The sequence below is a fragment of the Nicotiana tomentosiformis genome, chromosome 1, assembly GCF_000390325.3.
Source record: "Nicotiana tomentosiformis chromosome 1, ASM39032v3, whole genome shotgun sequence".
NCBI classification, from domain to species: Eukaryota; Viridiplantae; Streptophyta; class Magnoliopsida; order Solanales; family Solanaceae; genus Nicotiana; species Nicotiana tomentosiformis.
This window is the reverse complement of record NC_090812.1, coordinates 119832116-119904204: the sequence shown is the minus strand read 5'-3', so window position 1 is coordinate 119904204 and position 72089 is coordinate 119832116. Positions and strand designations below refer to the sequence as shown.

The following is a 72089-nucleotide window of genomic DNA, read 5'->3' as shown; positions in this document are numbered from 1 at the left end:
TTTTGCCTTTTCTGTATATGATGCCATCTTTTAGCCAATATATAGGATTGGCTAATGCATTCTGATGAAGCTGAGTTGCTAACTGCTGTAAATGTTGATCTCCTGAGTAAGATGATAGCACTCTTGCAAGAAAGTCTGAGGACACATTAGAGATAGTTAATAGTTGAATGATGTTCATAGGGAACCTTGACAGAGCATCTGCTGCTATATTCTCCTTTTCTTTCTTGTACATGATGTTGTAGTCATACCCCATAAGTTTAGCAACCCATTTCTATTGGCTGAGAGTAGATACTCTCTGTTCTAAAAGATACTTGAGGCTCTGGTGGTCTGTCTTAATAAGAAAGTGCCTACCAATGAGGTATGGTCTCCATTTATCCACTGCAGTCACAATAGCCATCATATCCTTTTCATATACTGAGAGGTGCTGGTGTTTATCATGCAAAGCCTTGCTCAAATAAGCTAGAGGATGATCCCTTTGCATAAATACAGCCCTTATTCCATGCCCACATGCATCAGTTTCAATAATGAATTCCTGGGAAAAATTTGGGAGTGCCAACACTGGTGTTGTACTCATAGCCATCTTGAGAGCTTCAAATGCTTTAGTTGCTGCCTCATACCACTCAAACTTGTCTTTTTTTAGGAGATCATTCAGGGGTGTAGCTATCACACCATACCCCTTTACAAACCTCCTATAATACCCTGTTAAACCCAGAAATCCCCTGAGTTCCTTCACAGTTTTGGGCACAGTCCACTCCACCATTACATTCACCTTCCCTGGGTCAGCGGCTACCCCTTGTTGAGTGATAATATGGCCCAAGTACTCTACCTCTGTCTAACCAAATGTACACTTGCTAAGCTTGACAAACAGATTGTTATCCTCTAAGATTTTGAAAGCTTGTTTTAAGTGTACTAAGTGTGATGACCAAGAAGAGTTGTATATTAAAATGTCATCAAAGAACACAAGTATGAACTTTCTGAGGAAGGGTTGGAATATATGGTTCATCAAACTTTGAAAAGTGGAAGGTACATTGGTTAAGCCAAAGGGCATAACCACAAACTCATAGTGTCCATTATGAGATCTAAAAGTTGTATTTTCAATGTCTTGGTCAACCATCCTAATCTGGTGATAACCAGACATTAAGTCTAGTTTTGAGAAAACTTTGCCCCTCCTAATTCATCTAGCAGTTCCTCTATCACAGGAATTGGAAATTTGTCCTTAACAGTGCAGCTATTTAATTATCTATAATCTATACAAAGTCTCTAAGTGTCATCTTTCTTTTTGACCATGACAATAGGTGAGGAATAGGGACTTACACTAGGCTTGATAACACCAGAATCCAGCATCTCTTTGATCATTCTTTCTATCTCATCCTTTTGGTTAGCAACATATCTGTAAGGTCTGACATTGATAGGTGAGGTTCCTTCTTTGAGTATAATCCTATGATCATGACTTCTGTGAGGAGGTAAAGCTCTAGGTGCTTCAAAGAGACCAGTGTGTTTGCTCAGTAACTTCTGCAAGTCATCAGAACCCTACACTTGCTGGGAATTCAGAGTAGCAAGTTCACCCTTGATTGGTTGAACATAGGTTGTGATCATCATGCTCAACTCCCCATATTTGTGTAGTAACCTTTGCATCTTGTGATTGTATAACAACTTAGGAGCACCTGGCTAGCTACCTCTGAGTGACACCTTTTTTCCCCCAATCTGGAACTCCATCTTCAACTGCCTGAAGTTTCATTTTATATCCCCCTAGAGTGACTAACCACTATATTCCCAAAACAATATCTGCCCCTCCTAGAGGCATGACTAACATGCCAGCTCTGAATTCCACTCCTTGCATCTTTCATGTAATTCCCTTGCTCATGTACCTACTGTGAATCTTGCTGCCATTGGCAACTGCCACAGAAAATGGAGGAATAGTCTCCAGCTTGCACCCCAATCTCTTAGCTACATCCAGGTCCATGAAGTTATGGGTGGATCATGTGTCTATCAAAACATGTATCATCTTCCCTTTTACACCACCTTTTACTCTCATTGTTCTGTAATCCACTATTCCATCGAGTGCATGAACAGACATCTGAGGACTTAGAGCTAATTCCTCTTTATTCTCCTCCTCACTAAACTTTTCAGCAACATCCCAGTCTTCCTCCTCCTCTTCTATTTCTAGCAGGTACATTTGCTTCCTTCCCCTGCAATTATGACCAGGGACAAACTTCTCATCGCACCAAAAACACAACCCCTGGGCTCTCCTTTCATCCATTTTAGCTGTGGATAGCTTCCTAGATCCCCTCACTACAAACTTCCCATTTGAACCAAGGAATCTGTTCCCTTCTACACTTATGCTACTCCCAGCTCCCTGAATCTCTAGGTTTCCTCTGGGGTTTGAATTCCCAAAAGAAGTTGGAGTTGGTAATAAAGGTCTAAAATTCCTCTGATTCCTTTGCAAGTTCAGTGAATGTTCAGCTAACTTGGCTAAGTTGTAGGCCTTTGTTAAAGTTCGTGGAGATAACATCCTCACTTGTTCCTCTATTTCTGGTTTTAGCCCCTTTAAAAATCAGTTGATAGAGTATTCCTCAGATAACTCGACTTGGTTTAATAGCCCATCAAAAGAATCCAAAAAATCCTGCACATTCCCCGTTTGTTTCAAGCTAATTAGCTCTGCCATAGGATCCTCATGTAAGGTATGGCCAAATCTGTAGTATAACCCCCTAAGGTAGTCATTCCAATTGGTTAATCCCCTTCCCACTCGGCCCTTCATCATTGCTCGATGCCATTGCAATGCCCTACCTTCTAGGTTAATAGCTGCTATTCTAACCTTCTTCTCCTCACTCGTTCCCTCATATTCAAAGAATTGTTCACAGCGATAAATTCACCCCTCTAAGTCATTCCCATTGAACTTAGGAAATTCTACTCGAGAGTATTTGTAATTAGGGTTACCTCTGTCAAGATACTCCCCATCGTTCTCGTGAGCTGCAGCTGGAGGGACCGCCACTGGTGGTGCCAGAGCTTGGTGACTCGCCGCCATTGCCGCTATTAGCTGTCCAATTTCCCCAATCACATCATCATGTTTTTCCCCTAACGCCTTAACTTGTTCTCTGATTTCTTCAATTTCTCGACATATCTCGCCGTTTCTCGTCACTTCCGGCATGTTTTCCGGCCAAGGATGTTGAGGCTCTGATACCAAATAAAATGTGCCTAATTGATTGAGTAGGAATTCTGTAAATCTAAGGAGCCAAAACGCAAGAAAAGCTCCTGAACAATTTACAAAGAATGAACTTTAGATTGTGAAAGAGAAAGAGAGTAGTATTATTTCTTCTTCAATGTCTTTACAATCGGAAGTATTCTTCTTTAAGTAGTTGTAATCCTTCTCTAATACCGAACTATTGTAACTACTTCTAACAGATTCTAACAACCTCTAACTACCAACTAATGATAATTGCTAAGATACTCCCTTAACTTCTATTAATTCTCTTTTCGTCCTGTCTACATTATTATCACATAACACATTAGTATATGCTCCAATCTAAATTTTTGTGATGCATCAAAATATCAAACACTATCGATTACTGAAAATATTTTATTTTATTCAATTAATAATCAATTCAAGTATTTAACTTCCATTTGCTTTTATCGCTCCTTAAGAGCTTCGCACACTTTGCTTCCTTGGTAACTCGAATTCACAATCGTTGGAATGAAAATGGAGGGTGTTACCACTTGAGGAACCCTCTCTTGTCGTATTTAACTTCCATTAACTATATAAATTTCACATTTTATTGTTTAAATAAATTTTCAACTAGTGCATTACCAATCCCAGACAGAATAGGAAATACTTCTTCCGTTTAAAGTGGTGGTGACACTGCTATTACCAAAATAAATATATGTTTTTACTAGTTTCAAATACTTTTTAAAATTGCAATTTGTTTTAGATATCGTAAACTTTGCTTTTCAAAAATAATATTTAGACGCATATAAAAATATACATGTGATGAATTATTTCAATTCACACCATCCACAAAACTGGATTTGTCACTATACTATTTATGAGGTGTCAATAACAATTCTGTGACTTGTGAGCACGTGAAGCTTTTAGCTATAGACAAATAGACAACGTATATACAAGGTGCATTTGCCGCGTACCTATTCCTTCATCACTTAATCCTATCGTAGGCGTAAAATAATGTACAACATTCTAATTTAAAATATTCTCTACATCCCATAACGAAAGATATATTAGATTGCCTAATTATAAGAATTTGTTAATATTATGCATTTATTTCTAATATCTCACTTCATAAACTCTAAACTTCCTAATTGGAAAAACAAATGTAAACCAAGATAAAAGGCGAAATACATCAACGGCCACTTTAAGTTGTCCAGAACGATCAAACAGCCACCTCAATTGACCCATTTATCATTTAGACGCTTCAAGTAAACGAGTGCAGAAGACCATATGCGTGGGCTATACACTTGCCAATGACGTATCAAATGAGCCAATTAAACAACGACACGTGTAAATTATAATAAAAAATTGACACATATAATTAACAAAAAAGAAAATAGATCTAAAGAAGAAAGAGAAACCCCTTTCCTTTACTTTTATCAAGACCAGTGTAAAAGGTGTAGGCGTAAGGCGAGACGTTTTACATATGCCTCAGCGAGGCGTAAGCCCCGAAGCACGGGGCGTAAGCCATATGAGTATTTAATTTTTAATATTATATAAAATAATATAATTACAGTAAATATTTATAAACAGGTAAAATTATATAAACATTGAAAAAAATTATAAATATGTGAAAAATATATATATAGATGTGCTCCATCCACACAAAAAACTAGTCAAAATAATCGATTATACGCTACTTACAAGCACAAGTAACTTGAGTCGAAAAAAATAAAGTTTTCTACATGGAGGAACAAAAAGGATGACTAACATGCAATTTGAACTTTGAACTTGCTGCTATGAAGGAGAATGGAGTTATCTTTGTATTTATAAAAAAAATTGAATATTCATTGCTTTTGGGAGGTATTAGCATACTAGCAAACCAGATAAAGAATTGGGAAAGACCATAAATTAGGACTTCAATCAATAAAAAGATTTTGACTTTTAAATTTAATACATTTCAGTTCTTTTTTAAAACTTTTGAGTAATTACAAGATGACTTTTGAGAATTTGGGTATTATATGAAGGACGTATTCAACAAATTTTATTTTAATTTGAAAAAGACTTTGGGGCTTACGCCTCACTACAAAAACACACCTCAAACGCCCGGACGTAAGCCCCGAACGTGTCGGACACCCCGGCGTACGCTACGAATTGTTGGGTGTACGCTTCTTGAGACTTTCACCCCACACCATCGCCTCGGGGCATTTTTGGTGCGTCTCGCCCTAAGACTCGCCCCGAAAATGCTTTTTTAAAACATTAATCAAGACCAGCACTACCCCTCCCTTTCATCTTCTTCTTTGCGCCATTCGTGCCCCCCATCCCTTTTTCTTAAATCCAACCAACAAATTAACACTCATACAAATATAAAACAATAGAAATTAGCCAAATAAAGAACCCACTAAGAGATCATTAATGGACCTCGCCGGAAAAGCTCATTATGCGACCTCTATCGTCGAAAAATTATTCTCCAAGCAAAGCTAAAAAATGATTCTACTGGAATCTTCAATCTTCTCTCCATTATTTTCTTGATTATGAATTTGGGCTTATATTATTTTTTTCTCTAATTTGTTGTTTTTGGTGTAAAATTATCCTTCAAATTTCTGCCATGAAAATAAAATTTGGTGGAGAAATTGTGTTCTTATGCTGGAGATGAGAACGGCAAGACTACTGAGAAAAACAATTGGTAGTTTTTCGCAACTCTTGTTGCTACATTTTTATTGCTTCTTTCAGTTGGGTTTGGGACTGATTTTGGGTCAATGGAACTAGGCGGAGCTCCTAAGGTTACGGGCAGTAGAGTTTTGTGGTGAAAGGTGACAGTTTCTGGTGGTTTACGGTGACCTAGTTCGAGCTTTAATGGATGGTTTCTTGGCCTCTATGGTGGTTTCATGGTGGGTTGAGGTGGTTTAGTTAAGAAGAAATGAAGAAGAGAGGCTAAGTTTGTGCCTGCTTCAGCTAGCTACTATGATGCTCTAATGTTTCTTGATTTTTGTTCAAAGAAAAAAAAATTAGGCTGAAAAAATGACTTCACGCGCCCAAGACTTTGCTAGCAAACACGCATATGCCACATCAGAACCATGTGTTTACTTGATATACTTAATAACCACTTGAACTGTCGAAATGGTAAATGGGTCAATTGAGGTGTTTGTTTGATCGTTAATGATAACTTAAAGAGGTTGTTTATGTATGTTTTGTCAGCCTAGAGTTTAGAAAAAATTAAGGCTTCTGAAACATGTGATATGAATATATATATTAATATTTATTTAGCTATAAAATCTTATTATTAAAAATAAAATAAAAAATTTATATTAAAACATTTTTAAATTTAGGAAAAAATCATTTTTCTCGGAACAAATTAAAAAGATAAGACCACATAAAGCGAAGTAGCTAGAGTAAATGATAAATTATAGTTATTCAGAAATAATTTTAATTTGTCAAAGTTATCTGGAAGTAGAAGAAAATGATGACACTATTTTGCTTTGAACTTTTTTATTTAGTAATTTCCGTATCTCGCTATCATCTGGTATAGCTAATCGCAAATGTCCAAAACTCAAAGCGCAAATTAGCAAATCACTTTTGCAATCTTCTAGTTGGCCAAGTCCTCAACTTATCAAACAGCCATCACATCAAATGAGGATATCGATAGTGCCACGCCAACCCCATCAATATCTGCTTTATGGGGGCTATATTTAAAGCGTACAGTAGAATAATGTACTCTCTCCGTTTATCCTCAAGTGATATTTAACTTTACACGAAAGAAGAAAGAAAGAGTAAGAAAAACTGAAACGAAATTTAAAATAATAATTCATATATTCTAACGAGGGTGGCATGTGAGTCGGGCTCGGGCCTAAGTGGTTCCGGACTTTACGGACTTTTTGTTGGAACTGGTCCGAGATCACGAACTAAGGGTCCCGGGTTAAGTGGGCCGGTCCCGGGCCTAAGTGGACCCAATGGATACTTTCTATTTTTTAAATTTTTTTTATAAAAGTTAGAGAAAAAAAATGATAATAACAATATCTAAGGCAATTTCTCGTAAATTATATTATAGAATTGTGACCTAAATTTTTTTAATTCAAATTTAAAGACAAAAATATTTTAAAGAGATATTCAAAGCAATGCGTTATAATTTTATTATAACATTAAAAAAATATGGCAATATCTTTCTTAGTCTTCCTCCCCCCTATGGAATGAGCACAACAAGGTGCTAATACCACCATTGACAAGAAAAAGAAACTAATCAAGATGTGTCAAAATACAAGTTACATATTAATTTTTGTTCATATAAGTTACATGGTATCTCTTACAAATTTCATAAATCCTTCAAGGTCCGGAGGAATTTTCGTTGGTGGTGGCGAAAAAGAAGCTTGGTCATCACCGCTTCCGGGCGAAGCAGCTTCCTCCGCAAGTTCAGCTAGTATTTCTTCGTAAGCTTCGTCTACCTCCGGTTGTGATTCAGCAAGTCCAAAATTTTTTCTTTCCGAACGGATCCAATCTCTGAATAGTACTGATTTTTTCAAGCTCTCCCTCATAGACGCTCTATAATCACCGAGTTGAAATCTTGCTTGACTGAAAGCGCTCTCTGATGCCACTGTTGAAGCTTGAATAGTTAAAATATCCCGGGCCATCCTTGAAAGAATCGGAAAGTATTTTTCTTTGTCCTTCCACCATTCCAAAATATTAAAAGAGCCGTCGGGATTCACTTCCTCAATTCTCTGTGATAAATAAACTTCAAACTCATTTAGTTGTGAAAAATCACTAGTACTAGAACCTTGAGAACCCCTGAACCCTACCCAAGTACTAAGTACTCTTACTCCTGCAGTTCTTTTAGATGATTGAGAACTAGAAGAAGAAGGAGTTGGAACATTTGTTCTAGCATGATCTAATGCAACTTGATAAACATTATAAATAGTTAGAACATTTATTTTAATTGAGGCTATTGCGTCCAGAAGTTTAGACAACTCCTCATTTTCAAGTGCTAAACCATTATAAACAGTTTCATACCAAAATTAAGGACCTCTTAACTTCATAGTAGGATTTAACAATGCAGCAACACTATAAATAGGGGAAATAGGGAAAAAATATTTTTTAAACTTTTTTCTCATAGAATCAATAGCAAGTTGATAAATTTTCCCACTCTCTGAAAAATGATCAAACAAATTTGCAAGTTCTGCAATATAAACTAAACAATTAGAAATAGTAGGATAATATTGCCCAGAAAATTCATTTGTAGCAATATAAAATTTTTCTAAAAAATCTACAAGCATTTAACATTAGCCCAATCCGCATTTGTAAGGTGCTCATCATCATCACTTACATGAGCATTAAACGTTGAGTTTATGGGGTTTCTATATTCATATGCAATAACTAAACTTTCATACATGTAATTTCATCTAGTTGGACAAGGTTTAGGAATCTTTCTTTCTCTTAGGCCAAATTCATCGCATCTTCTAAAATATTCTCTAAGTCTACTTCTACGGTTTGAATAAAAAAGCCAATTAAGAGTCATTTTAACCTTTTCAATTTCAACATTTAAAATTCGCATACCATCACCCATAATTAAATGATAAATATGACAAATACATCTAACATGAAAAATGTTACTAAATGCAAGACTTAGAGTAGTGGTAAGCAAGGCTACAACATTTGTGTTACTAGTAGCATTATCCATTGAAACTAACATTATTTTATCACTAATATAAAAATATCTACAAATATCCGTAACTGTGCTAGAAATAAACTGCCGACGTGAATTAATTATTCTATAAGCAATAATGCGCTTTTGCATTATCCAATCCTCATCAATCCAATGACTGGTAACAGTAAGGTAATCACAGTCATTACCACTTCTATCAATATCAGTTGTAATAGCAATACGATAATTTATATGAGTAAATAAATAGCGCAAATATTGTTCATATTAATGTTTATATTTATAAATATCGCGCTTTACGGTTGTGCGAGGAAAACCTTTATAAGTAGGATGATAAACTTTTCTAATATAATGCACAAAGTGAGGGTTATAAGAAAAACTATAGGGTAAGCACATAACAATAACCATTTTTACCAATTCTTCCCGATCTTTTTTTGGATCATAATATAAAATACCACCGGCAACAGTGTTAATTCCCGGTTGAAATTGATTTGACCCGGTACTAAGGTCAGCCTGACTAGGTGCACTTGTCCCCTCGGCCAACGCTTTCATACGAAAATATCTAGCTTTATCTTGAGGGTGTAGTAATATGTGTCTAGTCAAACTTCCCTCCCCCCGTCTTTCAACATATTTAAAAACTAACTCTTTGCTACATATTTTACACTTAGCCCTATTTTTTTTTTATCTTAGTTGAGTAAAAAATGGCCAAACAACAGATGTTTCTGCCCGTTTAGAAGGTTGTCTAGAAAAAGTATGGACAGTAACAGGAGGGTCAAACGGGGCATCATTTGAATTATTATTCGTTGGGTTAACTTCAGGAGCATGACTAGTGGGTGTATCGTCATCCGGGTGCGTTTCATCAAAATCTATTTCTTCATTATCATTTTCATCAATAGTTGGATTACCATAGAGAGCATTCATATATTCATGGTTTAATTGTTCACCGGGTGTAATATTATAGCAAAATTGACTCTCGGTAAATTGTAATAAACTATTATCGCTATCAAGAATAGGAGGTGTAGGACGGATAACAGGTTTGGGTCGGGGAGCCGGGGAAAGTGGAGGAGGAACAAATTGGCCACTAGATTCACCACTCTTGGATTTTTCCTTATTTTTACTAAATATTTTTTTAAGGAATAAGCCATCTTAATTAATCAAGCAATACAAAGTAAATAAAATAAACAAAACTATAATATTAAAACTTAAGAGTTGGAACGAGTTCGAATTGACGAACAACTTGTTAGAAATTAATTATCGTTGAAAACTTGAAAACTTCAATTCACCAACTTCACAATTTTGTACAAATTATAACAATAAAGTAAGCAATTATAGAAGAAAATTAGAGAGAAATTGAGAGAGATTGATGATTTTATGAGAAAAATAAAAGAATGATGGGGTATTTATAGTTGAAAATAGGGAAAAAATATAATTATAAAAAGTTTGGGGTTAAAATAAAGTTGGGGAGAGGGTTAAATGGCTATTTTATAAATAGCCAACGGCTATTTTGGTAGGTAAAACAGCCATATTTTAAATGCCATAACGGCTATAATGTGGCAGATTTTTTTTTAAAAAAATTTAGCCGTTGGGCCTGGATAGGCCCGTTTAGGACCGTTTGAACTGGCCCACTTACCAGCCGGTCCCGGTCTCGCGGGCCTCGCTTATGGGACCGGCCCACTACCCAGCCCACCTCCCCACGATTTCGGTCCTATCCGGTTAGGACCGTTTAGGCCCACTGCCCATTTGGGCTTGAGGACAGACCGGACCCGTTCCTAACCGGCCCACATGCCACACTTATATTCTAACATTTATAGATACAAATATAATTAACTTTCTAAATTAATAAAATTATTAACAATATTAATAGGAACAATTCACCATGTATTTTTGAGAAGTAACCACATAAAACTAGAGCATCCTCTTAAATTGAAACTGCACATGCTACAATGTATATATGGTATCAACAATAATATTGGGACCATTGGATTGACATATCAAAATTCCTAAGGTTCTCCAAAATTGGGCTATTAGTACGTGAAGCTTTAGTTAGAAGATGAATGTATATATGGTATCAACAATAATATTGGGACCATTGGATTGACATATCAAAATTCCTAAGGTTCTCAAAAATTGGGCTATTAGCACGCGAAGCTTTAGTTAGAAGATGTCGACACAAATGTGCGTTTTCCGCATACCTAATGTGGATAATATCGCTCTTACCATATTTATCCTTTTCATGGTCACAAAAGGACAATTTTCATCAAATTGCTAATAAACAAAACTATTTTATCATAAAACTATTGATTAGTAATTTCCACATGTCGCTATCATCTTGTACGGGTTGCCGCGGGAAAGAGTAAACGGCCGTTAACGGCGACAGCGCTAAACCCAACGGACCGGCACTTAGCGACGTTAGTCTGCTTCGACGGCGACAACAACGCCGATGAGTTTGCCGACGGGAGAACGTTGGTTGTCCGTTTGTAAGCACCTAACCACTTATTCTGCATGAACCGGTGTTTTCTCCACGGAGGAATACTGAGGTCTTTGCTTTTCAGCGAACGCCTACCGGCGTCGCTCATTACCTTCAACATCTTCTTTAACTCTTCGCTTTTACCTACGAAAACCCTCGGCAACGATTGCGATAAACGCTCGTAGTGATTCGTAGGCCTTGCTATCTCGAACTCCGCCGCAAAATCGAGGTCGATAAAGTAACGAGTGATCCGGTTACCGGAATCCGATCGGATCACATCAAGGAACTCGTAGTTTCCGGCCTTAAGTCCACCGGAACTCTCCCATTTCGTCTTGCATATAGCGGCATTATAACCAAAATCCCTAAGATAGGTCATTACATTTCGCCTCAGGATTGGCTTATTCGATTTCGAAAAGGAAAACATTTCCAGTGCCTTAGTAATCTTAGTCGCCAGCGAATTACGAAACAAATCCAGATCGCTATAAAACACTGGCTTTGGCAAATCTTCAATCACGTCCGTCGACTCGTACATTGACACATCTCCGTCGTCGGAGTCTGAATCATTCTCCGACGACATATTTTCGGCCGCCACATCATCAGGCAAACCAAATATGAGAGTAGAAAAGCTACAGGAAGCATCATCATCGGCGTGGGCGCTGTGTTCGCTTCCGCTGCTGAGGTAACCGAGTTCCTGCTGGTCACGCCCAATGATCCGAGCCTTCACTTTGTCGTCAAGCGGGTCAGTTACTCTCTTCATTCTACCATAAGCTTGCATTTTTTTCTTCAAAATTTCTAAGTGCAAAAAACTTTATTTAGAGAGAGAATCTGTATTTTGAGAGAGATGATGGAGGTTTGGTTTATAAAGGGTTGTGAAAGAACTAGAAGGTGCGAATATTATAGGTTTGGAGAAATAATAATAAAAGGTATAATACCGAGGAACTAAAAAGCGAATATTCGAATGGTAGCAGAGAAAAAGAATGTGAGTTATTTTTTAACTAGTTAAAAAGCAAAAAGATTGGACTGCCCCTTTAGCTTTTCATGTGTTTTTAAAGGGACTGAGTCCTGGGGGCGTATCGCAGAAGACAGTGAGGGCATATCCAAGAGCACCACAAGATTATTCTTTGTCGCATATGGCTAGTTATGCGTACTGGTGTGATTGCGCCACGTAATTTACGAGTGTGTGAAGAATACTTTAGCACGAGAATGGAACGTGGAAGTAAAATTAATTGGAAGGCTCATCGTATGTTTGGTTTGGTTTAGAGCCTGTTTGGATATATGGATTTTTTTATTTTTTTTCGAAATCTGTGTTTGGTTATAAAATTTTTAATTTTCACTTGAGCATGAATTTTGAAAATTTTTAAAAATTTAAAAAATTCAAAAAAGTTATTTTTTAAAATTTTCGCTCAAATCACTCATAAAAATTCAAAAATAATCTAAAATTATATATATATCCAAACACATCTCTAATTTTTAAAATTTTAAAATTTTACAATTCTTATGTCCAAACGCCCACTTAGTGTGTGTGTGTGTGTGAGAGTTGGGATGTTGCCTCTTCGAAATTCGAAAGGTCCAGACATAGAAAGAAAGAGTTTGGTAAGATTAAAGAACGATCAAATGCTTGGATTTGGATTTGGGGAATGGATACTTTTGGATTGATATTGAAAACGTGTACTCTTTTAGAGGACTGACAGATCAGATTGAACCAGAATATTGGAGAAGGGCAATGGTTGGATTTGTTATTATGACTTGGGTTTCAAGAAAATATGGTTTGCTTTAGGCCTTAATGGGTGCAAAATTATTGCATTTCTTTTTCTGTTTCTAAGGGAAGCATCAGTTACAAACTGTACTGAATCCAGTTTTTGCTTGAATTTCGAGACAAAACTTGGCACCCAAGATTGTTCAGCTGCTACAGAAGTATTTGCTGCAGAGTCAAATATGCTCATGTAGAACTCACTGTATAGCAATCTTTCGTTATATTTTCGAACCACTTCCTTTGGCTTTGAGATAATAACAATAAGAATAGGAAAACTTACTCTAATAAATAGTGTATTAGTTTTGTTACTATGATTTTGATTGAATTTTAAAATAGCTTATCCTCCTAATATTGCGTTTTAGTATTATAGCATGTTGTCAAACAACTTTACAATAATAATCACGAGTTCTTGTTATGCGATTTGTTTTTCCTAATCAATGAGATATATAACAGACATAATAAGAGTATATTATTGTATGAGATCGTACTTGTAAGTGGTTCATCCTTAGAAATGACAAAAATGGCTTCTTATGTTTGAGGTACGATTAAGTAGTTTCTTAAATATACTCCTAGGCAGTTTTGTCCATTTAAGTTTTTTAAAACTGAATACTTTTTATTTTTGTTAAATACTTAACAAACTTTAGTTGTTACACTTAACAAGAATTGTGAAGAAAAAATTTAACAGAAACCCAAATCTAAGCTGTAATGTTTGCAGTTTTGTATTTTTGATTTATTTCTAGTATTCGGTGCAGTTCTTTGACGTACAATTTCTGTTATTTTTTGTCGATTTCTAATATCTAAGTATCTAGCATAGTGTTTGTTGCAGATTCTAGGATTTGACAAGACTTCTTTGATATTTTAAATAACGTATTACAGTTCTTATTAATTAAACAGTCAAAATTTATTAAAATTTTACGAACAAAAGTGCTCATGACTTTTGATGATTTAAAGATGAAAATTGCTCAAGATATATTTAAATCATCGTCAAACATAAGGGATTATTTTTGTTATTTTCTTTGCTTTTTTTTTTTTAGTTGATGTATTTGAGCACTTTCTCGATTCTGTCAATAGCAATTGTCTAATGGCTTTTTCATGTTCATGCACTGTCACGACTCAAAACTCTAATCGAAGTCGTAGCGGCACCTAACATTACTCGCTAGTTAAGTCAACAATCAAATAACATCAATAACTCAAATAACATAATTAAATAATCCTAACAACGGAATAATCATAATTAACCGAAGCCAAAAGCAATATTACAACTAAAAACCATCCACGATCTAGCATAAGTAAGTGCATACGCGCTACAGAATCCTAAATAGTTTGATCCAAAATACATAATTGTCTGAAAAAATAGAACAATAATAACATAAACAAAGGAAAAAGGGACTTCAAGGCATGTGAATGGAATCAGCAACTATCTCGAAATCTCCAAGATCTGATACTGGTGCCTCTCGCTAGTAATCACCTCTCTCGGCAATAGTTTGATCTGCACATATAGTGTAAAGTGTGGTATGTACTAAATAAGTAAGAAGTCTAACCTCAGGTTGAAAGAAGTGAGAGCTTGGCAAAGTCCAGTACCCATTTTCAATAACCAATTATAATAATAACAGAGTAATAACAATAAGAAAAGTAGCTCAAGCAAAGCAAATTTAAACTTTTCACAAATAGAAGGAAAATAGGCATGCATTTCAAGAACAACAATTAAGGGTGTGCTTGGTATGAAGAAAAATATTTTCTAAAGCATTTAAGCCAACCAAATATGAGAAAATTAGAAAAATAATTCCCAAAAATATTTTTCTTCACACCAAATACACCATAAGCCATAAATTCTTTCACATATATAGCCTAAACATGATTTTATCAATTTAAAGGTGAATTTCAAGTTCAACACATCAACCATAGACATCAAGTACCAATAATCATGAAGGAGGAAAAACATAACCCGGTACCTGCATGACAAGTATACATACTAGAATCAACTATACCACAATTAAATCCTCAAGTATACCAAATATCAGCACGAATATAGTGCCTGACACAATTGTCCTTCATTCAACTCACACATCAACACTCAGCACTATACGAGTACCTGACAAAAGTCCTCACCAAGCACATATATGACCCATGTGACTATGCACATGGTTATTACCTGACTCTGGAAGGGCGGGTCCTTGCCCAATTGCTGATTAGATTTAAGTCAATAATCAATATCACTTAGCCCAATATGGGGCCTGGTGCATGCGTTACCTTATAGTCGATACCAAATCGACTCTACGGCCCAAGCTCTGTCAACAACCACTTAAGTCACAAATACTTACATTTCATAATACTCTACTCAAACAGTGTCACACATATAAGGGCATCAACAGCAAGTGAGATAACATATAAAGAATGCACAGAGACAAAGATATAATACGTGGATGTAATATCATGACTGAGAATATGACTACAATCAACACTACTAAAAATAGTGTAGATTCCGACCGATTTAATGCAGTCACAATTTCCGACCGATTCGATCGAAAATGTTATTAAAAATACATGTTAATATTTTTAAAAAAATTTGGCTCCAAATTGCGACTCTTTCTGTCATTCAATTATGCGGAAAATACCGCGAATATAGTTTTTAGGGTTTCCGATCGAATCGGTCGCAGAAATTAAAAAAAATATAAATATTTCGATCGATTTGGTCCGAAATTTGCAACAAAAACGAGGTCTGACTGGTCAACGAATTTGCGACCGAATAGATCGCTATTTAAAAATTTTAAATTTTAAACTGCGACCGATTCGGTCGCAAATCTATTTTTATACAGCCATCCACCCAATTTTTCTTCTTTCTTCTTTCTTCTCTAATTTTTTTCCTTCTCCTCCCTTCTCATCTTTTGCCCCCACCCGCTCTATTTCTTCTGTATACAAGGTAATTAAAACAAATTCCCTCTCTCTCACTCTCCCTCTCCTTCTCCCGCTCTCTTTCCCCCGTCCAGCCGACTGATCCACGTCCAATCCGCACTCAATAGTGAGTGAAAACGGTCGTTGGAAGAATAGTACCCAACAAGAGTCGGAGTCGATTTCCACAGGAAGTTTCTATGGGTGTTAGGAGTATACACCTGACGAGAGCGAATGGAGTAACTAAATTATGCTTCCAACAAAAGGTTTTGATTTCTAATTTTAATTTTACTCTTGCTATTACAAGCCAAGAAAAGAAACTAAAAGCGAATGATTATTTTTGGTATTTTTCTAAATATTTAAAAAGCCTAGGGATGTGACCATAACTTAGATGTTCACGTAATGGGTTAAATACATTAACATTTATTTTATTGATTGGGGTGTATTATAGCTCTCAACTCTATATTACCCACTCAATACCTCTCGGTCAAAGAGTAATTTTGCCCAATTTGGCTTTCTCAAGCCCAAATGGATATCAAACTAAATAGTTCATATGAGCTCAAGTTGGGTTCTCACTATCTCTAGTTTGAACCCTTTAATTAGACTAATCAAATCCTGAATTAGCCCAATTCCTTGTTAGTCAAGTTATCCTAGACTAGGTCCCTCTTTCTCAAGTAGAGACCAAGTCAAAAAGGCATGAATTAATATTTGCAACCATTAATTCTAAAATTGAAGCATAAACTAAGTTAAATAATCAACACCCAATTATAAACAAACATTAAATTAAATACCCATAAGGTTTACACACTAGGGTTAGGTCACAACCTTAGTAAGAATCTAGCTACTCATATTGAGAAATGAAGAAAACAAAGAAGAAATGCTAATTAAACTCATAATCTAAGATTAAAATAATAAAATATGATGTTTAAGACCTAAAATAATCACAAACTTCCTAAAATGGAAAAATGTAACAGTTACAACAGCTCAAACTTTGAAACTTGACCTAAAATTATGAAACTCGTCTATTTATAGTGGCCCAAAATTCGCTGACAAAAATGCCCTTCGGGAGGTTTTGTGGCTGCACAATTCCATGTGCGGTCCGTAGATTTCTTCAGCTAGCAGGTATTGAATTCTGCAGTCGCACAATTCTGGATTGCGGTTGTAAAGCATCTTCTACAGCCGCACGATTCTTGCGCGGTCCGCACTTCAACAAGGCTTCAGGTCTTGGTCTTTTGCACACTCTCTGAACTTTGAATCATTTGTCAGTGCAAACCTTGTTCTTCGACCGCATACTTCATGTGCGGTCCGTAGATTAGCTAGAATTCTGTTGGGTTCTTTCACTTGTCCTTTGGCCGTAGATGGAATTCTGCGGTCCGCACTTTCTTCTGCGGACCACACTTCTTAAGTTATGCGCCCCTTCTTTCCTTGTGATTCAGAATACTCCTTTTTGAGTCGGATTTCATCTTTGGAAACCAAACTTCCAACATTCCTGCAATTGGCACTTTTTCATTAGTTTCGAGAATATAAATCAATACTTTCAGACTAAAACAAAAGTAAAAAGGTGTTAATAAGTAGTCCAAATCCCCACTTATCAACCCCTCAAACTTAAGTCTTTGCTTGTCCCCAAGCAAATAAATTAGCTCCCACCTTCTTAGAGTTAAGGGTCATTTCAGCGATTCAAAGGTGAGCTATTCACACATCAGTTGGGACCAACAATTACCCACACTACTCATGCATTATCAACAAGGTGACAAGTCAAATATTCATACACATACAGTTCTAATATGACATTTGAGCTTCAAGAATTGACTTTACTCATCAAGGACTCTTGTTCTATCACGTAGGTCATGATGGACTCCAAACTCTTCCTCCTCTACTTTCCATTTGCCAAGCTCACTTAAGAAATTAACACTCAATCTTAAGATTCATGAAAGGTCCACTCATTTCTCACAAGAGAATGTCACAAGTACGGCTTCAAGTACTATAGGCTTTCCCCCCATGTAGATCGCCACTAATGTAAGCTCACTTGGTTCGAAATCAAGTAGGACTTCTTTCGGGTTATAATGAAGGCTTTTGGATTAGGGTAGGGTACCATATGGGTAAGTGGTTACACCTTTCCTTAAGCACTCCACATTTTCATTTCTTGGCTCAAATTACCAATTCTTAGAGGCATTTTCTTTTCATTGGGGACTAGAGAGACTTAACATCACTCTTTCTTGTTCATTTTATTCTTTTTCTCCCTTTTTGATTCCTCATGATAGGGATCATTACCTCTTTTTGAATCCATCAACCCTTCTACTTATTCACATTTTGTATTTTTCTTTTTGTTCTTTTCTTTTTTTTGCCTTCTCTTTTCATAGAGATCATTTCTTTTCTCTTTTTGTGCCTTGATACCTTTTTCAAATTCCTCATCTCTCCCCCAAACTTATGTTTTAAACCACTTGTTTCACAAGAGTGTTAAGGAAAGTTCGGGTGCCAAGAGATGGTCACGACAAAATGGGTCAAGACTTATAACATGGTCATCAAACGAGAAAGACTAGTGGCTCAAAGGGGTTGACTAGGGATAACGACACTGGTTGGAAATAGAAAGCTCAAACGGGCCAAGGAAAGCCTACAATCACCCCTCAAACCAAGCAAAACTTAGGATTTCGCCTTGAAACATATTCGGGGCAAGTTCTAGACCCTTTGCACGGATACTTGGACTATCAACATATTCATCTCACCCATCACGCAACTAGATCGTAAAAGTGGATAGAGTCGAGAGTCTACAACGACCACATTCAAATTTAAAGATCACTATGGTCCAATCAAACCACTCGATGATTACAAAAGTCAACTCAAGAGTCACAAAGTCACTAACTAGAGCTATTTCTTTCAAAAACCTTATCTCTAACCATAAGCACGTAGTTAAGTGTGTTGGTACCAATTGAATCATGATTAACTCTTCGAGAATGACTTGATTAAGTCTTTTTATTCATTACTACTACTATTATTACCTAAACAGAAAAACATACTCATTCTCTTAAGAAGGTTGTCACGTCTTCTATCGCTGGGATGAGGCACCCGGTTCACACAAAAACTGCCTTTGGAAAGAACCGTGGCGTTAAGAAAATCAAAGGCTTATTATCCACTAAAGGATAAAAAGAAGCTACTTAACAAAACAAGAGCTAATATGGAAAAAATAAAGAAGCTAATAAGACAAACTATGAAAGAGGGATAAATATACATAAGAGAAGAGAGAAATGCTAGATAAATAAAAATAAGAAAATAAAGAGTATTATCAAATTATTATAGACAAAATGTATCAAAGTGTATCAATGTGTCAAATAAACTCCACCCCCCTCCCCGAATAAAAGTAAGCATTGTCCCCAATGCTTAGCAAAATAAGAGTAAAAGAGGCGATGGTGAAGAAAACTCCCTAAGGATCCTTAGATATCTCAGTGTCCCCATCAATGTCATCTCCCTCAGGGTCAGCCAGCTGAATCTCATCATCATCAAATCTAGGCGTGGATGGGTTGTTGAACATCGCACGCACTACCTCAGCAATGTCGGCAGCAAGCTCTGGCTCGTCCGACTGGCCAGCTGGTGCTACCGGTACAGATGGTACTGAAGGATCTGGGGTGGACTGGTGCGGGTCAAGCAACATATCAAAAGGAAGATCTCCGGATATAACAAGTCTAGTCACCTCCCGCCGGAGCTTGTCCACTGATTTCTTGCTGACCTAGGGCTTCCTCATCTTCTTTACTTCCTTTACCAGCTCCTTAATCACTGACCTGTGTTGTATCAAAGTATCCATGATCATCTTCTAGTTCTCCAAAATCTTCTTTAGTGTCTCATCAATGTGAGAAGGAGCATGTGGTGCCTGAGAAGTGGACTGCACTACAACAGTACTAGACAAGTCAGACAACTTAGAAGTAGCTGTCTACATCCAGTTGTTGAGACTCGCCAATGTCTAGGAGACTCGCAAAGCAGATAGGGGAACTGTGGGCACGGACACTGGCTTTAGAGCAACTCTAGGGGCTGTGGTAGGATCTGAAGATAATGGTGGAGGCATAGCAGTGGCACTGGTAGAAGGCTCAGCAGAGGTGGATAGAAGATCAGCTACCTCAAAAGCTACCACTATTGGCTCATCAGACTGTCCTGTGGTGGTAGAAGGCGGGGCTTTATTCTTTGGGTTGCTCACATTCATTAGAGAATACCAATAGAATGGCTTTTTAGGCTTCACCTTGGTGTCAAAATCTCTCGGCTCTACATTTCCATCTGTAAGGTACTCTGTGATAGTGTTGGGATAAGGGTAGGCCGAGCTGTCATGCTGTGCCATCACTGAAATGTTGACCGACATCACGACACCCACATTGATTAAGTAACCGACCATGATGGAAGCCACAAGCATTGCCCGAGAGATTGGAAGGTGAGTCTCATTATGGCATGGATCTAACCTGCTACAAACAAAGGTCTGCCACCCTTTATCCTCAAAGTTCAAAGTACTCCGCTGAATGGGAACCCCAGCAGTAATCTATTATGGTGGTGGCCCTGGTGGTGCTAGAATCTCAGCCAACCAAGTTCAGACTTCCTCCTTCAGTGCGCACTTCTCCAGATACTCCTTCAGCTCAACATCTTCGAAGCTCAAATACGCATTTAGAGTATGCTGATCAAACCTCACCTTGAGGTTGCGTACTTTGGTCACCATCGTCCCTTTCTTTATATGAGCCACATTGGCATAGAATTCAAGGACGGGGTATTCTTTTGAATCCTCCACTCTCTCGGTGAACAACATCCATCCCTTTTGTGCCCTGAACTGTCTCAATATAGCTGGGTTGTATTTCTCCAAATCCTTCAACAGAAACTTTCGCTCAAGAGTTAGCGACCTCACTGGCCACTACATACGGAAACTGGTAAAGGCGGTCAAGCTGAAAAAATGATCCTCCCAAACCTATTTCTTCTTTGATCTTTCAAGCCCTGTAGTTGTAGCATTTCTCCCTCTACCATCATCAGGGACGTCATGTGTAACCTGTGCCTTAGGGACTGGTGTAGCTGATGGCTCAGAAGCCCGACTAGCACTCTCCGATCCCTCAGAGGTGCTGTAAGATGAAGACGACTCATCCCTGAGCTGGTATCTCCCATTCGGCCTCGAGTGAGTGGCCGTCTGCTCTTCCTAAACAGAGTCTGAGTTGCCCTCTGACACCTCCTTAGACGGGACATAGGAGCTAGACTCAGAGAGGTCTACACCTCTCCCTCAGCCAACTGTTGTTTTCTTTCTTATTGTCTTGGGCTGGCCAAGGGGCAAGCACTTTTGCCACGACCCCGAGAAGATTCACCTCTCCCCTTTGAAGTGTCGCCTCGGTCTCTTGATCGAACCATTGTCCGTATCAAACAGAGGAGCTTGTTAGTTGCAATTCATTGTTCAAACACATGCGGGAGACATGTAGGTAAGGGAGAAACAATTGGACACAGTAGGGTTGTGCAGTTGAGTCATGCCTGCAGGATGAGGGATCTGCGGTCCGCACAATTTGACCTGCGTCCGCAGATGGCAACTCGTGGTCCGCACATTTTTGTTGTGCAGCCGCATAAGGGAAGTGCGGTCTGCACATTTGAGATTGCGGCCACACTTATGAGTCCCAAAATTGTAAATTCTCTTATGACAGAGAAATGGTCAATCTGCGACCGCAAGAGGAAATTTGCGGTCCGTACAATTTGACTTGCGGCCGCAGATTCCTTCCTCAAATAAGTGTTAAAAACTCCATATCTATGGACCGCACAATTCAAGTGCGGTCGCAGAATTCAAACAATTACGAACATACAACTTTTTTAGTCTAAGTTTTTTCAATTTCTTGCACAAATAGGCATGGCAACATTGTAAAATTATGAAATTTCACTAACCTAGTCCCAGTAAAGCATGTATCAAGTTAACCCAGTTCAGATCTACCCCACATGGACACACAATGAAACTCTAATAATGGATGGCCTAAAAAGAATGAAAAAAATCTACAAATTAAACTAACATAAAATTAACATGAAATTAAAGCATACCAGATAGAGTGAATGCACTGAGTAAGTAATCTAGGTGGATGTGTGTGTGGACAATTAAAATCTCCAAGAAAGTTTTGTAGGGGAACAATGTTTCGTTCAAAGTGGGAAAAGGGTAAAAGGATCCCTAGTGTTCTATTTATGTCATTCAATTTGAGAAGGGATCAAAGACGTGCGGCAACACATTTTCATGTGCAGTCCACACTCTTTAACATGGGAGCTTCATCACAAAGTTCCATTTGCGGTCCGCACATTTGCTTGTGCGGCCGCAGATTTCGCGTGCGGTCGTAGATTGACCTCCGCACTGACAAGCTTAAACTTCAGAGAGTTGGTATTTTTGACATTTCAAATGTGCTGTCCGCAAGAGAAATGTGTGGCCGCAATGCTCATCTGCTATGGCATACAAAAATATGCGGTCACTCAAATAAAGTGTGGTCCGCACTCTCTTGAACATTTAGCCATATTTTCGTCCACAATTCTTATAAGTCACACTCATCCCTGTAGCACACTTCAAATCAAGTTAGAACATAAATAACACCTAACTATAAAAGAAAAAGAAAAAGAAACACGGGTTGCCTCCCAAGAAGTGCCCGATTTAACGTCGCGGCATGATGCAGAAAACCCTCAAATGAAGTGAAGGACTGCCACCACGTGGCTTTCTCCAAACTTGCCCAAGTAGTGCTTCACCCGCTGACCATTGACTTAGAATACTTCATTGTTTTTGTTCTTCAAGTCTAATGCACTAAAAGGTGTCACACCCACAATTTCAAAAAGACCACTCCACTTGGATTTTAGCTTTCTGGAAAATATCCTTAACCTTGAGTTAAACAACAATACAAGATCGCCCACCTTGAACTCTTTGTTCCAAATGTATTTGTCATTAAGATATTTCATATTTTCTTTGTACAAGGACGAACTGGCATAAGCATGGTACCAGAACTTATCCAATTCATTCAAATGTGAAACCCTCAAGTTAGCGGCTACATCCCAATCAAGGTTTAACTTCTTTATAGCCCACATGGCCTTATGCTCTAGTTCCATCAGAAGATGACAAGCTTTTCCAAACACTAACCGGTATGGCGACATTCCGATAGGTGTTTTGTAAGTCGTCCGATAGGCCCATAATGCATCATCATGCTTCTTGGACCGATCCGTCCGATTAGCATTCACTGTTTTGGACAAGATACTCTTTATCTCCCGGTTGGAGACTTCCACTTGCCCACTAGCTTGTGGGTGATAGGGAGTCGTGACCTTGTGAGTAATAACATACTTGTTAAGTAAAGTTGGAAAGCCTTGTTGCAAAAATATGACCCCCCATCGCTTATAATTGCACGTGGAGTACCAAACCTTGTGAAAATATTCTTCTTCAAAGAAAGCCACCACACTTCTCGCCACATTTGTTGGGTAAAGCAACGGCCTCAACCCATTTGGACACATAATCCACCACGACCAAGATGTAGGTATTTCCACAAGAACTCACAAAAGGGCTCATGAAGTCAATACCCCACACATCAGAAATATCAATCTCCAAAATGGTTGAGAGAGGAATTTCATTTTTCTTTAAGATTCCACCAGCCCGTTGACATTCATCACATCCTTTCACTAGTTAAATAACATCTTTGTAAAGAGTAGGCCAATAGAAACTGCAACCAAGTACTTTGGCCTACGTTCTTGCTCCACCATGATGACCATCATATGACGAAGAATGACAAGCCTCAATAATTTCACCTTGCTCTTCTTCCGGTACACATCTTCTAATCACCCCATCCATGCAAATTTGCTAATAATCTTGACAATAATAATCTTGACAATCCCATTTTACTTCTTCCTTTTGCTTGAAGAGAACTCATCCGGAATAATTCCACACATAAGAAAATTTGCTAAGTTCGCGAACCATAGAACCTCTTTCATTGAAATAGCCAAGTGTTTCTCATCGGGGAAGGAGTCATTGATTTCAAGTCCATCATGCGGCCTCCCCTCCTCCTCCTCCAAACGAGACAAGTGGTCCCCCACTTGGTTTTCACTACCTTTTCTATCTTGGATGTCAATATCAAATTCTTGTAACAAGAGCACCCATCTCATCAACCGAGCTTTGGAGTCCTTTTTGCTCATAAGATAACAAAGCGCCACATGATCCGTGTGGATAATGTGTTTTGCACCCATAAAGTACGGGCGAAACTTCTCAATTGCAAACACAATAGTAAGGAGCTCTTTCTCCATAAAGGTATAGTTGACTTAGGCACTATTCATGATCTTACTAGCATAATAGACTGGACGAAAAATCTTGTTGATGCGTTGCCCCCAAAACGGCCCCAACCGCTACGTCACTTGCATCACACATGAGTTCAAAAGGCACACTCCAATATGGAGCGGTGATGATGGGAGTAGTTGTCAACTTGAGCTTCAACAATTCAAAAGATCTCATGCAATCATCATTGAAATTAAACTTAGCATCCTTCTTAAGAAGTTTGCACAACGGGTTCACCACCTTAGAGAAGTCTTTGATGAAGCGCCGGTAAAAACCCGCATGGCCTAAGAAACACACCCTTTACCGAAGTAGGGGGTGGAAGCTTAGAAATCACCTCAATCTTTGCCTTGCCAACTTCAATTCCATTCCTTGAGATTTTGTAGCCAAGGACAATACCTTCCTCGACCATGAAATGGCATTTCTTCTAATTGAGCACCAAATTTGTTTCTTCACATCTAGACAACACTTTGTCCAAATTTGCAAGACAATCATCAAAATAATCTCCAACCACCGAGAAGTCATCCATGAAAACTTTAAGGTAGTCCTCCACCATGCCCGTGAAAATAGCCATCATACACCTTTGAAAAGTCGCCGGTGTATTGCACAAACCAAATGGCATCCGCTTGAAAGCAAAAGTACCATAGGGACATGTAAAGGTTGTTTTCTCTTGATTTTTCAGAGTAATGAGAATTTTATTGTAGCTCGAGTACCCATCAAGCATGTCCGACCAATCTATCGAGCATTTGATATAAGAAAGGAAGTAGAAAGTGATCCTTCCTTGTGACTTTGTTGAGCTTGCGATAGTCTATACACACCCTCCAACCAGTCACCGTTCTAATAGGAATCAACTCATTCTTGTCATTGGTGACCACCGTCATGCCCCTTGTTTGGGACACACTGAACCGGAGAAGTCCATGAACTATCAGAGATGGGGTAGACAACCCCGAAATCCAACCACTTGATAATCTCCTTCTTGATAACTTCTTACATAGCCTCATTGAGTCTCCTTTGATGTTCAATAGATGGTTTGGCATCATTCTCCAACTTGATCTTATGCATGCAAAAGGCGGGGCTTATCCCTCGAATATCCGCCAAGGTCCACCCAATAGCCTTCTTCTTCTTTTGTAGCACCGCCAATGTGGAATCTACCTGCATGTTAGTCAAACCAGAGGAAAGAATAACCGGTAAAGTAGAACAAGGACCAAGAAATTCATACCGAAGATGTGGAGGCAATGGCTTCAACTCAAAGGTAGTAGGCTCTTCAATAGAAGACTTTGTAGGAGGAGTTGTCCTATCTTCAAGATCCAAGGACAATTTCTGGGGTGCATAGTTGTACGACCCCATTCCTTGCAAAGAGCTCACACATTCGATGAATCCATCCATCTCGTCATCATCAAAGTTGAGCAAGATGACCTCCAACATATCACCAACATTGATTGTAGCACTTGTTTCATCAACAATAACATCGGTCACCAAGTCCACAAAAGAACACACCTCATTGCTATTTGGTTGCCACATAGACTTACACATATGGAATACCACTTTTTCTTCACCAACCCGGAAAGTGAGTTTTATGGTTGCAACATCACAAAGAGCCTTACCCATAATCTAGGATTAAAATAATAAAATATGATGTTTAAGACTTAAAATAATCACAAACTTCCTAAAATGGCAAAATATAACAGTTACAACATTTCAAACTTCGAAACTTGACCTAATAATGTGAAACTCGTCTATTTATAGTGGCCCAAAATTCGTTGACAAAAATGCTTTTCGGGAGGTTCTGCTGCCGCACAATTCCATGTGCGGTCCGCAGATTTCTTTAGCTAGGTCTTGAATTCTGTAGCCGCACGATTCTGGATTGCGTCTCAAAGCATCTTCTGCGGTCGCACAATTCTTGTGTGGTCCGCACTTCAGCAAGGCTTCAGGTCTTGGTCTTTTGAAAACTCTCCGAACTTTGAATCATTTGTCAGTGCAAACCTTTTTCTGCCGCCAAACAATTCATGTGCGGTCCGCACATTAGCTAGATTTTTGTTGGGTTCTTTCACTTGTTTTGCGGCCGCAAATGAAATTCTATGGTCCGTACTTTCTTTTGCGGACCGCACTTCTTAAGTTCTGTGCCCCTTCTTGCCTTGTGATGCAGAATACTCTTTTTGAGTCGGATTTCATCATTGGAGACCAAACTTCCAATATTCCTGTAATTTTCACACTTTCATTAGTTTCAAGAATAAAAATCAATACTTTCGAACTAAAACAAAAGTAAAAAGGTGCAAATAAATAGTCAAAATCTCTACTTATCACCGACTCCCCTCTCCCCCTAATGTTTTCCCCAATTTGTTTAACTCGTTTTAGTTGCAGTGAATCAAACGGCTCTTCTCCCTTTTGGTGGTTGTCCGACAATAACTTCTCACCTCCGGCAGTAGATCCGATAGTCCTTTTTACAGGTAATTTTGTTTTTTGCATTAATTTAGCAATATAATATGTATAAATTAGCTGTATAATTTGCAATATAGTATGGATAAATAGCTATAGTTTTTGCAATATAGTATGTATATAGTGACTTGTTAAAACATTGCTTGTTTAGATTAATTAGCTATTTTTTTTCTTTTTAGTTAGATGTTCTTGTGACAATGGCTAGTATACTCGTATGTATCCAATAGTAATTCAAGAAACAAATTAGAATAATTTGGGTACTTTCTACAATTATGGAATTCTTGTTTATATAAAAAATATCTTAAGTGCTAATACTTCTCTGTTAGAGTTGAACAATAGTTTAAAGAGTTAGAATTTTTATACATTCAAGTTAGGTTAGTTAAGAAACAACTTAGGTGCTAATACTTCTCTGTTTCGGCTTTTCGTTTGGAAATTCTCTATGCCCTATCTATGTGTTAATTATATTATTTATTATTGTAAAAAAATGAAAAAAATGTTGTCAATTAAGTATTAGAGCACTATCATATGCTAATTTGAAATAAATTAGATTAATTTATATGTTTTAGGACTTTTTTTTTGTCTTACAATAGTTTAATATACCTATTAATATTGAAACCACCCAAGTATTACAGTAAAATATATAATTAAACTATTTAGATAACCTTTGGGAGAATATAACTTAGTAATTAGTATAAATAAAACAAATATGTCAACTTCTAGTTTTTTTTTCTTTGTGTAGATGGCATTTGCGCATTGTAGATGGATGTATAATAGGAATCATCCTAATCGTGTGGGGGTTAAGAGGTGATTTTAAAGAATGGGTTGTTGGATTTATTGCTAAGGCAAGGACACTTGATGATTTTCGTAGTGAAGGAACGATTAGGTGCCCTTGTATGAAATGCAAGTGTGCTAAGTTATTGGGAGAAGATATTGTTACATGTCATCTTTTTAAAAAGAGATTTTTGGAAAATTATCATTTGTGGACTGCTCATTGGGAGAATCTTAGCGTAAATGATGTTGAATTTCATAATTCTTTTGGTGGTGAGGAGGGTGGTCTCGTAGTGGAGAATAATGTTGAAAATTCTATATTTAATGTCATGATGAGGGACGCCTTTGAGATGTTCTCGGGGAATCAATCTAAACCAAATGATGAGGCTAAGAAGTTATTCAAAGAGTTAGAGGAAGCTAGTTGTCCGTTATATGAAGGCTCAGTGCATTCCAAATTGTCCGTTGCTGTTCAATTAATTCAGATTAAGTCGGATAGTTCTATTTATCAATCGGGCATGAATTCTATCATTGGGCTTATGAATGAACTTAATCCGAGTAACATTGACCTACCCAAAGATTTCTACATGGCAAAAAAATCAGTTTCCAAGTTGGGAAGATCCCGGTGAAGGCGATGCATTGCTTACCCCTTATACCAAGGTTAAAGGTGTTGTATGTATCAATGAGCTCCGCTCTTCATATGAGATGGCATTATGAGCATAAAAGGCCAGATTATGTTCTATGTCATCCTTCAGATGGAGAAGCATGGAAGCATTTCGATAGGGTGTTTTCGAACTTTTCTAGTGAATCAAGAGACATTAGGTTGGGATTATGCGCTGATGGATTCACTCCATTTGCAGTATCTACTGTACCATATTCATGTTGGCTGGTGTTTGTTACGCTGTATAATCTTCTACCTGAGTTATGTATGACAAGTCCATATTTGTTTCTAACTTGTATTGTTCCAGGTCCACGCAATCCAAAAAAGTTGATTGATGTTTACATGCAGCCTTTGATTGATGAGTTGAAGTTATTGTGGCATCAAGGCGTCGAAACATATGATGTATCAACTAAGCAAAACTTCAGATTGCGTGCTGCTTTGATGTGGACTATAAATGATTTTTCTGCTTATGGAATATTGTCCGGGTGGTCGATTTCCGGAAAGTTAGCTTGCCCGACTTGTATGGAAGATACAAAGGCATTCACTTTGAAATATGGAGGTAAGAACACATGGTTTGACTGCCATCGCCGCTTCTTGCTAATGGATCATGAGTTCAGGAGAATTACTAGTACATTTATGAAGAACAAAACTGATTATGAGGAGCCACCGTCCGTCTTGTCTCCAGAAGAGATTTGGAACAGAGTTAGGGATCTACCTAAGGTAACAGAATATCCCTTGTCTAATAAGATACCTGGTTATGGTGTTACATACAACTGGACTAAACAGAGCATATTCTGGGAGTTACCTTATTGGAAGCACAACCTTCTTCGGCATAATCTTGATGTCATGCATATCGAGAAATCTTTTTTGACAACTTGTTTAATACTGTGATGGATGTAAACAACAAGACAAAGGATAACTTGAAGGCTAGGATGGACTTAAAGGAATATTGTAGGCGAAGTGAGTTGTACCTGACATATTTGAATAACAAGATTCAGAAACCCAAGGCCAGCTTTACATTCACCTTGGAGGAAAGAAGAGAGATTTATGATTGGGTTAATAATTTGAGTATGCCTAATGGGTATGCATCAAACCTGTCTAGGTGTATTGACATGAAAGAAGGAAAGTTGACGTCTATGAAAAGCCACACATTTTCATGGAATCTTTGATGCCTGTTCCATTTAATGCATTACCGATATAATATGGAATCCCATCACAAATGTAATCTTATTTTTCAAGGAGTTGTATTCTAGCACCTTGAGGGTGGAAAACCTAACATATATGGCGAGTAACATTCGCGTAACTTTAAACAAGTTGGCAAAAAATTTTCCTCTTGTTTTTTTTGAGGTGATGGATCATCTTCCAATTCACCTTGCACAAGAGGCATGGCTTGGATGGTCAGTTCAATACAGATAGATGTATCCATTTGAGAGGTAATTAATGAATTTTAATCATTAATCCTTATGTGATTCATTTTAATATTATTCCATCTAAAAATAATGCTAATATACAGGATTATTGGCAAATGTAAGCGGATTGTCAAAAATAGATCTAAGATTGAGGGAACGATTTGTGAGGCATATGTGGCTAGAGAAACTTCTTATTTTTGTTCATATTATTTTTCATATGATGTGCCATGTTTGAGAAGTAGACCTGATCGGCATGGCAATAGAGGCAATGGTCCTTTGTATCCACCATTTTCCATATTCAACAACCAGGTAAAGGTGGTCCAAAACGTTGTACAAAACCACTTTTGAGTGAGATGGAACTAAAGTCAGCTACAACACATGTGCTTTTGAATTGCCCAGAGGTCCAACCTTACTATAAGTAAGTATAAATTTATATTACCAACATATATTAAAGATTTATCATCGTTTTAACTAATGACATTTTTTATTTTGCCGGACAGTTGATTTGTGGGTACATATGGGCAAGAGCTTATTTATCCTAAGTTTTCAGAATGGTTTAAAGAATTTGTAAGTATTACTTAATATTTAACATGGTCTTATTAACGGTAAATTATAATAAGTTATATGTATTTAAATAATTCTAAATTATTTTACCCTTTATAGGTTTATAATCTCGTTAATGACGTAAATGACCAATTCTTTCAAGATATAGCTTGGGGAGATGATCCTAGAGTTAGAAAGATGTCTAACTATTGTATCAATGGGTACAAGTTTCATACAGAAGAATGGTCTAAGGGTAAGAAAATAAATAATAGTGGTGTGAGTGTGAAAGCCGATGGGGATATTGATTATTATGGCGTGCTTCAAGAGATCATAGAACTTGAGTATAAAGTGGGTTGGCCGAAGAAAAAATTGATACTCTTTCGGTGTAAGTGGTATGATCCAACACCAAATAGAGGTACGAAGGTGCATCCTCAGTACAAAATTGTTGAAATAAAGCACACGGGGAAGTATAGACTCTATGACCCATTACTATTGCACAAAATGTGAAACAAGTGAATTATGCACCTTATATTTTGCACAAGAATAAGTCCGCATGGTGGGTAGTGATAAAAACTAAGCCAGTGGGTAGAGTTGAAGTCGAGGATGCATTGGATGTAGCGTACCAAAATATACCAAGAATATACATATCATGTTTCAAACAGATAACCACATCGTCTAGACATGATTTCTAGAATGAATAATAGCTCAAGGAGTCATACAAGTAGAGATAATATGGATATAACGGGGCATAATAGTAACATAAGGCACATAATAGCCTAAGATCTACCCGAATCATGAATAACCCCGCTATACACACATATGCCAATTACTTACCACGTGCGTCACCCCCAGCATATCTCAAATATCATTGTTGATGGGAAAATTATCCTCAAACCAAATTTAAACATGTTACTTACCATAAAGCGCGTGAATCAATACTCCAAAAAGCTCTTCCCATGCGAATCAATCTCCAAATGACTCAAATCTAGTAAACAACTGAATAACATCAAGCACGGCTATAGAAATCGATTCCAAGTAATAAAGCTCGCATCTTTATCAAGTTTCAAAAAATCAACTCGGGCCTACTTCCAGGAACCCGACCAAAGTCACAAATCTCGACTACCCATTCGAATATGAGTCCAAATATACAAATTTCAGCCAAATCCGACTCTGAATTGGGGTTTAAATTTCTATTTTTCACCCTCCAAAACCATAGTCAAAATCCCTAAATTTCACCCTCAAATCCCATAATCTATACTACCTCCATTTCAATTTATGCGAACCTATTCGACTGGCTCGGAGTTTAAGAAAAAGAAAAGATTTTTGAACTTATGGTGTAAAATGAGGCATATATATTTTGTGTGGTTATAAATCATTACATAAAGGTAAATAATTTCCAAATATGCAAAGGGGTCATTCTTTTTGGCACAGACGAAAAAGGAAATAAATTCACATAAATTAAAATGGAATGAGTATGTAATAATCCTTGGGTAAACAAGATATAATGTTGAAATTAAGCAGAAATCACTTACCCTCTTGCCTTGTGTGAAAATCCTCTTAAAAAATCGCCCACTCCAAGTCTAGGACTCAAAATATGATAAAATGAGTTTAAGTCCAGAAATGCTCAGCTAATAACGAGTCGTAGATGTCGCATTTGCGACCCTAGGCACGCAATTGCGAACCTAGTCTGCCCCAGTAGATGTCGCAAATGCGAAACCCACTTTGCAATTGCAAAGTCCCTGCCTGCCAGCCAATACCGCAAATGCAACCATATATCTCGCAATTGTGAGGTCCTCCCTAGACAACCAACCATCATAAATTCGATGAGGAATCCACAGTTACGGACCCTCGCAAATGCGAGGTCTATAGCACCAGCAAACTGAAGCCTCATCAATAAAAGCTCTGAAATCATTCTGAAACTTCTTCGAGCCCCTTGGGCTCCTCACCGAACATCCATACAAGTGCATAAACATCGTACGAACTTGCTCGCAAACTCAAACATCAAAATAACATCTAAAGACACGAATCGACTACTGAAACGCATCATGCAAGCCTTAAAACAAGAAATTCAATATTCACACCCAAGCATCTGATTCCTATCAAACCAATTCAAAATGAGCCCAGATTTTACGCACAAGTTCCAAATGACATATCGAATCTATCCCAACTTCTGGAACAACAATCCAACCTCGATAGTGACAAAAACAACTCCTGGTCAAACCTATGAACTTTCCTAACCTTTAAATGTTTAATTTTTGCCAATTAGAGCCAAATCAGCCTAGGAACCTCAAAATCCAAATCCGGACATATGCCTAGGTCCAAAATTATCATACGGATCTATTGGAACCATCAAAATACTATTCTGGAGTCATTTACATAAAAACCAAACTTTGGTTAACTCTTATAACTTAAGCATCCAACCTTGGTTTGGTTAACTCTTATAACTTAAGCATCCAACCTTGGAACTAAGTGTTCTAATTCACTACAAACCTTCCACGAAACCAAACTAACCATCCTCAAAGTCACAAAATAAGTATATGAAAAGCATCAAATAGGATAACATGGCTAAAATATATAAAACGATCGTCCGGATCGTTACATGCACCGTATAATTTTTTAAAATAGTGTTAAAATTCTCGATTAGATGATAAGACAATAGTAAAGTTATCTCCGTGTGACCTATATGTCACTGGTTTGAATCGTGAAATTATCCACTGATGTGTGTATTAGGGTCGACTGCCTACATCACACTCCCTATGTGAATGCGGGATGCTTCATGCACTAGGCTGTCCTTTTTTATCTTTAGGAAATCCATTGTTCGAATAAATTTGAAAAAGAAAAATATATTGTCCTTGTAGGATTAGAAAAACTTTTCTCTTGTAGGTTTAGGAATACATGGGATCTATATATAGTGGTTATAATGTCTATTCTTCTTATTCATAGTGAAAAACTCTCTTTGCTTCTGCCCATGGATTTGACTTAGCCAAACTTTATTAAATTCTTGTGTTATTTTTTCCTTCTCTATTTGCTTTGTGTGTGATTGTGTGTTAGTTAATCAAGATTTGTTATAATAATTGGTACCAAGGCTAGGCTCAAATTCTTACACATAATCTAGAGTTAAGATGTCTTCATCATTTTCAACAAAGTTTGAAGTAGAGAAATTCGATTGGGGATCTAGTTTCAGTCTATAAAAGACTAGGATGAAATCGCCCTTGATGTTACAAGGGTTATGCAAGGCAATTGATGTGAATTGTTTTGAAGAGATGAAAGAGTCGAAGAAGGTAGACATGAAGAAGAGGGCTTGAAGTATGATCTTCATGAACGTTACAGATAGTATTCTTTGAAAAATTACTGAAGAAACTTTTACATCTACTGCATGAAAGAAGCTAGAAGATTGTACATCTGCATTCTAAAAAATCACTGACAAACTGCTTCTACTTGATGAGTTTAATTCAATTATAATGGACCTGAAGAACGTACACGTTAAAATTAAGAGTGAGAACTAGTGTTCGATCATGTTATATTTTTTACCATCGTCTTACGATACTTTTGTTGATATGCTTCTATATGAAAAAAATAATATTTCACTTGATGATATTAGTCACTAAAATCTAAGGAGTAAAAAGAGAGTTTTCTAGAAAGCATAACTGAGAGCGAGAATCTTGTGAGTAGGGGGAAAAACATAACATAAAGACTTTAATAGAAAAAATTTTACTGCCAGATTGAAGTCTCAACCAAGGAAGATAAACTGCTATAAGTACAGGAAGCAGGTCACTATAAAAGAGAAAAGAGGTAAGTAGAAAAAGATAACTCTGCAAATATTATTGAAATTGGTAATAATTCTGATGATAATAACTATGCATGGCAAGTTTGTACCATGAGTTCTAGTCATGGGCAGAATGTTTGGTTCTTGATTCTGGTGCAATGTTTCACATATGTCTACACAAAAATAGATGTAGGTAACACCAGAAACCAGTAATCCATTATTGATAGAGGAAATTGGTAACATCATATTGAGAATGTTCCATAAATTATCAGAAACATTGAGTATTGGCATGTTCCTCGGATGAAAAAGAATTTGATATCTCTTTCGACTTTGATGATAAATGGTTTATCTCTCACTCCGAGAATGGAACACTTAAAGTGTATGAAGGCTCCATGTACTCATTAAAGGTAAGCTGCATTCTAAACCGTATTATCTTCGGGCTAGTATAGTTGAAGGGGAAGGTGTTGTAGCATTTGGAAAGAATAATCTGAATTAGTCTCAATTGTACCACTTGTGGCTTGGTCATATGAGTGATAAGTGATTGTCTTTGTTGAGAAAATAGAATTTTCTAAATAGGTTTAAATATTAAGATTTTAATTTTTGTAAGCGTATGTCTTATGTGAATAGACAAGGATGAAGTTCAACAAGAAGGTAAAGTACAAGGCTAGAGACAAGTTAGACTATACATTCGGACTTGTGGGATCCAAACAGAGTTTCTTCTAAGAGTGGTGCTAGATATTTTCTGACTTTGATTGAGATTACTTTAGAATAGTTAGATTGTATTTTTTGAAAGAAAAACATGAAGCATTTCTAATATCTGTTCAATGGAGGTTTGAGAGGCAGATAAGAAGAAACGTTAAGCGTCTTCAGACTAACTATGGGTTGAAATTTTATAATTCATAGATTAATGATTTTTACAGAAGAGACATTATAGTGAGACACTGCACTTGTGTCAAAACACCACATGTCACGACCTAGAATTCCAATCAATCGGGGTCATGATGGCGTCTAATGCCGCTTGCTAAGAAAGCCAACACACAACAGTAAAATAAAAAAGAACTGCAATAAATGACTAATAGTAGAATAATAATATAGCATAAAATCAATTATTAAATAATCACGATAAGTCTAAAACCAACATCTAACACAAACTATACCAAGGCGTGGAGTCACAAGTACATGAGCTTCTAGAGTTTACTACATATACTATTCTGAAATAAATACAACACTGTCCAAAAAATGAAAATAATACAATAGAAATAAGAAGATGACTCAAGGCCTACGAATGAAATGCATCTCTACCTCGAATCACCTGCACAGTATCTGTAAAGCACCTCGCTGGACTCTTCTGGTACCGATATCTGTATCTGCACAAGAAGTACAGAAGTATAGTATGGGTATAACTGACCCAATATACTTAGCAAGTGTCGAGCTTAACCCCGACAAGGTAGTAACGAGGCTAGGAAAAGACACCTATAAAGAATCAAATATAACAACGGATAATGACAAGTTAAAGGGATAACAAGTACACAAATAAAAAAGCATAAAATAGAAATATAAAGTAAGGTGTCACTGTGTAAGCCTCTTTCAAAAGTAAATAATTAAACCACAAAGCCAACTTTACATTTCAAATATCAAAGTAAAGAGCATTGAAATCAATAAAATTGTACAGCATCACCCTTCGTGCTTTTACTCTCATCCTCATATTATAATGTAAAAACAACTGCACGACATCACCTTTCATGCTTTTACTCTCATTCTCACATTATAAAATAACAACAAGCACGGAAACACCCTTTGTGCATATCCTCACGTTCACTCAAGCAATAATATCAATATATAAGTAAGGTACGACAACACTCTTCGTGCATTTCACTCTTCCTCAAAAGCACGACAACACCATTCGTGCATTTTACTCTTCCTCACCAAGCAATCACATACAACACATTACCAAGCAAGGTGAGAAGAAAATTCAATATCAACAATAGTATTTGAAAACAACTTGTCATATGAGAATCTTCCAACAAATAGTACCAACAACCAATTAACTATTCAACAATCTCAACACCAATATCTCAATAATCTCAACATAGAAAATAACATAAATAGGAGAAATTAAAGAATTAAATAATCTATCTAAAGCATGGAAGATATAATATACAAATAAGGCTAATTCTACCCGTATGCTTATCCTATAGTCAATGTATATACACCCGTCATCTTACATATACACTGCCCCCAACACATAGATCACATAGGAAATAGACTCAATTCTACCATATTTCCCTCAAATCAAGGTTAAACTAGACACTTACCTCTTTTCGAAACACAATCAACAATCCAACACGGCTTTTTCTTTAGAACAAGCCTCTAAACCAATCTAATCTAGTCAGATATTATTCAAACAAGTCAAAACAAGCTTTAAAAACTACCCTCAAATGAAAAAGGTTCAATTTTTAACATAATTGAAAAAGTCAACCCATGCCCACGTGGTCGAAATCTGAAATTAAGACTAAATCCCGATAACCCATTCACCCAAGCCTAGATATTTGATTTGTTTCGAAATCTAACCTCAATTTGAGGTCTAAATCTTAATTTTTACAAAATCCCTAAATTCTACTCCAAACCTCAATTTCTACTTTTAAATTCTTAGATTTGATGAAGTAATTCATGAAAAAGTAATTGAAATTGAACAAAAACAAGTTCAGATTACTAATCTATGAATTTGGGAAGAAATTGCTCTCCAAAGCTCGCCCCTATGGAGTCTAGGGTTCAAATATTGTATAAAATGAGCTAAGTCCCAAAAACCCCACAATTTACCTAGTTGCAAATATCACAATTGCAAACTTTTATTCGTAATTGCAATGGGCACTTCATTTGTTGCAATTGCGACCAAAACATCGTATTTGTGAAGTATCCACCTATCGCAAAAGCGATTCAGTCTTCACATTTGCAAAGCTATCCAACCTAGCCCCTAACCGCAAATGCGATGCACCACCATCTCGCAATTGCGGCCATCCTTTCGCAAAAACAAACTGCCCTATTCCATTCCCTTCGTAAATGCAAGTCTGACTTCGCAAAAGCAAAGCTTGCATTTGCAAACAGGTCTTCGCATTTGCGAGACTTGCAGACTGACCACACTAGATTTTCCATCAGTTGTGCAAAAAGTCCGCAACTCATCTGAAACTCATCCGAGACCCTGTTTCAATCCGGACATTCATACAAGTATAATAATATCACGCAAATGCGTTCGCAAGCTCAAACCTTCAAAATAATATCAACTATAAAGAATCAATCATTAAAACTCAAGATTTTCAAGCTTAAAACTTAAATTTTCCAATTTTTCACATAATACGCAGAAACACCTCCGTGTCACCCGAGACCCAAACTAAACATGTGTACATGTCCAAACTCATCATAAAAACTTACCGGAATCATCAAAATACTGATCCCGGGTTGTTTACCAAAAACGGTGACCATGGTCAACTATAGGAATATTTAAAGTCAAAAATCATATGTTCTTTAAAATTTCACATATAAACTTTCTGAAAATCGACACGGATCACGCACGCAAGTTATAAATCCTCATATTGAGCTATGAAAAGTCCCAAAACACAAGAAAAGGGAGCTAGTATTAAAAATGACCTATCAGATCGTTACATTCTCCACCTCTAAAAGAAATGTTCGTACTCGAACGAACATGGAAATGTACCTGAACTGGAAAAACGGCTCGGGTATCTACTCCTCATATCAGACTTGGACTCCCAAGTAGCCTCCTCAATCGGCTGAGCTCTCCAACACACAGTTACAGAAGGAATATTTTTAGATCTCAATTTCTGAACCTGTTGGTCTAGAATAGCCACTGGCTCTCCCGCATAGGCCAAATTCTCATCAAGTTGCACCTTCCTGAAGTTTGAAATATGTGACCTATCTTTATGGTACTTCTGATGTATGGATATGTGAAATACAGGATGTACCCCTACTAGTCTAGGAGGCAATGCAAGCCTATAAGCAACCTCCCTAACTTTCTCCAAGATCTCAAACTGGCCAATAAACCTCGGACTCAACTTGCCCTTCTTCCCAAATCACTTCACGCCCTTTATAGACGACACTCAGAGAAGAACCTTCTCACATTCCATGTAAGACATATTTCGAACCTTCCGATATGCATAAATCCTTTGCCTGGACTGAGTTGTACGAAGCCGCTCCTGAATAATTTTCACCTTCTCCAAAGCATCACAAACCAAGTTCGTACCCAACAACCTAGCCTCACCGGGCTCAAACCAACCAACCGGAGAATGACATCGCCTCCCATATAAGGCCTCATACGGATCCATCTAGATGCTCGACTGATAGCTGTTGTTGTAGGTGAACTCTGCTAGAGGTAGAAACTGGTCCCACTGACCCCTAAAATCCATAGAGCATGCCTGCAACATGTCCTTCACAATCTGAATGGTCCACTTGGATTGTCCGTCCTTATGAGGATGAAACTCGATACTCAGGTCGACTCCCGTGCCCAGCTCACACTACAGAACTCTCCAAAAATGTGAAATGAGCTACGTGCCCCAGTTTGAAATAATAGAATTGGGCACACCGTACAAGCGGATAATCTCCCAGATATAAATCTGATCCAACCACTCTGAAGAGTTGGATGTCATCACCAGAATGAAGTGTGCGGACTTAGTCAACTGGTCCATAATAACCCAAACAATTCATACTTCCTCAAGGTCCATGGTAAGTCTGTCACAAAGTCCATAGTGATGCGCTCCCATTCCTACTCTTGCATCACCAGTCTCTGAGTCAACACACCCGATTTTTGATGTTCATACTTCACCTGTTGACAATTCAAACATTGATAGGCACGTCCATCAATGTCTTTCTTCATCCTCTGCCACCAATAGTGCTACTTCAAGTCACGATACATCTTTGTGACACCTGGGTGAATGGAATACCGTGGACTATGAGCCTCCTCAAGGATCAACTTTCTCAACCCATCAATATTTAGGACACAAATCCGGCCCTGAAGCCACATAACAATATCATCCCCAATCACAAGCTTCTTAGCACCACCCCGTTGCATCGTGTCTTTCAACACCAACAAGTGAGGATAATCAAACTAGCGAGCTTTGATGTGCTCCAACAATGATGACTCTGCCAAACTGCCCATACTCTCTGCCTTCCTAGTCAAGGCATTGACCACTACATTGGCCTTCCCCAGATGATATAATATGATGATATCATAGTCCTTCAATAACGTCAACCATCTCTATTGCCTCAGATTAAGGTCCTTCTATTTAAACAGATAGTGCAGACTCCAATGGTCAGTGTCGACCTCGCATGGAACGCTGTATAGATAGTGCCTCCAAATATTGAGCTCGTGAACAATGGCTGCTAGCTCCAAATCATGCATAGGGTAATTCTTCTCAAGGACCTTCAACCAACGATACACGTAGGCAATCGCCTTGCCATCCTGCATCAATACCGCGCCAAGTCCAATACGCAATGCATCACGATACATAATGTAAGATCCCGAACCTTTGGGTAATACCAATACTGGAGCTTTAGTCAAGACAGTCTTGAGCTTTTGAAATCTCTTCTCACACTCGTCGGACCATCTAAAAAGAGAACCCTTTTGGGTCAAATTGGTCAATGGGGATGAGATAGATGAAAACCCTTCCACGAGCCAGCAATAGTAACCCACCAAACCCAAAAACCTCCGAATCTCTATAGGTGAAGTAGGTTTAGGCCAGTTTTGAACTACTGCCTCTATCTTTTTAGGATCCACCTTGATACCCTCGGAAGATACAACATGACCTAAAAAGGCAACCGAGTCTAACCAAAACTCACACTTTGAAAACATGTCATATAGCTGAAGATCCTTCAAGGTCTGAAGTACAATCTGTATATTCTCATGCTCCTCTCTATAGCTAGAGTAAACCAAAATATCATCAATGAAGATAATCACGTAGGAATCCAAATAAGGCTTGAACACTTGGTTCATCAAATCCATGAAGGCCGCTAGAGCATTAGTAAAGCCAAATGACATTACCAAGAACTCGTAATAACCATATCGAGTCCTAACAACTATCTTAGGAACATCCGATGTCGTAATCTTCACCTGATGGTAGTCATATCTCAAACCACTCTTGGAAAATTCCTTGGCACCTTGAAGCTGGTTGAATAAATCATAAATCCTAGGCAAAGGATACTTGTTCTTTATAGTGACCTTCTTTAACTGCCGATAATCTATGCACATCCCTGTCAACCCGTCCTTTTTCTTAACAAACAACACTGGCGCACCCCAAGGCGAAATACTAGGTCTTATGAATCCCTTGTCAAGAAAATCCTGCAACCGATCCTTCAATTTTCAACACAACTGGAGTCATACAGTATGTTGGAATAGAATAGGCTGAGTGCCTGGAACCAAATCAATGCGAAAGTCGATATCCCTATCGGGTGGCATACCCGGCAATTCTGTAGGAAATATCTCAGAAAACTCCTTCTCCACTGGTACCGAATCCATAGAAGGATCCTTTGCACTAGAATTATGGGTATAAGTCAAATATGCTAAAAACCCTTTCTCGACCATACACTGAGACTTCAAATATGATACCTCCCTACTATTGGAGTAACCACAGGTCCCTCTTCACCCTAATCTAAGCAACCCCGGCATGACTAAAGTCATAATCTTGGCATGAAAATCCAAGATAGCATGATATGGGAACAACCAATCCATACCAAGAATGACCTCAAAATCTACCATATGCAGCAACAAAATATCAACTACTGTATCAAAACCATTAATAGTAACAACATAAAAATCGATACAACCTATCAACTACTATAGAATCTCTAACCGGTGTAGACACAGAAACATGAACATCAAGAGAATCATGAGGTATACTCAAATGCAAAGTAAAATATAAAGACACACAAGAATATGTATAACCCGGATCAAAAAACACGGAAGCATCTCTATGACAGACCAATATAATAACTTTGCTACCTGCGTTGGATGACTCTGCCCTGGGCTGGAAATGTATGACAACAGGGCTAACCTCACCAACCCGTCCCCCGTCTCTGGTATGACCTCTCACTGATTGGCCTCTATCTCTAACTGTTTGGCCTCCACCTCGAGCTACCTGACCCCCGCCTCTAGCTGGTTGAGCGGGGTGGTCGAGCCATCAGTGCCAAAATCATGGCACGAGTACTCTGTTTGGCATACTGCTCTGTGACTTGGGTAAAACTTCACGACGTGACTTAAATTCCCACATGTATAACAATCCCTTGGCTGACGTGCCTGCTGAACCTGGAACAGTAACTGTCGACCTAAATTACCACCTCGGTAACTCTATATCGGAGGTGCACTAACCGGAGCTGGAGGCGCACTGTATGCTAGCTTCTTAGAATGATGTCCATAAGCAATGTGACTGCCTGAAGCACTATGGGTGACTTGTAGAGCTAACTGAATTGGAATGATAAAATGACCTCTACCAAAGGAACCCCTGCCTCCAGACGAGGCACCATTGAATCCTCCAAAATGGCGGGGCCTCTTGTCAGAGGTCGTCTCCCTAGCTTGGCCTCTGATGCGCTCGATCCTCATTGCGATCTCCACTACCCGAGTAAAAGAAATCTCAGAGTCATGTCTCTCTATCCATCTGAAGTGAGATTCCATAGGTAAGACCCTTATAAAACCTCTGCACCTTCTCCCTCTCAGTACGGATCAGGATAGTTGTATGCGTGATAGATCCAAAAATCTAGTCTCATAGTGAGTAACAGTCATCTTACCTTGTTGAAGGTGCTCAAATTGACTGTGCAACTCCTCTATTTGATTGAAGGGAATGAACTTCCTTAAGAACAACTATGAGAACTATGCCCATGTGAGAGGAGGTGACCCCGCATGCCTTCCTTGCATGTACACTTGCCACGACTTCTTGGTAGAACCATGCATCTGAAATACTGTGAAATCAACTCCGTTGGACTCCACTATACCCATGTTGCGCAAAATCTAATGGCAACGGTCTAAGAAGTCCTTGGGGTCCTTAGGATGTACACCACTAAAGTGAGGGGGATACAACTTGGTGAACCAATCCAACCTCTTAAGATCATTAGCTGATATCGCGGGTCTCTCCCCAAGTTGTGTAGATACAATAGGCAGAATCGCCCCAACTGCTAAAACTGTTGGGGTATGATACCCGTGATGCATCTGTCCAAGAATATGAGTCGAGGGTATCTGATATCCTTCCCCAGCTTAAGAAATGGCTAGAGCCACAAGAAACACATCGGCCATCACTCTCCATGAGACCAACCATGCGAACTAAGGTGTCCTGAAGCACTGGGATAGCAATGAACCACTCTGGGACCTGAGTTGGTCTTATTAGCTCGGTTAGAACAAGGATCTCCTCATCTTGCTCTATCTGAGGCTCGACAATGGGTGTCGCTGCGCATGCTCTAGGATGAGCTCTACCTCTACCTTTGTCTCTACCTTGGCCTCGTCCCCTACCATAGTAGTGGCTGCAACCCAGGGCTCTGTCTCTTGATCAACTACGGATGACGTACGTGTCCTCACTTTCTGTGAGAGAATAAGAGAAGAATGATTCAAACTTAATGATAGAACAAAGTCACATGATTGAGAAAGAAAGCAAGCGAAGTTTCCTAAAGCTTTATAGCTCTAGAAGATATGCAAAAACGTCTCTATACCAATCCTCAAGACTCTACTACATTTGCTCATGACTCATGAGACCTATGCAACCTAGAACTCTGATATCAACTTGTCATGACCTAGAATCCCAACAATCGGGGTCATGATGGTGCATAACACCACTTGCTAGTTAAGCCAACACAGAACAGTAAAATACAAAAGAACATCAATAAATGACTAATAACAAAATAATAACATAGCATAAAAGCAATTCTCAGATAAATATGATACGTCTAAAACTGACATTTAACACAAAACCATCCCAAGACATGGAGTCAGAAGTACATCAGCTTCTAAAGTTTACTATATACACTGTTCTAAAAGAAATACAACACTATCTGAAAAATGGAAAAAGTACAACAGAAATAAATAGATGACTCAAGGCCTATAAACGGAATGCAGCTCTACTTAGAATCATCTTCCTGGTATCTGCTAAGCAACTCTCACGACTCTACTCGTATCCATATCTGGATATGCACAAGAAGTACAAAAGTGTAGAATGAGTACAACCAACCCAATATCCATAGTAAATGCCGAGCCTAATCCCGACGAGGTAGTAACGAGGCTAAGACAAGACACCTATAATAAACCTGTGCAGTTATATATCAAGAAGCAACGAAATAACATATAAAGAATCAAATATAATAACGGAAATATAAAGTAAGGTGTCACTGTGTAAGCCTCTTTCAAAAGTAAACAACGAAATCACAAAGCCAAATCCACATTCCAAATATCAAAGTAAAGAGCAATGTAATTAACAAAATTGCACAGTATCACCCTTCTAGCTTTTACTCTGATTCTCACATTATAATGTAAAAACAATTATACGCCATCACCCTTCGTGCTTTTTCTCTCATTCTCACATTATAACTAATAACAAGCAAGGAAATAAACTTCGTACATATCCTCATGTTCACCCAAGCAATAATATCAATATATAAATAATGCACAACAACACTCTTCTTGCATTTCACTCTTCCTCACAAGCACGAAAACACCTTTCATGCATTTCACTCTTCCTCACCAAGAAGTCAAATAAAACACATTACCAAGCAAGGTGGGAATTAAATTTAACATCAACAATAGTATTTGAACACAACTCATCATATGAGAATCTTCCAACAAATAGCACCAACAACCAATCAATAATTCAATGACCTCAACACCAATATTTTAATAATCTCAACATAGAAACTAATATTAATATGAGAAATTAAAGAATCAAACTCTAACGACCTAGCCGATCATTTTGAGAGTTGTAGCCCCTTTCCCCCATTTATTGCATATTTTATACTTTATAGCTGTTTTAGTCTTAAAGTTGGAATCTTATGTTGAAAAGGTTGACCAGATATTGACTTATGATTAAATGACTCTATAATGGAGTTTTGGCAGTTCCGTTGGTTGATTTTGGGCTTAGGAGCGTGTCCAGATAGTGATTTGGAGGTCTGTAATTGACTTAGGCTTGAAATGGCGAAAATTAAAAATTTTGAAGTTTGACCGAGAGTGGACTTTGTGGTTAACGGGCTTGGATTGGAGTTCCGGGAGTTGGAGTAGGTGTGTGGTGTCATTTGTGACTTGTCTGCAAAATTTGGGGTCAATCGAACGTGATTTGATAGGTTTCGGAGTCGTTTGTAGAAGTTGAAATTGTTTCAGTTTCAATAGGCTTGAATTGGGGTGTAATTCATGATTTTGATGTTGTTTGAGGTGATTTGAGGGCTCAACTAGGTTCGTTTTGTGTTTTAGAACTTGTTGGTATGTTTGGTTGACATCTCGGGGGGCCTCGAGTTAATTTCAGATGGTTAACGGATAAAAAATGAGACTTAGTGCATTGCTGAAGCTGAGAGTTTTCTGGAGTGATCGCACCTGCGAGGGGTTGGCCGCATATGCGATGCCGCAGGTGCGGCTGGAGTGGCACAAAAGTGAGGTTGGCTTGAGCTGAGGGATTTCCATAGGTGCGAAGGATTTGTGCACACCTGCGAGGTCGCAGATGCGGAGAGGCATCACAGGTGCGCGTATGAGAGAGGAAGCCTAGAGGCGCGGTGCGGATGCGCATCTGCGCATGAGAGACCGCAGAAGCGGAGGTGGGCTGGGGGTCCAGGTTCGCAGAAACAAATGAAAATCCGCAAAAGCGGGACCGCAAAAGCGGGACCACAAATGCGGTCATGCAGAGCGCAGGTGTGAGCCCCTGGACAGAACCTTAAATTCAAGGGTTCACGATTTTTCTTCATTTTTAACATTTCAAGCTCAGGATTAGGCGATGTTTGAGAGGAATTTTGAGGTGTTTCTTGAGGTAATTCACTTGTGTTAATTTCTAATCAATAATCTTGTATCCCCATTGGATTTCCCACCTAGTTTGTGTGTTTTTAAGGTGAAATTTGGGAGTTTGAAGCTAGGGATTTGGGGATTTGGGTGATGGTGTCAGATTTTAGTAAATTTGGTATGGTTGAACTTGTGGTTGAATGGGCTTTTGGGTTTTATGACTTTTATCAGATTCCGAGATGTGGGCCTGGGGGCCGACGTTTGAGTCGACTTTTGACTTATGATTAATAACTTAGTATTTTTTTATGGAATTAGTTTTTAGAAAATATACCAATAGGTTATTCACCTAGTAGGTGTTATATATAATAATTCCCAAACTGGGTCAAAGGTACACACTGTCCAAGTAAAAACAATAAAATAAAACCGATGGCTATTGTTACCAAATACAATGTAGGAGTAGCGTAATGATAAATGAAAATTACAAAGCAATTAATTTGAAACATCCAATTTTTGTCGACGACAATAAATCCACACACCAATTGCAAACAATTCCATGTAGCACAAACAATGCTCTCACCAGGCACCATTTGTTGCAATCCAATGGAATAGGTATGTATTAATCCACATGCCGTAAAGCACTAGTTGTCGGATATCCTCAATATGGTGCTGACGAACTGAAATTTGAGCGTAGAACTTGTTGTCTAGCACAGAACTTCAAGCTTCAAATGAGTTTGCTAGAAAATTAATGCTGCCTCGCTGAAGTATTGATGTTGTTCGTTGTCGAACAACCCCCAGAATGAGCATGGTAACATGCTAATACCACTGGGAATTGATACGACCGTAAACAAACCGTCTGTATGTTCAAAACTACAGCAGCAGAGGTAATAAGTTATGCCGAACAGTACTGCATTAAATTGTTATGAAATGATGATATGTTGATGTATTCGTAGAAGCACAGTTGTACTTGTAGCGCGAATGAGTACACATGTATTTATCTTGAAGAATCCATAGAACGTATCTAAAGTCCTTGAGATCTTGTAATTGAGGTTTGATTGTGTTTGTGTCCACTTAGCATAATGTTGTTATTGGCGCATGAAAATTGATAAAAATTGGAGGTTCTTGAGTACTTGGGTGCTAATAGCACTCCATGCTGATGCCTCAATAATGTTAGCCTAACTCTGGAACCTGCACAATGTAGCAAACTTGTTAGGAGGAAAGAATCTGCTCCCAGGTTCTTGTGTGTTCTAGGAGCAGTGATGAAGTTTGGGTAGTGATTGATTGAAGAATGTTGTGGATGATGTCTGGTTGGTATATTGTTGTTGCATGCCATCAAACCACCCCCAGATTGAGCATGAAGCCGTGCTAATACCACTGGGAAATGATACGATATCACACAAACAATTGGTACCTTCATAGTGAAACATGAAACGTAAGGTGATGTGCTGAAATAGTAAACCTTGATCTTCATGTGCCCTGCTTTGCTGATGATGTATTTGAAGAAGCATACTATCAGTTGTATCCCCATTGAATAATTATGTGTTTGTGCTGACTCATTGATGAATTACCGAACGTTTCCATCTCGGTAATCCCTTTAACCTTTTAAAATAACCATCGCAATCAGATAGTTGAACAGCAGCAGCCAAAATGATGTAACAACAGTACACTAAGAGTGCATCTCCATATCGAAATCAAGTTGCTGAACTGTTTTCCAACTGAGTAGAAAACAGAAAACTTCCAGGTGAATGCATGTAATTTATTGAATTATAGTAGAAAACATGTAACTTCCAGATGAGTTACACTTTGAAGAAGCTTTGTGACCTGATATTGCATTTCCTCTATGCACCACTCAATTTGATGTGTACACTGTAAGAAGTACAATTTTACTAGCATTGCAACAATTTGTCCACCCTTGCTTTCATGTGATTCTCCTTACACCATTAGACCACCCCCAGACTAAGCATGTTAACATGCTAATAGCACTGGGAGGCAGTCTAACTGTGCATAGATAACCAGCAACAGCAAACATACCATGTTATAATTTGAATCCTCCTGAATAACATTAGTAGTTTACCTTTGATAAGCTTTGTTGGGCAATATTATATTGGCAGATCACTGGCCATCTCGATCTGGACCTGTTTCTCTTACCTGTTTTGTGATTAACATACAACAAGAAATGTACCTTTGAAGTGTGCACTGTTTGTAGTAATCTCTAGTAGCATTTGAATAATTGCAACTATGTGTTGAAGCTAAATTATCCATTCACCCTCAGAGAACCCCCATCCTGATCATGTTCTGTTAATACCACCTGGAATTATAGCCTAGTGTACTATTAGAAACTTTTGCACATCAATCTGGAATTTTCTTTTAGCAATTTTAACCCTTAGATTTGGTATTTGTGACTTGTCCATGTTTATTAATCTCCTCCCTGTTGTAGGTAGATCTAAGAAACAGTGAAAATGTGTTCTCCCTGCAAAAGAAAAAGCAATGTTAGCTATGTAATCTGCTAAAGTATTTCCTTCTCTGTAAACATGTTGAAAGATGACATTGAAATGATCCTTCAACTCCTGAATCTTCTGCACTTCTTCCATTATACACCAAGGTGGATCCCATTCCCTTTAGATAATCTTCTTCAACAACAAGCAGTCTGTCTCTAATATCAGTGGATAAAGGCTGTTGGCAGAACAGTATTCCAGTCCCTGTAGTATAGCTTTTGCTTCAGCTACCACATTGGTGGTTTCATCTAGGTTCACTGATCTTGCATATATTAGATCACCTTCATGATCTCTTACACAAAAGCCAAGTGAGCTAGGTCCGGGGTTCCCTTTTGAATCACCATCAGTGTTACACTTATACCACCTTTCATGAGGGAGCTGCCAAGTAACTTTCTTGGCTTGTATGCTTCAAAAAATTAGATCATTTCTGGCCATAACACAGGTATATGAGATAGCCATGGAAACTTAATCCTTGCCAAGTTGTGGAGTGTTTTGTTTACTTCATGAATGATTGTTTGTAAAAACTGTTACTCCATTCTTGTATGTGTTCTTCTTTTTTCATAGCTCCCAAGAAATGATTGCTGGAGTTGCCTAAAACAATGGTTTTAACTTTGGACAGCAATCTATGTTCCACCATGCTCTTATCACTTGCTTTACTTGTATTAATGGTATAGAATTCCCTGCAGCTCCTATAAAGTGTTACCACACCTTTGATGTTGTATGGCTCGTCAAGAAAATGTGCTCAAATGTTTCGTCAGTTGGATGTTTACAACACCACCATCTTGAAATAATTATATATCCTTGCCTTCTCCACAAATCATCTGTAGACAGCTTGTGCCTCCAAAGTCTCCATAGAAAGAATGAGATCTTGAATGGCAGACCTTTAATCCACATTTGTTTGAATTCTTGACAAATATTTTCCTTATGTCTCTGAATTTCCCGCGCACTTGATAGAAATCTTTTCTGATGCTGTTGGCATCCAGTGGGGGTATGTCCCAGGCTTTCTGATTATCATTATAATGGATATTAAGTTTGATATAGTTAGCAATATTTGTTGGAACAGTCTGGTCAAGTAGTTGAACATTCCATTCTCCTCTGTGTCTCAGTTGTGTTACTTCTTCCAGGTTCTCATTAATAGGGAATTCAGGAGGTAGTACATCATAGAGTGCCCCCAAACCAGTCCAATTTTCATGCCATACACTTGTTGTTCTGCTCTTCATCTCCTACAGGATTTCATGCTCGACTTCTTCCCTAGCATGAAACATTTGCCTCCACACATGAGATTCATCTCTAAACTGTACCACAGTAGGTAACTCCTTTTTGCAATACTTATTCCATATGAAGTTTGACCACAAGTATTTTTTAGTCCTAAACCTCCATCATAACTTAGCGAATAGAGTTTTAATTCATCCTTTAAAGATCTGAATTCTAGTCCCCCTTCTTCTTTGGGAAGACATAAGTTTTGCCAAGATGCCCAATGCCTACTCCTCCCTTCCTCCTTAGTGCTCCAAAAGAATCTTACAAAGATTTTCTGTAAATGTTCTAGTATATTGTTGGGAGGGTCAAGAACTGAAAGAAGATGTAGAGGCATACTTTGTAGTACGCTTGTAATGAGAGTGGCCTTTCCTCCAAAGGATAAGACTTTGCCTTTCCAAGAGTGTAGCTTGGTCTTCACTTTTTTAACAAGATCATCATAATAGTCCTTCCTTCTCCTAGTGTAGAAAATGAGGCAACCTAGCTATGTGAAAGGAAATTGTCCTCTAGTGAAACTTGTAATATCAGCTACTTCCTGGAATAGGGCATTTGCAACATTGACATGCATGTAATAGAAACTCTTGGATTTATTGATTAGTTATCCCGAAATCTGCTCATAACTTCCTAACACTGTCATTATCTTCTTCATGGAGTAAGGATTAGCTGATGCAAAAATAATAGTATCATCGGCATATGCCAAGTGGTTTAACGGATTAGACCACTTGGGCATACCAAATCCAACAAAAGACTTATCTTCAAATAGTTTGTTCAAAGTTCTAGATAATACTTCAGCTGACAGAGTAAATAAAGCCGGAGATAGAGGATCTCCTTATTTTACTCCCCTTGTTGACTTGAAAAAACCTGAGGAATGCTCATTAACTAAAACTAAATACCAGTTGTTGGCTAATAGGTTCCCCACAATGATAATGAAGTGTTCTGCAAAAACCATTTTTCTGAGAACATGCATAACATATTTCCAGAAATCCCTGTCATATGCCTTTGTCATGTCCAGTTTTAGCACCACATTGGCAGGCTTGCCTATCATCCTTATATCAGTGACAATTTCTTGTGTGAGTAGGATGTTCTCATAGATCCTCCTTCCTTTCACAAAATCAAATTGATTAGGGGAGATGTAAGTAGGCAAGAACTTTGCCAGTCTATCATGTATGATCCTAGAGATCACTTTATTGATGAAATTGCTCAAACTTATAGGCCTTAGATCGGAAAATGTCTGAACTAGTGGTTCTTTGGTAGTAGGACCATATTGTGAATGTCATGACATATCACCTCCCAGGTGGCTTGATAAAAAATGCCCGTGAATCCATCTGGACCACTTGCACTATCACCACTCAGGTCAAAAGCTGCAGCCTTAACTTCATCCATAGTTGGGTACCTACATAACACCATGTTCTCATCCATAGAAACCATTTCAGGAACATGTTCCAGCATAGAGAAGTCTGTAGGATCCTCTTCTTTTGTGAACTGTTTTTGGAAGAATTAAACTGCAGCATTGGCCATTTGTTCTTGATTTTCTAATCAGGTTCCATCTTCATTCTGGATTCTTTTCAGTTGTAATTTCTTCCTCTTTCCATTGATATGATTATGAAAGAAACGAGTATTTCGATCACCTTCAGTAAACCATGTCATTCCTACTTTCTGCTTCTAATATTGCTCCTATATACTGAGGCACTTCTTCATTTCTGATTGACATTTCTAAAGGACAATTCTATTCTCAATTGTAGGCTCATCTTCAAATAACTGCTCCTTAATTTTGACAATATCCTCCAGTATTGCTATTTGATTGAAAATGTCTCCAAAAGTATCTATGCTCCACTTAGATAGTGCTGCCTTGACCTTCTTCAGTTTGTGCTTGAACATTAGGAAAGGATCTCCAATGAAATCAGCATTCCAGTTCTGTGTTACTACATCCATTAATGTAGCATGTTTTGTCCAGAAATTCAAGAATCTGAACGGCTTGACAAAGGTAGTAGTGTGCTCTCCACATGTCATTAGGAGTGGGGCATGATCTGAACCAATTCTAATTAAATGTTCCACTTCAATTGATGGAAGAATGTTTTGAAACGGTAAATTCACAAAGATCTTGTCCAGTCTTTTGAATATACACTCACTATTAGGTCTCCCATTCCACCAAGTGTATGGAATTCCCTTGTAATCTTGATCAAATAGTCCAAATGAGTTAATGCATGCTGCTAAATCCTCATATTCTGGAGGATGAACAGACAGGCCCCCTATCTTCTCACTTTCATGTAAAACCACATTGAAATCTCCTCCTACTAGCCACGGTAGTTCCATATCACTTGCCATATAATACAGACTATCCCATAGTTCTATTCTATTTGTTGATGAACACTTTGCGTATACAAAAGTCATTATGATATGATGCCCAATGTCATTAATCAATTCCCACTCTGTGTCAGAACTGAAGAATAACCATATTTTGCCATTCAGATTTGAAAAAGCAGTTTCCATATCTAGCCTTCTTCTGTACCTCTGTATATGCCTTGCATTCTGAAAAGGTTCCATTAAGGCTATGACGAAGAAATTGTGCTCTCTTTGTATGTTTATCACCTGGGAAAGGCCTGTTGTATGTTAATGGACCTAATATTCCAAATTAATGTCTTAATCATCATTTAGAATGTGAGGCTGTCCTTTTTGGCAAGATTATTGTTGGTTGGTGTGCAACTTTGTTTTGAGTCTGCTTCTTTGTTTTTTTTCCTCCTTTTGCACTGTTTCTAGGAGATAAATAAGCCTCTCTTGCTACTTGTTTAAAATTCCCCGCAGTTGGACTCATCATCTCCTTCCTCTTTGATTTGGTGTTGCTCAATCAAGGCTAGCTCCACAGTTGCCACATTGTGTGTGACTAAATCATTCAAGGTCAGCATTGGTGATTTCAAAGGAACATTGAGCTGCAACTGCATACTCTGATCAGTGACTGAAGTACAAGCAATTTGCATTGAGTCTACAGTAGAAACAGTTTTTATTGTAATAGCCCGCTTCAATCACCTCAGGTTGCTGCTCCAAATCACCTACTGTCTGAAGCATCATGTTGGTTCGAACTTCATCTCCCTCTGAGTTAACATTATGGCCATCTTCAGATTCAAGATGAAAATGAACCTCATCCTCAGAATGCATGGTCAGAAATTCTTGTTTCTCAAGAGCAGAAGTGGAGATCTTGTTGAATTGACATAGTTATGTCAGAGGCAATGGTGTTGAAAGTTCCACTGTATGTGCTTCCCCAGGCATAAGTGAGGGTGTATCATGTATCATTGCACCTAGTATTTCAAAGTTTGGTGCTGGTGTTACAGATGGATCAGTTCCTACCTTTATGGCCAGATATGTGGTAGTTACATGTGTCCCAGATCGAGCTACATTTGAAGTAGATGCAGAGAGATTTTCTGTAATTACTCTATCTCTGGCAGTCTTAGAAGTGAATGCTGTAGGTGACATTGTGCTCAGTTTCTGATTTGCAGGTGCTACAGATGACAGTATGCCAACTTCATTATCATGAGAAGTTCCTGAGTTCTTTTCCATGGATAGATCAGTAATTGTTCTAGCTTCGATAGCCAATTCAGTTGCTTCTTTTTTGCTTTTTTAGCCATTTCCTCTTCTTTTGGCTAGGATTAGATTTAGATGGTGAAGTACCTGGATGTGCCCCCTAGAATCTTTTCCACGATCTCCACGATCAACTGTACTCATGTGATCCTTATCATTAAAACTAGAGGTCTGTCTATATTCAGTTTCTGTATTGTTCTGTATGTTAATCTCATTGCTAGTCGCAGGTAGGTAATAGTTATTCCCTTTAGGTCCTTCTATAGGATTATTCAGAGCAATCCACTTTCCTCCTTGAACTGTGGTATCACATGATGGTACAATCTCCACAATCTCCAGTGAAGTAGAGGTGACCACTGGTGGATGGTTCTCAGTAGTTGTGTTCATAGCTTGGTTGTTTTTCTGCAGTTTGCCCTTTGAGTTAACACCTCTGAAATTCTTCTTATTTTGTTCTTGCCATTGGTCCTTAGAATGGTTATTCTATGTTGTTTCCTGTGTTGCTACTGTCTGAATAGTTTCTTGATGTGTTCCTTCATTTGATCCTGATTTTCCTGTTGCTTGTCCTACATTTGTAAGGTCTGAATCTGTGTTTGTTGAATGCTTGTGCCTCTTACATTGTTGAAGATGCTTTGGTTGTCCTGTTTACCTGATGCTTTAGCAACATCCTGTTTCTTACCCTTCTCCTCTCTTTTTTTTTTGTTAGGCATTGTTGCATCGAGTGACCCAGATGTTTGCATTGTAGACAATAATTAGGCAAATCCTCATATTCTACTTCAAGCCATTGGCCATCTCCATTCTCATCCTGCTCTTCATCAAATCCAAGCTAGACATGGCGAGGTCTTGATTTTATCAAATCTATATGCATCTTCATCTTTGCAACACTTCCCCTAGTCTTTTGCATGGATGCAACATCCAGGTGTAGTGCTTTACCAACCGGAGATAACAATACTGTAAGAACGTCTATGTAATATAAATGCCATGGTAATTCTGGTACTATCACCTAGGTAGGTATCACAGGAGAATCTTCATTAGCCTTAAAAGTAGGAGTCCATGCTTGGAGCTGCATTCTTTGACCCTGTATAAACATGAATTGTTTTGTCCAGACAGTGGTGTGAACATACTCATTATCGAGGTCAATGTAGACAGTTCTAGCATTGAAATGTGCAATTTTGACTCCTTTTTTTAGTTCAGTTTGTGCAATAAAGCTTCTCATGATTTGTTCCATTCTCGGTATGGAGTTCAGGAACTTGCCTATGATGGTGTACAGGCATCTGTTGGCCAAGGTAATCATGTAATCTTTTCTGGTGAATATGACTGCTGGTTGGCCTTGTTTGGTGGTGATCTTTGGAGGTGTGAAATAGATAAGGGTTGTCTCTACTGCTTGTTTAGCTCTTAATTTGGTCGCTAGTGAATGCGTAAAAGTATGAGGTGGTGGTGTAGTGTTGTTGGTTAGTTTTTTGATATCTTTAGGTGCTGAGTTAGAATTGGGATTTCCTTGGTGATAGTGTACTTCTAATTTTTGGTGGGCATTGTGTTTGTCAAAGTTAGACGATATTTTGGGGAAATTGTTTATGCTAGGCGCTTTAGTAACTGGGATAGTATTTGGTGAAGTTTTGATTTCCTGGTTGTTTTGAACATTCCCATAGGTCTCAATATTGGCTGAGGTGTTACCTGGGGCTAAAGGAGCAGCTGTTTGGTCGACTACCAGTGCATCTGTAACTGGGAGTCTTGTGTCTGTTGGATGTTGCTGTTGTTGCACTGGTGTACAGATGTTGTGACTGTTCTTGTTGGTTACATATCGCTGCTACATTTGATTCGCATTGGCCTTATCAGGTAGTTCATTATGCCCTGCTAATACTACAACTTTTGGAGTGGGCACAAAATGATCGCAATCTTTTGTTGGTATCTGTATGAATTTACTTGACGACTACCTTCAACTTCATGTTGGGAAGCATGTACATCAATTTGCTCAGTCAAATTATTGATACAATTGACTGTGGCATTTCATCGAGCAATTGGTACTTGTGAATCTGCAGAATTACTTTTTTGCATTGTTGAAATGTTCTGTCCACCTACCTTCCCTTTGGGTACTTCAGTAACAATCCCTGCATTATTACCAAACAATTTGTATTAATATTGGCCATTTTCTGATTCTGGGATTACATGTGCACCTACTTTGTGCTCTGCTGGGCAGTTCATTCGAGCTTGGTTGATAGTTCCGATGATGGAAAGATTCATATTGTGGTGAGAAGTTTGATGTGGAGCTGAAGAAGATTCTCTAATGTTTGGAATGGCTCAATTAAACCCAGAATTGATAGAGGTAGTGTCTTGTGAGCCCAGGAGATTTTTCGCTTTAATGAGCATTATTTCATTTTGCAAATCTATATTTGCCGGTTTGTTGAATCTTGACCTTGCATATCATCTCCATTGATTTGAATTGCTAGAATTGATCTAGTCTTGTCCTGGTGATTATCGCTTGAACCCAGTCGCGTAGGAGCTACAGTGGTCGCGTTAGGTTTTAGAGGGATTGCAGCAACTGGGGAGGTTTTTTGTAATGAAATTAATTGGGTAGGATGCTCAGCATCTATGGGGTTGTTTTGTGACAGGTACGGTGGTTTTAAGCCACCGGATATTGGAACGGATGCCATAAAGGCACTATAATAACACTGTAGAAGACAATCGCCTTTGCTAGAGAGAAAATCAGCGAGAGAGATTCTTATGGAATTGATTCCTTTAGCCCGTGTTAATTGTATCGAACTGTTTGTGGCTAGATTCGAGACATTTGGAGGCCGGTTCGCTAGGAAAGGTTGTGTTGGAGTAGGGATTTGCACGGCTTGAGGTAAGTAACATTTCTAAATATGGTCCTGAGGGTATAAAACCCCGTATTATGTGTCATGTGATTGGTGTTTTTGAGGTGACGCACATGCTAGGTGACAGGCGTGTGGGCGTGCACCGTAGGAATGGTGAGTTGGTCAATTCCTAGGAACTGTGTATTTGAATAATCTGTTGTTATACGTATATTCTTCATGTGTTATATAAATTGAACTGCAAACCATGTTAGAAATCATGTTCAGACAATGTGTTGGCATTGTAGGGACCCACAGAGGTCGTGTACATGTTGAATTATCTGCTAAATTGTTGTTCTATACTCAGTCACAATTTTACTTGTATATTACATCTCAGTCTCTATTGTTCATTATTGATAAATTATATCATTGTTGTTTGCGTTGATTATCATGATTACTGAGAGCCCGAGAGACTGGAGAGGTTAATGACTGAATGAAGCCGAGAGCATGATGGTGAGGATATTTAGGGGATTGGGTTGCACGTCGCATAATGTTTTATTAATTTATGCCATGATTGGCTTGTTATAGCACTTAGGCTGAAGGATCCCCTCCGGAGTCTGTACACACCCCCATTGAGCGCAGGTACCTACTGATTGCAAGTGCCGAGGGCCGAGTGCCGAGCGCAAGTGCCGAGCGACTGAGAGAAATGAGAGAAAGTGAGGAAACGAGTGACTGTGAGGTTGGAGTGAATGGGAGGACTGAGTGATTGTTGCTCTGAGATTATACACTTGATTTCATTACTGTTGCACTTCAACTGGCATATATCACTGTTATGTAATTTCTGAGAGATATTATATCCTGTTTCAATTGAACTTGACATGAATTAACTGTTTTGGTCTAAATTGTCGAATTTGAAAGCATGCTTACCTTCCTATGTTGAAATTTCTGTAATTTAGCTATATCTGTGAAGCTCGTCACTACCTTCAGTCCATTATTTAATCTTGTTACTGTAACGACCCGACTGGTTATTTTGAGCTCTAGCGCGTCATTCGGCGGTTTGAGGCCATGAGTAGCTTCACTTCAGGTAATATGACTTGTACGCGTGGTCGGAATTGAAATTTCGGAAGTTTAAAGTTGATTTGGAAAGAAAATTCCCATTTCGAAAGCATTAAGTTGTAAGAATTGACTAAGAGTGGATTTTAGAGTAAACGGCCTCGAAATCAGGATTTGAAGGTTCTAACAGGTTCGTATGATGATTTCGTACTTGGGCGTATGTTCGGATAGGGTTTTGGATACCCCGGGAGCGTTTCGGCACCTATTGTGGAAGTTAGCACTTGGAAAAATTCCATAAATTTGGGTTGAAGTGCATTTCAATGTTATTGATGTCCGTTTGAAATTCCGAGTTTGGGAATAGCTCTGGATGGTGATTCCGGTATTGGGAGCACAACCGGAAGTGGATTTGGAGGTCCATCGGTCATTTTGGGGTCATTTGGCGAAAGTTGAAAATTTGGATAATTTGAGAAGTTTGACCGGGAGTGAAATTTTTGATATCGGGGTCGTAATTCAATTCTGGAAGATGGAGTAGGTCCGTAATATCAAAGATGACTTGTGTACAAAATTTGAGGCCAATAGGACGTGATTTGATAGGTTTCGGTATCGAATGTAGAAGTTTGGAATTCTAAAGTTCATTAAGCTTGGAATGCGGTGTGATTCATGAATTCAACGTTGTTTGATATGATTTGAAGGCTCGACTATGTTCGTAATGTATTTTGGGACTTGTTGGTATAATTAGTTGAGGTCCCGAGGGACTCGGGTGGATTCTGGATGGTTAACGGATCGAGTTTGGAGTTGGAAGAAAAGATGAGGCAGCTGATATCTGGTGTGATCGCACATACGCAATAAGGGCCGCAGGTGCGAGGTTGCAGGTGCTAGCCAGTAGACACAGGTTCTGTTTGGGTGAAGCTGGGCAGTGACCACAGGTGCAAAGGGTTGTCCGCACCGACGAGGTCGCAGATGCAGAGGTGCATCGCAGGTGCGAGAGTGAGAGAAGAATCTGGGAGCACATGTGCGAGAGTATGTCCGCACCTGCGGAGGCGCATAAGCGAAAGGAGGGCGCAGGTGCGGAGTCGTGATAGGTAGAGGGAATGTGTAGGTGCGAGGTTTTGGCTGCACCTGAGAGACCGCAGAGGCGACGAAGAGGCCGCAGGTGCGAACGTCGGGGCTGGGCAGTGTGTTCCTTAAAAATGAGGGCTTGGCTCATTTTCACCTCATTTTCTCCATGGGAGCCGGTCTTGGAGCGAGTTTGGAGCTCATTTTTCGTCATCAATGCCAAGGTAAGCGATTCCCACTTATTATAAGTTAAATACATGGTTTGTATAAGGATTTAAACATGGAAATTAGTATAAATTGTGGGGTTTTTGGTAGAAAACCTAGAATTTGGTATTCTGGATTTTGACCACGAATTTGGGCATGGAATTGGGAATAAATCATATATTTGAGTTCATAAGGTTATGGTTAATGATTATTTTCAAACATTTTCGGAATCCGGGCACGTGGGCCGGAGGGAGATTTTTATCGACTTTTCGATCGGGGTTTGAAATTTCTATAAATTGGATTATAATGAGTATTCGAGTGTATATTAATGGGTTTGCATAATTATTGGCTAGTTTTGGAGAGTTGTGCATCGATTCGAGTTATTTGAAGGGCTCGGAAGCCGGTTATGGAACTACGGAGTGAGGTAAGTCTCTTTTCTAATCTTGTAAGGGGGAATTAACCCCATAGGTGAACTAAATTATTGTGTGCTTCTATTTGTGGGGGCTACGTACGCACGAGGTGACGAGAATCCGTACGTAGCTACTAGCTATGCCTACGTCCGGGTAGTTTTAGGCTCACATCATGCCTTATTGATATTGTTATTGATTTATATTTATTGTTTGCCTTGAGAGGGAGCGAGATTGAGTCTGCTTATTAAATGTTTTGAAAGGAGTTAAAATTGAAGAACTTAAGATTTAAAAGTTTTTATTTGAACTTCGTAATTTCGAAAACAATTGAGGAATAATATAATAGCTAAAGAAATCTATGTGTAACCGCGTCGCATGTATGTTTCGCGAGCCGGGTAATTTTCTTAAAAAGCTACAAGATGAATTTCCCTTATTTTGAAAAGAATCAACAAAGAGATATGATTATAATGTTAAATTTATGTTTGACCGCGTCGCACGTATGATTTGTGAGCGGGGGTATTTCCTACTACTCTCATGGGAGCAGGCCGTTCGCCTCGGCAGATTAAATAGATGCATCTATGGTTCGCGCAATTTGACCCTCTGGAAGTGCATAATTTAAATATTTATTGGATCGGGCCGTACGACCTAGGCATGATTTGCGCATGCTTGTATTGCTTGCCTTGAAATTTATAAATAATGATATTGCCTCCCTGGTCTGAGACAAATTGATAAATGATGAAATGTGAATTTGGAAACCTCTTATTAACAAAGGAATTGTTTTCTTGATGCATGATTTTCTTGAGTTTATTGCCGTTTTTAATAAATCCACGATTAATTATATTATTGATGGCCACAGTAAGTGTCGAAGTCGACCCCTCGTCAGTACTTCTTCAAGGTTAGGCGGGATACTTACTGGGTATGCGTTGATTTACGTACTCATACTACACTTGCTGCACGTTTTGTGTAGGTATATATATGACTAGTGGCCTTGTGGGCGCAGAGGCGCAACTATTACGGGGAATTAGGTGAGCTGCATCTTATGTACGACCTGCAGCCAGCAGAGTCTCCTTCTGAGTATTGTATTTTCTTTCCTGTCCAAATTTGTATTCCGGTAAGTTATTGTAATTAATTTTAAATTCCTAGAATATTCTCATGCACTTGTGACACCGGTTTCTGGGATGATTATGGGATGTTCAGTATTGAAATTGGAAAACATTATTATTATTCTGTAAATTCATCTTTTACTAGATAAATTGAAGTAAATTTACGATTTTAAAAATATTAAATGAGAATTTAATTAACTATTTAGTGTTGGCTTGCCTGACAGTGGTGTCCGGCGCCATCACTACCTTTAACGGATTTTTGGGTCGTGACAATATGGTATAAGAGCACTAGGTTCACTTAGGTCTCACGAGTCATGGGCGAGTCTAGTATAGTCTTGCGGATTGGTACGGAGACGTCTGTACTTATCTTCGAGAGGCTACAGGGCTATTAGGAGCACTTCCCTTCTTGATTCTACATCGTGCTATTTGATTCCTTTGAGGCTTATGCCTTCATTTCTTTCCTATTCAATCTTATGCGACGTGAAGCACTGGTTATAAATCGGGAATTGAGGAATTGTAATGGCACTACAGACGTGGTGTGGGATGTTTCTCCCTGCGTAGTTGATTAGGCTATTGTCGTCGCCTTGTGGAAGGATATTTTGTCATTTCAGCTCAGTAGCTGTACTTCTGAGAGCTTTGAGGCTATGCACAGGTTCCTATGATGCTCATGAGTTATTATCGCACAGTATTTATGTGATGGTAGGATGCTTGCCTATGTCTAGGGGCAATGAATGACTTTAAAGGAGGTTTATTCAGTGCATGATTCAGAGATTTGGTATTTTACTTCCGACGAAGGAAAGGCAATCGAACTAAGAATGTTCAGACTTGGGTTGATAGTGTAGCGGGACTCGATATTTTCGAGCATGGTGGAATCTTTGCATGTGATGTGGCATCATCGTCATCGATTATTTATGATGTGTTAAGTTCGCCGGTGTTATGGTTTCCTTTAATTCGCCTTGGGACAGAGTATTATAAATGGTGCAATGAAAGCGGCTGACTGAGGTCGCAATATGCAGTGGTTCAGGATCAAATCAGCATTCCTGATATTTATGGCTTGAGAAAGATGATTTCCGGAAAGTTTTAAAGTTGGTAGCGATCCATCGGTTCAAGTGATACAGAGGTAGATCTCGATTTAAGGCCACAACTGGGCAGCGAAGGATGAGGAAGGACATGTGCGAGGTGCCTTGCAGTGGAGAAACTTATAGAAGGCCAAGTGTGAGAAATAGGAATCGGGTAGTTACTTAAAAGAGTGAGTTTGACTAAAGTGGGAGAGTGGCAGAATAGCATATGAGTTTTGTGATAGGATAGCTACACGACTTGAGGAAAGTTTAGAGTGATTTGGGATTCATGATGGACAGTGACTAGGTCTACGGACTTAATTTGGAATATTGGCTGCTATATTGAGGAAGATTGGGTGTGACAGGAGGGCGTTTCTTGATATTAAGAAGGATACAACATGACTTTGGATTGGAATGTATTGTCGCACCTTTAGTTGACGTCCATGAGGAGTGAACGGACTGGTGCAACTGGTGAATGAGCTCGGACTCAGGATGCTCTAATGATTTCGTAGTATCTATACCTACTGTTGCGACGTTGGAATATGTCGGCATGTAATTTCCATAGGTGGGTTATCTCCTGTGAGCAGGTTAGCGGTCGCATGATGTTGACGAAGCTTCTGCGAAACATTCTACTAGCTACCCGGTAAGGGGTCGAATATGTGCATGTGGCTAGTGATTCAGAGTATTCATAAAGTGTTTAATAGAAAGGTTTCGAGGAATTTGGCGGGTTGATTATGCTAGATCATGTCGATGAAGGAAGAATCTTCAAGCTAAGCGGGAGAGTCCCACCGCCTACAGTTGGATTGCATGGTCATCTATTTATAAGATTTCTGGTTATCGGCTTATTGATGGGTTGTTACGACTAAGGAAGAGAACATCAGTGGTAATTTGAGCAAACAATTTGAGGAATGTGTGCTATAGTTGGCCTTATCAATTGATGCTCAGGCTTTGGGAAGACTCAGGATTTATGCTTCGTGTAGAGGCGAGTTACAAGGAAGATGATTCGGCCGGGTGCTTTTTTGAGAGGGTGCTTATGTGCTAGCGGGGCCTTGGAGTTGATTGTATTCGGGACCAAGTTAGAGTGGGTGACTCTCAATAACGGTCCTAGTAGATTCAACAGTTAAGGTGTGGTGTCTAAGGATTTCGAGTCCATAGTATGGTTGAATATCGAGCTTTTGTAGCGGATTATGATAAAGAAGCTTAGAGTGTTCCGTGTTACCTTTGGTCTACGGAGTATCATGAGAGGAAGGGGAGCATGTAACTTTGGATTTATAGAAGAATCATCAGAATAGGTATATCAGTTGAAGACGCGATTATGCGCATAAGGAGGGTATGAAATGGTTCGTGGGTTTTGGGGACAATGTGATCTCGTGAAATGGGGTCACTCGGGATGAGTGCGGATTGAGTTCGTTATATTGATAAAGGAGATGTTGTTATTTCTAAGGAAGATCCAGAGTAAATTAGGAGAAGTCGGGTTTGGTTAGAAATGGTTGAATTGGCATAATGATGGCAATGATCAGCTCCTTTAGTGTGTTCGGTTATTCATGTGATTTGTGACGGTACGTGCGAGGTTTGACAGCCGCCGTAATTGATTTTATTTTGGGGCATTCGAGCATTATGGCATGTTATGTGTAGACGGATCCCAGAAGTATTATGATGGTTTAAACCACTACTCGAGGGTTGTATTTTCTGTGGTCATGGGAATTTGGCTGCGTGTTGCAATGGTTCTCTTGAAATGAGTTAAGTAAAAGGTTTCTATGTGATGAAGTGTTTACCCTATTAGTAGTTCAAAAGTAAGATGAAATTCTTACTCTTGCGCGTTGGCATGAATAAGTGCAGTGATCGACATGGGATTCAGAAGTTGAGGATCAAGGTTGCAGTTTGGTGTCGACAAGAATGTCAAGAGCTCGGATGAACGGGAAAGGATTCAGATGGTTAGAGTAAGCTGGTATTGTCTTTGGTGTCACCTGAGATCAGTGCCTGGTGTGAAGAGGCTTTGCATACTGAATGCAGATTCTTGAATTAATTTACAGCGTTGGTGTGGCTGGTAGTATGAATGTACAGACTTGTTACCTGGTGCAGAAGGTCATGGGAGCATATCCCACGGGAAGATAGTATAAGTGTGACGTGTAGTCACTTGATTGATTGAAGAATGGAAACCAAGCATGAAGATTGTGGTAATATCGCTAATTGGGAATTTATGCCTGGAGGGTACTCGGTTCATTTGGTTATGGACTGTGGGAGTTTGTTCCGGTTATGATGGTTGTTCTCATGTGTTATGGGAAAAAGGGTTATTATGGATCCTTGAAAGGTTATTAGCCTAGTACGGTGCGATCAGAATCGACTTGAGGTCTGTGGATAGATTTAAAAGTGAATATAGGCTCTATGTCTGGCCGGATGTGTTCATTTCGGCATAGCTCTCCTTATGGAGGAGTATTCAGACGTTGGATGTTATTTTGTCATAGGCTATTTCATGCAATACTATATTGCGTCGTGTGAGTTGTAGAACAGCTTGATAAATTTCCAATGTGTTGAGGTTCCGCGTAGCGATGGTGTTGTCTGAGCGGGATGGCTCTCGAGATTCAGATCATATATCACACCTTAGTTGTGCTCGAGTTTTGTAGCGTATGGCGCTATCTGTCTCCCCAGGGATGGTATTATGCACTTAGCGTGCTTGTGGCCGATGTTCGGGTATTTTGTAATAATGAGCATTCTAGCTCGGTAAGTATCTCCTTATATAGATTTTATGTTTGGGTCGGTTTACGTGCCGCAACAATGTGATGTTGAGTACAGTCCCCGATAGCCTTTTTTGAGTGTTTTGTATCCCATTTTCTGAAGAAGATTCATGACACCTTTTTGGTTGTCCAATTAGTTACGCGGGTTGAGTAATCCTTTCTAGAGTTCATTTTCCTTAGGTATCACTTTCGTGTTTATAGCTTATTGGAACATTGTGGCATCATATGCGACTTTTGGCAGTGCCTGAGGTGGCTTATTGCCTGGGCAGCTTATACTGGGTGAGACGAGATTTTTGTATCTGGGATCAATGCGATCGAATTATATGAAGCATATTAAAGAGCAAACACCATTATTCAGTTCATAATGGGATGATGATTCTAGTCAAGAGGAGAGATTCAATGATTTGTTGACTCAACAGTTGGTTATGAATTTTTACACGTCTCTTCCATCGTGGCGGTATTGCAAGAGTTGGAACCAGACTTATATATGACATGAGGTGCATGGTGAACATTAGATTCGGGGAATTTCGGCTATTGTTATCAGAGGATGTTATTATGGTCATGTGAATTATGCGGTGCATGGTGTGAATTCAGCAAAGGTATGCAGTCATATTTTGATACATCGTGTGGTGATTGATACGGTGATCGTATGTTGGAAACATGCCTAGCAGAAGATTCCGGATGTTGGAATTTGGCTCTAAGGCTAGTTTGACTAAACAAAAGGGGGATCTTCAGATTTTCTCAAGCCAGTGTGCTCAACTGAGTTGCGGTAGCACGGGTAGGTGCACGAGGTGTTAAGTAGTGATTTCAGACAACTCCAGAGCAGTTCTTAGCACGTTCGAGGACGAACGTATGTTTAAGTGGGAGAGAATGTAACGACCCGGCCGGTCATTTTGAGCTCTAGCGCGTCGTTCGGCGGTTTGAGGCCATGGGCAGCTTCACTTTAAGTATTATGACTTGTACGCGTGGTCGGAATTGAAATTTCGGAAGTTCAGAGTTGATTTGGAAAGAAAATTCTCATTTCGAAAGCTTTATGTTGGAAGAATTGACTAAGATTTAATTTTTGAGTAAACGGCCTTAGAATCGGTATTTGAAGGTTCCAGCAGGTTTGTATGATGATTTTGGACTTGGGCGTATGTTCAGATCAGGTTTTGGATACCCCGGGAGTGTTTCGGCACATATTGTGGAAGTTAGCATTTTGGAAGAATTCCATAAATTTGGGTTGAAGTGTATTTCAATGTTATCGATGTCCGTTTGGAATTCCGAGTCTTGGAATAGCTCCGTATGGTGATTTCGGTATTGGGAGCGTGGCCGGAAGTGGATTTGGAGGTCCGTAGGTCATTTTGGGGTCATTTGGCGAAAGTTGGAAATTTGGATAATTTTGAGAAGTTTCACCGGGAGTGGACTTTTTGATATCGGGGTCGGAATTTGATTCCGGAAGTTGGAGTAGGTCCGTAATATCAAAGATGACTTGTGTGCAAAATTTGAGGCCAATCGGACGTGATTTGATAGGTTTCGGCATCGAATGTAGAAGTTTGGAATTCTAAAGTTCATTAAGCTTGGAATGGGGTGCGATTCATGAATTCGACGTTGTTTGATATGATTTGAAGGCTCGACTATGTTCGTAATGTATTTTGGGACGTGTTGGTAAAATTGGTTGAGGTCCCGAGGGCCTCGGGTGGATTCCGGATGGTTAACGGATCGAGTTTGGACTTGGAAGAAAAGATTAGGCAGCTGATATCTGGTGTGATCGTACCTGCGCAATAAGGGCCGCAGGTGCGAGGTCGCAGGTGAGAGCCAGAATTCGCAGGTGCTGTTTGGGCAAAGCTGGGCAGTGACTGCAGGTGCGAAGGGTTGTCCGCACCTGCGAGGTCAAAAATGCGGAGGTGCGTCGCAGGTGCGAGAGTGAGAGAAGAATCTGGGAGTGCAGGTGCGAGGGTATGTCCGCACCTGCGGAGGCGCAGATGCGGAAGGAGGGCGCAGTTGCGAAGTCATTCTAGGCAGAGAGAAAGCGCATGTGCGAGGTTTTGGCTGCACCTGCGAACGTCGGGGCTGAGCAGTGTGTTCCTTAAAAACGAGGGCTTGGCTCATTTTCACCTCATTTTCTCTATGGGAGCCGGTCTTGGAGCGAGTTTGGAGCTCATTTTTTGTCATCAATGCCAAGGTAAGCGATTCCCACTTATTATAAGTTAAGTACATGGTTTGTATAAGGATTTAAACATGGAAATTAGTATAAATTGTGGGGTTTTTGGTAGAAAACCTAGAATTTGGTATTCTGGATTTTGACCACGAATTTGGGCATGGAATTGGGAATAAATCATATATTTGAGTTCATAAGGTTATGGTTAATGATTATTTTCAAACATTTTCGGAATCCGGGCACGTAGGCCCGAGGGAGATTTTTATCGACTTTTCGATCGGGGTTTGAAATTTCTATAAATTGGATTATAATGAGTATTCGAGTGTATATTAATGGGTTTGCATAATTATTGGCTAGTTTTGGAGAGTTGTGCATCGATTCGAGTTATTTGAAGGGCTCGGAAGCCGGTTATGGAACTACGGAGCGAGGTAAGTCTCATTTCTAATCTTGTAAGGGGGAATTAACCCCATAGGTGAACTAAATTATTGTGTGCTTCTATTAGGCTCACATCATGACTTGTTGATATTGTTATTGATTTATGTTTATTGTTTGCCTTGAGAGGGAACAAGATTGAGTCTGCTTATTAAATATTTTGAAAGGAGTTGAAATTGAATAACTTAAGATTTCAAAGGTTTCATTTGAACTTCGTAATTTCGAAAGGAATTGAGGAATAACATAATAGCTGAAGAAATATATGTGTAACCGCGTCGCATGTATGTTTCGCGAGCGGGGTAACTTCCTTAAAAAGCTACAAGCTGAATTTTCCTTATTTTGAAAAGACTCAAGAAAGAGATATGATTTTAATGTTAAATTTATGTTTGACCGTGTCGCACGTATGATTCGTGAGCGAGGTATTTCCTACTACTCTCATGGGAGCGGGTCGTTCACCTCGGCAGATTAAATAGATGCATCTATGGTTCGTGCCATTCGACCCTCTGGCAGTGCACAATTTAAATAATTATTGGATCGGTCCGTACGACCTCGACATGATTTGCGCATACTGGTATTGCTTGCCTTGAAATTTATAAATAATGATATTGCCTCCCTGGTCTGAGATAAATTGATAAATGATGAAATGTGAATTTGGAAACCTCTCATTAACAATGGAATTATTTGCTTGATTCATGATTTTCTTGAGTTTACTGTTGTTTTTAATAAATCCACGACTAACTATATTATTGATAGCCACAGTAAGTGTCGAAGTCGATCCCTCGTCACTACTTCTTCGAGGTTAGGCGGGATACTTACTAGGTACGCATTGATTTGCGTACTCATACTACACTTGCTGCATATTTTGTGCAGGTACATATATGACTAGTGGCCTTGTGGGCGCAGAGGCGCGGTTATTATGGGGACTTAGGTGAGATGCATCTTATGTACGACCCGCAGCCAGCAAAGTCTCCTTCAGAGTATTGTATGTTCTTTCCTGTCCAAATTTGTATTCTGGACAGATATTGTAATTTATTTCAAATTCCTAGAAAATGCTCATGTACTTGTGACATCGGGTTCTGGGATGATTATGGGATGTTCAGTATTAAAATTGGAAAACATTGTTATTATTCTGTAAATTCATATTTTACTGGATAAATTGAAGTAAATTTACAATTTCAAAAATATTAAATGAGAATTTAATTAACTATTTAGTGTTGGCTTGCTTGACAGTGGTGTCTGGTGCCATCACGACCTTTAACAGATTTTTGGGTCGTGACAGTTACTAACTGAGTTGGTTGTTGATAAGTAGGGATTTTGACAGCTTATTTTCACTCTTTTACTTGCGTTTTAGCTCAAAATTGCTTAAAGGTATTCCCGAAATCTAACGAAATATGCTTGCTTGCAGAAGTGTTAGAATATGAGCTAAAGAAATGAAAATCAACTCAAGAAGGAGTAATATTGGAGAAGGACAAAAACAAAGCTAAAAGGGCACTATGCAGATAGCACAATATTAAGTGAGGCTGCAGATAATGAAGAAAACCTCTGACAAGAAATGACATGTAAACTGCGGACCGCACAATTCTGGTACGGCCGCAGAAAATAGATCAGAGATGGGATTTCAAATTCAAGAATAAATGCGGACCGCACCATTTTATGCGGCCGCATCATCAAGAGCGCAACCGCACTCATTTTTATGCAGTCCAAAAACATCTCACACAGTCAGAGCCTAAGATCAAGGAGTGCAGACCGCACTATAATTGTGCGGCCGCAGAAGCAAGAGTGCGACTGCACTCACAAATGTGCGGTCCGCAGTAGTTGAAGGAGTGCGGCCGCAATCCAAAATTGTGCGGCCGCAGCACTGGAATTTGTCAAGCCAAGTCTCGTTGTGCGGACCGCACACATAATTATGCGGCCGCACAAACTCCGCATGAGTATTTTTGTTAGATATTTTCAGCTTAGTATAAATAGAACTCTTTGTCATTTTTACGGTAAGTTTTATTTTGGGAGAGTACCTGAGCCGTTTTTCTTTACTGTTTTGAGTAATATTGTACTAGATTAGCTTCTAAACATTAGGTTTTCTTTCTCTAATCAATTATTATGCATTCAATCTTAATTTCTTCTTGTATTTCTTCATTTTTCATGACTAGCTAAATTTCTAGCTAGGGTTGTTGCCTAACCCTAGTATGGATACTTAATGGGTGTTTGATTTAGGACTTGTTTGTGATTGGGTTAGTGATATTTAGCCTAGTTCTTGCTTGAATTCAAGAATTAATGGTTGTAAACATTGATTCATGCCTAATTGACTTAGTCTCTACTTGAGAAAGAGAGACCAAGTCTAGGAAAACTTGGCTAACAAGAAATTGGGGTGAACTCAAGAAATAGATAGCCCCAATTAAAGGGTTGAATCTAGAGATAGAAAGACCCGACTTGAGCAGTTATCACTTGTTTTGTGCAATATCTATTTGGACTTGAGAAAGCCAAATTGGGCAAAATCACTCAAACTACCGAGAGGTATAGAGTGGGTAATTGCGTGTGATTGCTATATTACAACCCCGACCAATCAGGCTTGTCCTAGAGTATTCAACCCATTAGCTAACCACCTAGGTGGAAGTCATGACACTAAATTGTTTATCATTTGGAAAACAACCAAAACCAAAAATATTGTCTCCTAGTTTTATAATTGCAATCAATAGTTTAAAGTAGAAATAGAAACAACAAACAAGAATGTGGAAGTGTAATCTAAGGCATATGGTACAATTACACTAAATATATACCTAATCCCAATTCTAACTCCATGAGGATTCGACCCCGACTTGCGTTGAGTTTTATTATTGCTTCGACTGCCTCACTACCTATTGTTGTGGTGTGAGTTTCAGCTACATCAATTTTTGGCGCCGTTGCCGGGGAGTTGTGTGATTTGTGTTCTTTTCCTTCCGAGTCACTAATTTTGTTTTTGAATTGCTTATAGGTACGAGAATGGCTCTCAACAACAAGCCCATTAGTAATTTTCCATTGGAGAAGGAAGTGGACGATGATCAAGGAGATAAAGTACTTTCCGAACCTCAAGCAAATAGGCGAGGCCGATCGCCTAATGATAATGTTCCCATCCCTCCCCTACCTCCACCAAGAGCGGCAGCGCACCGGGTGTTGCCAAACGAGGGCTATGCAAGTACTATAGTCCCGCCCCGTATTAGGGCGGCTAACTTCCAAATCACCAACGTGATGTTTACACTACTTGAGAAACGAGGATTTTTCACCGGGGCTCCAAATCAAAATTCTTACAAGCATCTCAAGGGGTTCGTCGATACTTGTTGGGGGAGCAAGCAAACCAATGTTTCTGAGGATGCGCTGAGGTTGAGGCTATTTCCTTTCTCTTTATGGGGAAAAGTATTGGACTAGCTAGAGAGATTGCCTAATCATTCCATCCATACATGGGATGAGTTGGCCGAAAAATTCATTTCCAAATTCTTCTCTCCAGGGAACATAGCTGCACTACGGGATAAAATTCTAGTGTTCAAGAAAGAGCCCAATGAGCCATTGCATGATATTTGGGAAAGATATCGTACCATGGTTAAAGAGTGCCCGAATAATGATATGACCGAGGCCATGATCCAACAAACCTTCTACATGGGGATCAACACAACAAATCAATGTGTGGTAAATCAACTCACCGGCGAGAACTTCATGAACACACCTTATGCCGAAGCTTGTGAAATTTTGGATGAGATGACGGATACCTCATCGGCATGGAAAAGTAGGGCCAATGTTCCACAAGGTGACCCCAACATCATTCACCTACACAAGGAACTACATGATCATGGGCAAGCTATCGAAGAGTTAACAACCACAATGAACCAATTGGCCAAAGCTCAGCTGCAACAAATTCAAGGGCCGAAACAAGTGAATACGATGGAAGATGTAAATATGATGATGAACAAGAGACGGCAAAAAGGTCAACAAGGGCAAAGATGTCCGAAATAATTCATTTAAGATGATAGTGGGTATGACCAAGGTGATTCGTATAATGAGCAAGAATAAGAAGTGCAATACGTCAACAATTATCAAGGTCAAAGAAACAATGCTCAAAATCAACAACAATAGAGATCACAAGGAAATTGGAACAACCAAGGCCACCAAGGCAATTGGAGTGGTGGCAACAACAATCAAAGCAATTGGAATAATCAAGGAAATCAAGGCAATTGGAGTGGCAACAACCAAAGTAATTGGGGAGGTAATCAAGAAGGGTGGAACAACAACAACAACCGGGGGTCGGGTTATGCAAAGTTCATGAAGGACTTGGTCACCAAGAAGAGGTCGATGAATTGTGAAACTATCAAGATGACACATCAAGTGAGTGCTATTGTGAACTGAATGGCTCCGAAATTGGAAGATCCGGGTGCTTTCACAATCCCTTGCACTATTAGGAGCGCCGACTTTGCCAAAGCTTTATGTGATTTAGGGGCAAGTATCAACTTGATGACCTAATTTGTGTTCAAAACTTTGGGAATTGGGTAACCAAGACCCACATCTGTGAGGTTGCAAATGGTGGATCGGACTATGGAGAGGCCATTGGGAATTATTGATGATGTGTTAGTCCGAGTTGATAAGTTCATCCTTCCAGCGGACTTTGTGATCCTTGATTGTGAGGTTGACTACGAGGTGTCTATTATCTTGGGTAGACCTTTCCTTAATACGGGGAAGGCTCTTGTTGATATGGAAGTCGGTGAGCTCACTTTCCGGGTGGATGACGAAAGGGTGGTTTTCCATGTGTGCAAAACAATGAGGCAACCAAATAGCAACGAAGTATGTTCGTTCGTGGATTTAGTGACCGAAGTAATTGTTGATGATGCTAGTGCCGTGATGAATGTTGAGGATACATTGGAAGTTGTGTTGCTCAATCATGATGATGATGAGAAGGAAGGATTTGTGGAATGTGTCAATGCTTTTCAAGGAATGGGGTCATATACTTATGAACCCCGAAAATTGTCCTTAGATCTTGAGAACCAGAAGACTCCTCCAACAAAGCCCTCAATCGAGGAGCCTCCCACTTTGGAGTTAAAGCCTTTGCCTTCACATCTCAGGTATGAGTTTCTTGGCCCTTGTTCCACTTTACCTATTATACTTTCCTCTTGCTTGACTAACGTGTAGGTAGATTCTACTTTGGCGGTGCTCTAAAAGAGGAAGAAAGCTATAGGTTGGACATTGGCGGATATTCGGGGTATAAGCCCCGCCTTTTGTATGCACAAGATTATTTTGGAGGAGGATTCCAAACCCTCCGTGGAGCATCAAAGAAGATTAAATGAAGCAATGCAAGAGGTAGTGAAGAAGGAGATCATAAAGTGATTGGATGCCGGGGTTGTTTACCCCATTTTCGATAGCTCATGGACTTCTCCGGTGCAATGTGTCCCAAAGAAAGGGGGCATGACTGTGATAACTAATGACAAGAATGAATTGATCCCCACAAGAACTGTCACCGGGTGGAGAGTGTGCATGGACTATAGGAAGCTCAACAAAGTCACTCAGAAAGATCATTTTCCACTTCCATTTCTTGATCAAATGTTGGATAGGTTGGCCGGACGTGCTTTTTATTGCTTCCTGGATGGATACTCCGGCTACAATCAGATTCTTATTGCTCCTGAGGACCATGAGAAGACCACTTTTACTTGTCCATAAGGGTATCTTTGCATTCTCGAGGATTCTGTTTGGGTTATGTAATGCACCGATGACTTTTCAACGGTGTATGATGGCTATGTTTATCGATATGGTGGAAGATATTCTTGAGTTCTTCATGGACGATTTCTCCATCATTGGGAATTCTTTTGATGATTGCTTAAACAACTTGGACAAGGTATTGGCAAGATGTGAGGAAACTAACTTGGTTTTGAACTGGGAGAATGTCACTTCAAGGTCGAGGAAGGCATTGTCCTCGGTCACAAGATTTCAAAGTATGGTATTGAGGTTGATAAGTCCAAAGTTGAAGTGATCTCCAAACTCCCTCCCCCCTACATCCGTGATGGGAGTGAGGAGCTTTTTGGGTCATGCGGGGTTTTATCGCCGATTCATCAAGGATTTTTCTAAGGTGGTGAACCCTTTGTGTAAACTTTTGGATAAGGATGCCAAGTTCCATTTCAATGAAGATTGCATGAAGGCATTCGAGTTGCTTAAGTTCAAGTTGACTACTACTCCTATTATTACCGCACCGGATTGGAGTTGCCTTTTGAGCTCATGTGTGACGCAAGTGACGTGGTGGTTGGAGCGGTGTTGGGGCAACGTATCAAAAAAATATTCCATCCGGTCTATTATGCAAGAAAGACCATGAATGATGCCAAAGTCAACTACACAGTGACCGAAAAAGAGCTCCTTGCTATTGTCTTTGCTATGGAGAAGTTCCGCCCGTACTTGATGGGTACAAACGTGATTGTTCACACCGACCATGCGGCGCTTCGGTATTTGATGAGCAAGAAGGATTCTAAGGCAAGGTTGATGTAGTGGGTGCTTCTATTGCAAGAGTTTGATCTAGAGATTCAAGACCGCGAGGGTAGTGAGAATCAAGTGGCGGGCCACTTGTCCCGATTGGAGGAGGAGTAGGGGCCACATGATGGCCTTGAGATAAATGATTCATTTCCCAACGAGCAACTCCTAGCCATTTCTATGAGCGGGATGCCATGGTTCGCCGACTTTGCCAATTATCTTATGAGTGGAATTGTACCGAATGAGTTCTCTTCAAACCAAATGAATAAGCTCAAACGGGATTGCCTTGACTATTATTGGGATAAGCCGTATCTTTTCTGGATATGTACCGATGGTGTGATCCGACGATGTGTGCCGGAGGAAGAACAAATGGGTATTCTTGAGGCTTTCCACTCTTCACCGTATGGTGGTCACCATGGTGGAGCAAGAACGATAGCAAAAGTTTTGAGTTGTGGATTCTATTGGCCTACTCTCTGCAAGGATGCTAGTGAGCTTTTCAAGCGGTGTGATGAATGCCAAAGGGCTGGTGGGATCTCAAAGAAGAATGAAATGCCTCTCACCACCATTTTGGAGATAGATATTTTCGATGTGTAGGGT

At 39.1% G+C, this 72089-nt stretch overlaps 2 protein-coding genes across 2 annotated transcripts; both read right to left on the bottom strand.

Moving 5' to 3' along the window:
• Positions 1–11134: 11134 nt before the first annotated feature.
• Positions 11135–12052, bottom strand: LOC104111312 (uncharacterized). The gene has a single exon (XM_009620991.4). It carries the CDS (start codon positions 12050–12052, stop codon positions 11135–11137), a length of 918 nt encoding a protein of 305 aa, XP_009619286.1.
• Positions 12053–50190: 38138 nt separating this feature from the next.
• Positions 50191–51021, bottom strand: LOC138909023 (uncharacterized). Its single transcript, XM_070200025.1, has one exon. The coding sequence runs from the start codon at positions 51019–51021 to the stop codon at positions 50191–50193; it is 831 nt and encodes a 276-aa protein (XP_070056126.1).
• Positions 51022–72089: the final 21068 nt, after the last annotated feature.

Excerpts from the sequence above, each read along its gene's own strand:
- LOC138909023 (XM_070200025.1), bottom strand. The coding sequence starts at position 51,021 with ATGGAACCTTTTCAGAATGCAAGGCATATACAGAGGTACAGAAGAAGG.
- LOC104111312 (XM_009620991.4), bottom strand. The coding sequence starts at position 12,052 with ATGCAAGCTTATGGTAGAATGAAGAGAGTAACTGACCCGCTTGACGAC.